Raw genomic sequence first — 72,089 nt, 5'->3', positions numbered from 1 at the left:
GTAGCTAAGACATGTCACCACACGGAATAATTAAGTATAAAAAATTGCTGTACTAACAAATAAGATTACTCATTTTAGAGAAATATTTCAAAACCTTTCGCAAAAGCGTGTTTCTGGCTGCTCTTATTTCAAGTCTTTTTCTTTCTCTTCAATCAATGAAAGTCCCCTGGGAAATCTGTTCTGCTCGTTTCGCAGACTATTCATTACGATCTGTCACCTGATTCACGAGATTTCTCGTTTCGCCTTCGCTAAGGTCGCACATTTATTTAACTTGTACTTAGACCGATGTATTACTAAATGTTTTTGTATCATAAAAAATTAGCATTTTCCTGGGATATATATCCTTCTTGACGCTCGGAAATTGTTAAGCTAAGGGTTTTTAAAATATTACGACAATATCCAATGTTATTTCTGACAGTGTAAAAGGAGGTTGTGTGTGTGTGTGTGTGTGTGTATGTGTGTGTGTGTGTGTGTGTGTGTGTGTGTGTGTGTGTGTGTGTGTGTGTGTGTGTGTGTGTGTGTGTGTGTGTGTGTGTGTGTAAAAGGAATTCTTCAAAAGGGTTTTTTTTTTTTTTTTTTTTACCTTCCCTCCTTAAGATTAAACCTACTCACTCACTGTATATGGAATGTTACAATAAGTTTTGTGAAAAAAATTATTTAAATATTCCTTAGAAAATATTAGTCCACAGACTAATTCCTTGAGAATAGGACCCTTTAACAGCTTTCCACTTCCATCTACCCGTCTTTAGAGTGGAAAACTCTATTAGTTTAACAATGGTACCATTGAAAGGAAAACCGTAAAGTAAAAGAAAAATTCATTGACACGTAATAAACAAAAATTTTGAATAAAGCAAAAATATTTTTTAAAAAAAACGTTTTATTAGGACTAAATCAGTAGCAGTGGTCGCCTCAAAACTTTTTTGCACACTTTCCAATAAAGGTGTTATCCTAGAGAACGCTTTGCAAGGTATTGGGGTACAAAAGTTACGAAATAGAATTTTTCGGCAGGAATTTAGCATTTATCCGAATCTATAATGAGATCTTTGACGATTTTTTAGTCGATTAATTCCTTGCATGCAGTTAATAATACCCGAAAATCGAATTTGTGTTTTCTCCACCAACTGAAACAAAAATTTTACATAGAGATACCCTTGTTGCCAGAAAACACATACCAAATTTGACATTTTTAAGTTTTACCAACTTTCACTGCGTTTTTGAGTTATCGCGTTTACATGTTTCTGAAAGTACAGACCGACAGACGGTCAACTTTTTGTTTGATTTAACTCAAAATTTGATAGATGTTTACATGTTAAGTCTATGGCCCAACTGTAATTATCATATTAATTTTTATTCGACAGAAGCTCAGACAGACTTCCTCTAAACGGATTTTGCTCAAAATTTGATAGAAATCTACCAATTTGATCTGAAGAATATATAGCAAATTTCATCTATCTAGCTTAAATCGTTTGTGAATTATTGTTGTTACAGACGAACAGATATAAGGAGATGGGTATATTTTAAAAATGTATTTTTCGAAGGTCTAAAACAGGGAGATTCATCATAATTTCGAGTTGGAATTTTTTGATGATTACTATATTTTCTATATATTTCGTATAAGAGAAAGTAAAAAAAAAAATAAGTAAATAAATAAAAAGAGGAAATAAACTTTTAACAAAGTCCTGAGATTGAAACAAAAACTGCGAAAGTGCAAAGAACTTATAAAAATACTCTATGCAAATAGCAGTTTTGATCAGATACAATTAGATCAGATTTTGATCAGATTTCATTAAATCAGATACAATAGCAGTTTTGATCAGCATAAAATACAATTAAATTTTAATTAATGATAGGAATTTTATTTCTTTACACACAAATTAAAACAATATACGAAATTGAAAAACTGCTACATGTGAGAAAGGATAAAAAAATTGATTACAAATTTTTTGGAAATTTGATATTAAATAGAAGATTGAATAAAGTCTGGAAATTGGCGACAGTGGTCCTGTTTGCTTCTTGATTAATTAGCTATTTAATTCAGTCATTCATATGACATTCTTTTTTTTTTAAAAAAAAGGCATTTATTAAATAATTAAACGTACTCATAATATAAAAGAACATATCATTAATATCATCCTATATTTTTATTCTTTTAATTCCAAAACATTTAGCTTTTGTCATTCCTATGCAGACATTCGCTCCAATAGCATTAAATGAACCACAATCATTCTTTTGACAATATAAATAAAGTATATTTATGGTCCCTTAATGTTAAAAATTAATTTCAAAAATAAACAGAAAATTGCAATGATTGCTTTTTATTAATCACATTTTTAACATGCTACTGGTGAAAATGGCTGTTAATGATGCTTCTCTATAAAAGGAAATTCTTGTAGAAGAATAAAATATTCTTTATACAAGAAATACTTCTCAAAATTAAACATTTAAATGACAGAAAATCCTTTACCTTTCCGAATGGATTAATGTCCTTCGGCCTGACTGTGAGTGATGAGTTTAAGTGTCATAGAAACACAGAACTCGCACAACCCAAATCAATCTTACGAATTCAGCGATCTATACTTAGAACAAAAGAAAAGTAGGTGAAGTTTTGTCTAGATGCGGCAAGACAAGGTCTTTAGCATGTATGGACTTGAGTCAATATGACTGCTTGAAATCGAAACCTTCCATCCATTAGTCGCAAGCCATTAGTTACGACGGCAAATGCATTTTCTATTTTTTTTTTTTTTTTGTTTGCCAGAATTTTTTGAGAAAAAATCCACTCTGAATCCACCCACTCTCCTTCTACGTGGCATTTATCTATAAAAAAATAAATATCTCAACTCTCGATTCTCAGTTTTCAATACCATTTTCCACTTATATTGAAAAATAAAAAATAAATCTGCTTTTAATGTTTGCATTACTATGAATAGCTTACTGATGCTCCAGATTTTTTTCCTCTTTCTCTCTATCCACTTATAATAATTTGATCTAATCTTTTAATAGACAAATACTTAGAATACTTATGATAAAATATAGGATACAGTTTGAAGGTTAATTATTTTTATCAACAGATAAAGCATTCCTTTTGAAAATCATTGTGATATTTTATTACAGGAAAAAATCGTTTTCGCAATTCTTTTTTAACCTTATGGCTGAATTTACTTTGAGATTTCTTATGGGAACTTTGAAATTATTTCTGGATTAAATTAATGATATTAGAACGGTAAAGGTAAAATTAATATTATGTATTCTACCAACAAAATATATCATTCTGATAGATGATAAAAGTATAATAAAGAAAATTAACAGAAAAATCTATAATTTTAAAGAATTTTTTATAATTTGTTGTGTATTTTTATTAACTGTCATTTAAAAAAGATTATAAAAGCACAAAAAATATCGTATATGTGATAGCATTTAATGTAAAATTTCCCCTTTATCTTACAACGAATATATATTTAAAAAACGGAAAATCAAATCTGGGCATTTTTTTTTTTTGAAAAACAAAAACCGTTATTATTTATTTGATAATTTGCAAAGAATTCAAATTAAATTATATATGCTGCTCTAGTACAGAATTCAGCAAAAGAATAAATGGTCACACATCCAATACAAAAACATTAAAATAAAATGAATTATTAATTTTCAGTTTTTACAGTTTTGAAAATATACGCATTTATATTTTAGAAGAAAAAATTGTAGATTTAAATAGAAGACTAAGAAAATATTTATACATATAATTTAAAAATTTTATTTCCATGTGGACTTAATAACAAATTAAATGATGAAATTGTCGAGGATTTAAAGATATGTGTAATTTTAAGAGACTTTTGGATAAAGAAAAATATATAGAATAAATTTAATAAAAATAAAAGCAGGGGTGATAATTATGAATTTCACTTTTAGGAGTTACAAATATATTCCAATCAGCAACATAATTGCGTCAACATTATTAAAAATAAAAAAAAATATCTATTTAGACCTAGAAAAAATGAAATTAAATGGCATATAAATAAAAAAATTTCAAGATTTAAAATTTAAAATCTCTTTCACTAAATTTACAATCCTAAATCTGATTAAATTTAAACTCAATGTAGTAAAAACTATTTATTAAAACTTATATTTTCAATACAGCATTTTGTGTTGTTAAATTTTAGGATATTATTTTCGAAAAGCTAGAGTTGCCAAGAATTAGCACGACAAAGAAGAAATTTTGCCTTTAAAGGAAATACAGATATTTCGATGGTCTTTAGTTACACTAAAACTTTAAGAAAACGAAATTGTAATCATAATTATTGCAACAAAAATTCAGTTAAATAATATACAGTGAACTCGTTACAATGAAAATTATACTGTAGAAAAGGGTCATATAATAAAAAGAAATTTAACGATTTTTCCATCGAGCATTTAGAGAGAACTAATGGAAAGGGGAACAAAATTTATCTTAATGTCTTAGGCAGGTTTCGAACATTTTTATTTCTAAAATGTCTAGGAAATACAATTGGCCATAGGAGAGATTCAAAGTGAGGAAAGGAGAATTATTTAAGAAATTAAGACTAGCGTTAATTCTAATAACAACAGATATATAGAAAGGCATTTTTATTATTAAAGAAAGAAAATCTTTAATATTACTGTTGTAAAAGAAGTAGAAAACAATTTCTGTTTAATTTGTAAATATTTCTATAAAGAATTGTTAAGTAACGAATATAATTCTAACACAACATACATTTTACATACAAATAGTGGTAAAAAAATTAGATAAAAAACATTTACTTTCGCTAAAAGGACTAAGTTAAATATTTGTTCATTAAATTCATTAGATGTTTGTATCATGATATATGAAGAATATTTAAACAGAGATACAATTAATTCACTTGATCTATATAAATTTGATATTTTTGGAAATATCTTTTTAATGCAATTAATCTTTATAAACAAATAAAAGAAATTCATAATTCATAAGAGAGCAGCATTTTGATGTTCATAGCTAATATTTTCCTGCTTTCCTGTAAGAGATTAAAATTAATAATTAATCCTGTTTATTAAAATTAATTTAATAAACTTTTTTAAATACATTGATGATTTGCCTTTGTTAAACATGGATGATTTTAATTTTATAATTCATTGTTATCCGTAAAAAATAAAATAAAATAAGACTAATGAAAGCCAGTGGAAGAGTACCTCTTGAATATTAAAATAAGAATTTCTAACGGGGTAACTTTGGTAAGTATTTATAATAAATGTGTAAAGCTTGTTTACAAAGTAATTAAACTAAATAATTCCCATTTTAAATTTAAAATTTTCAAAAGCTTAATTTTCTCTAATTTAACAGGATTTTAAAAAATTTGAAATAATAAAATTTCTTATACAGAGGCAATAATTAAGCGACTTAAAAATTTATATTTTACCGATTCTCATAAAAAGTATTATGATATATAAAGATTAATAAGAGAGGGTTTCTATACATTTTAATAGAATTTCGTAATTGAAAATATGTTTGTAGTTATTTTTCTTTTAATTTTATTTTAAATCAATAGATGGCACTGAGATCTTTCAGATTAAATAATGTGGATGAGTGATTCGTAGGCTTTGCAGCCTCAAATGCGGGATGTTTCAAATTGTTATTTTCATTTGTATTCCGTGGTAAGTTATTCCTTTTAAATTAATTTTACAAATATCTTTAAAAGATAATTAATTTCAACTTTTATGTTTAGTTTGTTACTAGTTTTTTTTATAAATTTCTAATGTTTGATGTTTTTACTAATTTTATAGTGTAGTGTTTACTTCTTGTTCATAAATGTTTTCATAAAAAATTTCATAAATATTAGTATTTTACGATTTCTATATTTACTATGTTTTTTCCAAATTTTTAATTTTTTTAATTTTGATGTTTTAATTCCTCTACTAAATTTGTAACTTTGTTTGTATGACTTTCTTAAGGTTAATTTTACTTGTTTTATATTGTTATACTGATTCTGGTCTTTCAAAATCTTGATTTCGTGGGATTTTCGCAGGGCTACGGGATTAATTTTTGGACAAATGCCAGACTTCCCCCCCCAAAAAAAGTTTAAACCCAGTTTGTTGCCAATATGGTAATCCAAAAACGTAAGCGGAATAATTTTTCTGGAAACCGTAATATTGATTTATTTGCAAATCGTTTGTTAAGTTGTACATTTTCTTCAGCAATTTTGTAAGAAATGAAAATTAAAAATAATCGACAAATAAACATCCATAAAGAATTTAATTAAATTACGTTTTATAATTAGAAGTATTCTTACTGCTAATAGAACATTCAGTATTATTTTTAAATTGGACTATGAACAAATATTTCTTCTTTTGCAATTCTTACCGAATTAATTTATTCTAATTAAAATCGTCTGTTTAGCAATTTTGTCAGAACTGAAAATAAAAAAAAAAATAAAAAAAAAATATCTGCTCGGGTTTTTTTTAATCGTTTGTCTTTATTTCATAGTTTTTCATTTTAATATTATCTTACCGATCTAACGGAATTCTTTGCAATTTGTTATTCCATTCGGGGATTTTCCATGATTACTCGTTAAGTCTGTGTTTGTTCAATAATGCGATGTCTCATGATTGGGGTAATCAGAAATATTATGATCACAAATATTGTGAGGGATATTGTATTTGTGAATTCAATGTCTACATTTCGAAGGAAATATATACGGCGCAGAAAGAACGTTGTTTGCAACACCGAAAAGTTCTGCTGTTTTTTTATGTAAATCGTTCCTTGCTCAAATGAATTGGTCGAACCGAGTAAGTGTATTTATTCTTTCAAATTTCTCTTTAAGAAAAGAAATCAATCTTTTGTGCTGTTGTTGTTATTCTCAGAATCTTTAAATTTAAATTTAATTAGAAATTTTAATATTCAACATTCATTTGATAATATAATTCAATTCTACGATACAATTTTTTAATTCAACAATTCCTTCCTAATGATCTTAAAAGGCTTTCAGCATTTTGAATGAATTTCCCAAAGGGAATTCGGATAATAGAACTCGTATAGATGCAAAATTACTTTTATACATTTTCTGATTGAACTCGAAGCACTTTTTCGCTATCTGTAAAGCAGTTTTTTTTTTTTTTTTTTTTTTTTTTTTTTTTTTTGAAATTTGTGAGCGTATCTTGTGTATAGTCTATATAGCAAATTCCGTAGCAATCCGTTCACCCATTTTCTTTGTAGGATGCTGTTCATAGGGGAAGTTTAATTATAACCACCATGTACTTAATGTTGCAATGAAAGTTGTAATAAATCTACAAACCAGGAACATCGGCTAGAAAGACTGGCTTTGTTTAAGGATCGGAATCTGTTCAGTAAATTCGATGCAGTTTGGGTAAACTTTTATTTCTCAACTTACAACCAAGTACAAGGCATATAAATGAAAAGTTCAATTTTATTATAGTTTAAGTTGCACTGCTTTAAGCGATTGAAAAATTCAAAATTCTTAAAATATTGCTGAAAGAAATATAAATGATGTTCATGCAAAAGCACAAAAAAGTTTTCTCAGTTACGGAAGACTCCTATGTGTCTGACAATTATTCATTTGTTACGGTAAATATGTATTTGGAATGAAATTTTTAATTTTTGATAAATTTCCTCAGCCAAACTCAGTAGGTCTTTATTTTTTTTATTTTTTTTGTCGTTCACCTAACGTAGCATAAGGAAACTTGAGCTCTTGAGTAAAACTATTTTTTATATTAATTTCATCTCGGTTGATAGTTTATAAAGATGCAAACATTGAATGATGATTTCTAGTATAATGGGACAACATACCTTTTTCAATCTATCGAACTAAGGTTTGTTGGGTTTGAATCATGTCTTATAAACCTCATAGAATATTTGCTTTAGAACATGTAAGTTTATTTGTTCAGGCCTAATATTACAGTTTTCACGAAACATAATAAATATTATTTAAATCCAAAGTACTATAATGATAAATCTAACTCACTATCTTTTGAGTAAGATGAGAGGGTGGGAAAAGAATCATTGAGCAACTTACAATCAGCATGAATCTGTCAAATACCGATTTCTGGCTTTCAAACTTTTGATCTTTTTCCAGGCTAGAGAGTTACTAGTTTTCAAAGGAAAGATACTAAAATAATGGGCTTAACGAAGTAATAAAATACAGAATTCTCTAACGAAGTAATAAAATACAGTATTCGATTTTTTTGAAATTTGAACAGCTTTTAATAAATAAGGTAATATTAATAAACATTACTATTTTTATAAGATTGTTCGTTGCAATTCCCCTCCCTCCAAGGATGTGATAGGACAGAGCAGGAAAGTTCAATTAGTAAACGCATAAAATTGCAATTACTTAAAACTGAGCATGATCCAGACAGACAATATGCATGTATACATTTAACGAATATTTACTGTTTTTTTTTAATCCTTAAATTTCAAAAGGATATAAAGATACTTCCGTTTGCGTTCACCAATACACTGCCCATCGTTCATTATCATACATTTTTCAATGACATTTCTCTGAAACGTGTCATAAATAAAAACAAAAGACTTGTCAAACCGTTGAGAATATGATTCCTTCCGTTTTGTGAAACGTATCATCACGCCGATGTTACAAGACCCGACCAGAAACACAAAAGAAGAAATAGGAAGAAGAAAAAAATGGAAACATTTTTCTAACGTGAATGAGTTTTGTATACCGGCAGAGTAACCAAGGCAACTCTCACTTACTGGAAACTCTTGGTCCGTGTAAGCTTTCACTCCGGCGCACGATTTGTAAGAAAGGAAATGGGGAGCTGCAACCACCTGAGAAGGACGGATCGTTAGGAATAACGTGTGAAAACGATACGGTCACAGTGCGGGGTTTGCAGGCAACTCAGTTACGGCGGCCTCGACGATTTTCGGTGGGGAGGCCAACAAAGCCTCCACCACGATTGTCATGGATGTGGTAAACAGAGATCCCAACAGCCTCAATGAGTACTTGCAGGTGGGTGTCTTCAAATTTGCTTTGGTATTGTACAGACATTGCGAAATTGATTTTTCTCATCTAAAAATGACAATTGATTTTTTGTATGGATTTTATGATCATTCAGGAAGCGAGTATTTCCATTTGTTGGCATTAAGAGAATGAATAATTCATGTAGATATCACGGTGGCTTCAAAAAAGTTTGGCTTTTCATGGATACATGGAAACTTCTTTTTGCTCTTTGAATAAAGCAAGCGTTTTTGAAGAAGAAAGTTTGCCTTAAATACCTTTTTTACTTTCCATCTTAACTTTTTAAAAGAAGTTTCTATGATAAGTAAGTGACAGATATTTTGAGCAAATGGAATCATTAAGTAAATAGGGGAATATTAATTTCAATATTTTATTGGCGTTAAAAAAATAATCTTTGATTAATGTTGTGCCAAAATTTAAATGAATTTAATATTATTTTTAATGACAAAATATTCAATTTTAAAAAAGAAAATATTTTTCTTATACATGTAGTTATTAAAAAATTCTTTAAATGTTGATGAAGCACCCAAAAACTCAATATCTAAAACAATTTATCTCATTTTTCATTTTTATTGATAATCATTATTTATTATTGATTATCAAATTTAATTTTCTAAATATTTACACGCGCAGATGAGACCACGAGTGAGCTGCAAAGACCCCTTTATTATCATGTTTACACCTTTACCCCTATTGATTACCATGTATTTTTCTTTCACGGCTATTCTTTGTAGATCATGTAGTCTTAGTATTTATTCTATTAATACATTGCAGATTCTTATTGCGATCTTATTATAGAGCCCAAGTTCAGTGTGGCATCCAGTTATATATATATATATATATATATATATATATATATATATATATATATGTGTGTGTGTGTGTGTGTGTGTGTGTGTGTGTGTGTGTGTGTGTGTGTGTGTGTGTGTGTGTGTGTGTGTGTGTGTGTGTGTGTGTGTGTGTGTGTGTGTGTGTTGAAAAGTCTTCTTCGATATTTTATTTGTTGTGAAATGCTAAGAATCTTTTCATATATTAGGAAGTAGAAAATGTTCCTTATATGAAAAAAATAAATTATGAAATTATCTTTACACTAAAGATTAGACTTACTCTTCTCAGAAAATATTATTCTTTCGAATGTCATGAAAGTCACCGCCATTTTAAAATAAAATAGATTTATTTAAAGTCTAATCAAAATCATGTAAAACAGCATTGTTAAAATAATAAAATATTTCTTATAAATTTCACCATTTAAAAATAGAAAAATATCTGTAATGATTAAAAGAACAAACAGAATATTTCATTTTCAAACTTTTAGTACTTGTGTATTTCCTCAAGAATTGGGTCTTATTGATTGGAAATGTATTTATTTTTTAAATACTATTCATCACTTATTTTAGAATTTTTTTTATGTAACATTTCCATTATTTAACACAATCACTGTCATATTTGTCAATCACTAACGTTGAGATTACTGAGATATTTTTTTTTTGCTTCAATTCACCTTGATATACAAATATTACCTAATGAAATGTTTTATATAATTTAATATTTTTAGTTTTGAAATGTTTAAATTCATAGTTTCAATAAAAGAAAGTCTGGAAGAATTTTCTATTTCGCACATAAATTTTTTTGGAATTCAATAATATTTGTAGTTACTTCTGGAAAATGGATTAAATGATACTATTTAAAGCTTCACTTTAAAATATAATGAGTTACCAAAAATTATTATTAGCAAAAATTAATCATTCAGCGTTATTCCTTTTGAAGAAATAAAACCAGATGAAAAACATTTGCAAGTCAATGTATTTTTAGAAATCTGCCACTAAACATATTTAAAGGTTAAAATAGTTTGATGATTTCATAAAGCAAATGATAATAAATTTTTAGAACAAAAAATTTTTAACATTCCAATAAATGAAACCCTTTACTATTAGTCACTATGAAGAGATTGGCATTCTAGAGGTATCAGTTTGTTTTTCTCTATGGGAAGAGTTTTGAAGCCTTTGAAGTGTGTGTTTATTATAAAACTTCTTTTTCTAGTTTAATAACATAGGTTTGCAAAGAATACATATCTTTGATTTTTTTTATTTTGATAACTTATACTTATGATTCTAGAGATGAAATTCAGCTTTTTCAGTCACGAGAGATTTACAATAAAACTATTTTAAATGTTTGAAGACTTGACCGAAATCAAAATATTTTTTCCATTGCATAGCACTACAAAGTGCGCATTCATATCCTGAGTCTGAATAATGAAATTATGAACATCTTTTTCATAATGAATTTATGAAAAGTCTATCTTCTTTTTATTATAGCATTTCCTCTTTTAGTTCGTCGTTTTTCTTTTACTGAACTTGTTGGGGATCATCTCTTTTCAATATTCAGCAGTCATCGAAAATGAAGTTTATATTTCATCTACCTTTATATCTATTTCCATTTCCTTCATGTCTTGGAGAAATCTTTCACTTTGTGCCTCGTTAATTACATCTGAACTTTCAAAATAATAATTCAGGTGCGAATGGGAAGAGAACGAATTTTGAAGGTCATAATATCCTAATACCTTCATCTTTCCAGTATGTTTTGAATTTTGGTCTCTCCGTGATATCTAAGAAAAATAGTTACAAGTTTGAAAGATTTTTAGACTTCCCATCTAAATGTTTCCATTTTAAGCTGAAAATGTTCATCCTCAGTTATTTTCATGATGCCAGGTGGCACGAATAGCATTTCCTTCAGCTTTTCTTTAGGTATTCACTAAAAATGTTTGGAACATTCGCGTTTTCATAGATCATAGTGCGGGACCAAAGTTTTGTCTTGACTCTTCGATTTGATTCCAAAACAAGTACACTTTCTCCACGAAATCTAAAAGATTTCTTCATTGCTTTTTTTACGTATAGTTACTACAAATATAGCAGAAAAATTCTATAGATTATTTCATCCTTTCATTTGAAAAGGAAAATATTTCACCTTTTCATCGTTTTTCTTAGTTGCAACACAAGCTCAAACGAATATCTTTTTAAGCTTACACCTCGTAACTACTATACCTACACAGCACTGAACCCTCTTCAATTATTGAGTCTTACACAATGAATTGAATAAGGAGTAGGACAAACGGAAAGAAATGGGAGGAAAATAATGAAGGGTAGGGGAAAGACAGACATGTAGCAACAGGTGAATGGTCTAGGTTTGTTCTATCCTGTTATTCTATTGAGTTTAACAGACTGTGTGACAGTTATGAGAAATTCCTTAATAAACATACAGAATAAAAAACAGACTTAATAAACAAAACAAATATGACTAATGTCTGTTTTTTCTCAGATATAAATTTAAAGTACATTATTAAGATTACACCAGCCTGCAAAAAAACAAAAAAAAAATTTTGTTTGTAAAATTTTAATTGATTTATATCAGCAATGATGATGTCATTCCAAAATGCAAACTAAATTTTATGTAACACGTAAGGATTTTTTACAAATGACGATGAAAAAAATAACAAAATGCAGTATAATGCATATAGTTGCAACTGTAGTTACTATTAACTAAGCACAATAATACTGTTCATTTACAATATTATGATAACTTTTGTGTTTTTCTTCAAGTCAAGAAGCTTCTTTTTCGGGTTTTTCATTTATGGTCCACATCACTGTCTCTTTTTAAAGACCAACAGTAATCAGCCATCATGTTAACATCCCACCGTCCTTGATATCTGCGTTCCATCTCCTTTATATCCTGGTGGAATCTTTCACCTTGCTCGTCACTCATTTTTCCTAAATTGTCTGGGAAGTATTCCAAATGTGAGTGAAGGAAGTGAATTTTAATGCTCATATTGCACTCCAAAAGATGATAAGTACGTAATAACTCAGTTATAAGTTCTTTGTAATTTTCTTTTCTCTCATTTCCCAAAAAAACCTTCTACGACATCTTTAAATGCAACCCAAGCCTGCTTCTCTCTATTTGTCATACATTGTTCAAAATTGGAATCTTTAACTAATTTCTTTATTTGTGTTCCATCAAATACACCTTCTTTAATTTTAGCGCTAGACAATTTTGGGAACTTCAATATAAGATACTCAAAACATTTTCCACCTTTATCCAAAGCTTTCACAAACTGCTTTATATGTCCCAATTTTATATGAAGTGGGGGCAATAAAATATTTTGTGGATCTATTAAATATTCATTTAAAATATTCTTCTTACCAGGAATCCATTCTTGTCTCTTCGGCCATATCTTTTTTTATCCAATGACTTTCTCTGTCCCATTCACAAATAAAGCACGGAAATTTAGTAAATCCACTTTGTTGCCCGAGAAGCAGACCTATAGCCTTTAAGTCACCACATAATGCCCACTTGTGTTCAGTGTATTTTATTTTAGTGAGAAGCATCTCCATACTTTCATGAAAACGGAATGTGCAACTGGAACTGATGCAAGTTTAGATTCGTTATGCAATAAAACTGCTTTTAGACTCCTCTTTGAGGAATCTATAAATAATCGCCAATCATTCGGATTATAAGGAATATTATCTTCTAATTCATGTAACAAACCAGGTATGTCAGCACAGTAAACTAAGAAGTTATCAGATTTGAAAAATGATAAAAATTGCTTTTCTCGATTCCTGTGCCAACTAAACGACGTATGTGTCGTTAGTAAATTTTTCTCTTTTAACCGAGAGCCTAATAATTCTGCATTTTCTTTAGTTAAACCTAAATCACAAATTAAGTTATTTAATTCGGCCTTATTAAATTTTTAGGTACTTCATTTTTCACGGTGAAATCCAACTGCCATCTATGTTTTGAATTTTAAAATAAAAGGTTTTTTTTAATACAATTATAAGTATTTATTCAATATAAATGTATTATTTAATTTCAATGAAGTAAGAGGTTTTCAGAATTTATTTAAACAAATAAACATACATACTTTATTAATTTATTCTATCCAAATCGCAAAAAATCTGTGTATTTTTACTTATTTAAAAATTTTACTTTTCAAAAAAACTGTACGTGATACGTAAAAACTGATATTATTTTTGAAATAAGCATGCGAAAATACATTAAAAGCAACTATTACTTTTAAAACAAGAAATTGTTGCAAGCTGGTGTTATTCATGATGGATTTTTTTTTTTTTTTTTTTTTAGCAAGGGCGTCCGAAAAACAATATAAACACCAATTCTATTTAAGATTATCTCTTCAGCACTGATTTTTGTTATATATTATTCTGTAAAGTGTTTCCGTCACTTTCTCGTGCTTCCTTCTTGTTCCTTCAGGTGTAATCGAAAATAACATATCTAAATGACGTTACAAAAAACACATCTGTTCTGTGACGGTAATGCGACAGTGCTTTAATCAATAATTCTGTAAACCTGTATGCATAAAATTTAATGTATGTTTGTTTGTTATAGTTAGTTTGATCCTTATACTATTCTATACTTCGCGACAGAATAGCACGAAATTGGACTCGCATCTTCTGAGCACTTAGAAGAATAAACAACCTTATTAGAAAATTGTGACGTGCTCCTAAAGAAGGTCAAATGATGTTTATCCGCCTCAAATTCGAAATATATTATACAAATTCTTTTTATACCAGCTTAAAAATTTAAAAAATTAGCGTTGTAGTGATATATTATTTCTGGACTGTTATTTCTTTAATTTTAATCAATTTTTCAGAATTAATTGAAGCACAAGTTATGACAACCCTTTTTTTTCTATTTAGATATATGTGCCAAAAGGGGAGATCAGAGTGCTGTTTATCCGAAATTAATATTATTATAATTAGGGTTGTACCTCTAAAAAAATGTTAAGATGTTGAATGTAAGTATTCAAAAACTGCGCAATATAAAATTTCATTTTTTTAATTCATATATACGAAAAACAAATGCCGGCAGAGTCATGGGTAAGGAGTATATTTCTAATGATTCATTTTCCTTTCTGTCATAAACAAAGTTTCAAAGTATGAAAGTCGCAAGTCATCAACAAAAATTGAAAGAAAATTGTTCTCCATTAATATTCTACAGAAACTTTTTAAAAAATGAAATCTATAATTAACTTATTCTTGATAATAAAATGTGATGGAATAGTTTACTAGACAAAAGTTTTAAAAACAAGCAATCAATAAAACAACTAATCAGTAAAATGTTGGTAAATTAAATATTAACATAAGACAATGCTTGTCAGTTGTTGCCAATACGATATTAGCATTAATATCAATAGAAATTGATGCTGAAATTCTCTATTTTGAAAATGTTAATTTATATATAACCGATGTTACCTTACAATTCCTACTGGATGAACTAATTGATCACAATATGATGGTAATTTAAAGAGGCTTTGATATATCGGGTAAAAACATAACAAACTATATATTCAAATATTTTTCACATCTTTCAATACTAATGCATAAACTGCATAAATGAAGAATACAACATTAATAATAATTTTAAAAAATTTGGTTCGAACCTATTCTGAAACTTTTTAGTTTATCCGAATTAAGCCATATATATTATTAATTTTATTTTAGTCTTTTAAATTTATTTTTAGTTACATAGTAGAGATAACATGAAAAAAAAACTGCATTTAAAATTCTCGTAATGCTCGTGTTTATAAATGCAGTTACTAAAAAATAATAAATATATTGTTGCGATGTATAATTCTAAATTTTTATAAAAATAATAAAACCAGAGAAGATATAAAATTGGTATTATTTCAAGTCCAAAATATATATATTTTAAATTTTAAATATAAGTCATTTTTATGGTGTAATATGCTTTGAATTTATTGATGAAGTATATAAAAATTTCCTGATTGATTTTAATTAGAATTTGATCAAAATTTTGAAAATTTTTTTCTTAATGAATACCTGTTATTTTAGGTTCAACAAAGGTGCCCTTAGATGCATTTTACATAATTTTTAATCATGCATGTGATATTTACAGATAAATAGACATCCTATAAAATCCGTGTTAATAAAATCATGAATTGAACATATATATCCATACAATAAAAACAAATGTATTAAAGTTCAGCCACAGTAAAACAAAAATTATAAATGCTACTAATTCCGAAAAATTTGTTTGCAAAATTCCTTTATTTGTAATTACAATAAGAAGAAAGAGAAACAATATGTTGATCAAAATAAATACATATATTTGTAAACACATAGGTACTAAACAGAATATTTTTCCTTATCACTCAAAAATAGAAGCAAACCAAGCGATTAAATATTTGACAAAACCGTTAGAATTTCAAGGCGACAATGTAATCTATTAGAAATAAAGAAGGAAAAGAAATGAAAAGAAGAAAATTAAAGATAAAATATTTTTTTAAAAAATGTCAAAATGCAGAAAAATTTTGCATTTTTAAATTGACACCAACAAATAGAATCTTTTTAAATTTGAAACTGTGTAAAAAAATCATTTTTGTGCAATTATATCTTTGGAAGTTATATCAAAAACTCTCCATAATTCGGCTTATTTTTAATTAATATTCTTATTAAAATATGAAAAAAATTGCCTTGTGCATATCCCCACAAGCAATGGTATATATTGCCAAATTTGGTCACTGTCGGTCAGTTTGACTTGTAGAGAGCCAACTCGTACTCCACATCTTTATAATTAGTAGAGATAACAGGATTCTACACAATTAAAATAAATTCCCGATTGTCTATTTCGAGATTAATTGGCTTCCGTATTGCTATGTCTATTTCAGAAATAATTTTTTCTCACAAAGTTAGAAATTATTATTTTCTCAAGGTGTATTGTAAACGGGAATTCAGGACGAAGACAAAGCAGAGGCTTCTTTTATATCCTTTAGAATATAAAGAATATAATTCTTCCATATTCTTTATAGTTCAATTTTTAGTTATTGTCAAGACTTTTTTGTTCACGCCATGACGAAAGCAAAACAGCGAACCATGTAAATAAGCAGAAAGGATTTTTAAAAAATATGAGAAAAAACTTTGGTCTTATGTATTTAGATTAAAGAAATTTGCAAACCTTTACTTTTTGATTCCAAGGGAATATTAAAAACTGTGCAATTCGGAAGTTAAAGTTACAGTGACTATAAAGAGATTACGAAACTATTTTAAAAGGGTGGCTAATTTGAAATTATATTTACCTATAGTAATATGGAAATAATTTTGTTACCTGATGAAAGTTAGACATTTCCAAAATTTCTATTCAAATGTTTACAGTATTTTTATACTTGCAGTTTTCCTACAAAATATGTTAAAAGTTTTCAGTGCATAACAAACATTTGTATTGTTAGTAATAAGTCCAAATATGCGAATCAGATCGATATTTCTTATAAAAAAGTTGTTTTAAATTGTATTTGCGGGGTAGATTGTCAGTATCTGCAGAACACAAATGTTTTTGTTTTCGGTCTGTCTTCCTGTACATGGGATCGTATAATTTTGAAGGAATAATGGTAATTATGCTATAGAATTGAAATTATTCACTGAAAGGTTTATAAGCGTATTCTACATAAAGTAAAAAGCTTGACAAACTGCTACAGAAGTCAACTTTTAAAAAATAAATAAATCTCTTTTAAGGCTCTTTTTTGTATGAATTATTTACTTAAAAGTGAAAAACGAGACATTTTGAAACTTCTTAGTCAAGATAATTAAGGGATTTTTTTTTTTCAATGCAAATGACTAGAATTCGACCTCCTCCGTTAATACGTGATTACGTAATTGCTCAGCTGCTAAGTACTGAACTGCTACATATTCAACATGATGCTAACTGAAAAATATTTAACATAATGCTAATTACAGAAATTAAAGTTAAGCAATTACCTTGATTAATTATTAAATTTCAGTTTCTGCAGCATTTACTTTTTTAGTCACATAAAACGTTAATCACATTACACAACATGCAATCAATATATATGTAAACAACCCGTTACTGCCATCGTCCTATGGCACGCAAATGTCACTTCAGAACATAAACCTTTCCGCTTTAGCTTGGAATTAAATTATTACACAAAGGTCACATTTACAAACTGAGTGCTGTTAATGATTTTCGTGTAAAATTGCAGTCGCTTCATTATTTTTATGAAGAATTCTCGGCTGACATTATGTACCAAACCCCGAATGCGAATCGGGGTGTTTTAATTACTATAAAAGCTTTGGACTCTAGATCAAGGTTATTGGCCACGCATCAAAGGTCTAGGACCTTGGAATAACAATCAGCCTGAAAGCGAATAATTTACTCCTGGGACTTAGCTGCGTCGACAAGTTAATTAGTTTGGTGTTATTCGTCTGTCTTCATTACTCAGGCTGTTCTCCGTTTGCATTCGTAGAAAATCATTGAGATTCTAAGCACTTTGTTATGGTCACTTGTTATGAAAGATAACAAGAAGGAGATGAACATGAGGCAATTTTCACATGTAAATTATACTATAAATTGCATCCCATTTTTGACAGATTACTTTCTATTTTACAGTGAATTTATTCATTCTTATTTCAGTCAGCGAGGCATTTTTTTACACAGGTGTAATGGAATAACGGAGAATGCGTGCCATTTAAGGATAATTTTTATAGTATTTGTTGGAATTAATATAACCGATCAAAAATACTTAGCTCTTTTGAAAAAAAAATCTTGATAGATCATATTAAATCATTTATACTTAAATTTTACAAATGACTGGCAATTTTTATGTTTATAATTATATCTCTCTGTTTATATCTTTAAAAAATTTAATTATACCGTGTAATATGGGATACAATAAAATATATTCAAGATTGTAAATAAAATAAAATCAGTTTTAAATAAGCATATATGAAAGTATTTAAATTCTGTAACCAAAATTACAATATTTGAAATATATTTTCGTACATTACAAAATTACATCTTGTTAATTACATAATTTATATTAATTGAAATAATAAAGTATTAAAACATTGGTTAAAAAATGAAACCCGCATATCGAATCAAATTTATTGTTTGAAATCTCCTATACCAATTCTGAATGCGTTTTTATAAACCTTCATAAGAATCTCTACCAGCCATTCGTATTTGTTTATTCAATTTTTGTAACAAATTTAAAACTTTTGTAAAGTGATGCACAGAAATTCTATTTTAGCTAGAAATATTAATTTGAGTCCAAATGTTCTTCAACCTTTGTTTTATATCTATCTTCAAAAGTTGTCTCTAAATGTCCCCTTTGAATTCTATTGATTATCCGTCTAACAATAATTAAAAATCACATTTTTATTTCCAGAGTGCTTTTAGAGACTCAATGATCATTGGAAGCAACTCTTTCAGGCATTTTGGTTTTTTAAAACATTTGCAACTAGCTTCATTTCTTATTCAGATAACTCACCTTGATCTTCGCATTTAAGATTCTTTTTTAATTTCAGCATTATTTATAAACTGAATTTAGATTTTCATCATGCAATCCATATTGCCTTATTTTAATATGGTCCATTTTACGCGACGAACAATAAAAATGAGAGCATAATAACGGTTAAAGAAAGTGAGAGAGGATTTTCATGACTCGTGTCATAAAATTAATATTGATTAGTTTAGTTTATTTAATCTCATTCTTACCTATAGGAAACCGGGTATCGTTAAAAATGAAACTAAACAGTCATTTGTAAGTTCACGAACTAAGAAAATTAACAGAAAACGATACAAAGCAATTACATCAGCTAACAATCTGCATTATGTGGACTGATATCAGGATTCTACTTCGGGCATTTTAATTTAATACAGCATATCAGCAAATGCAAGAAACATAAGATTCTCATATTACTCATGTTTTTCCGGATTCTAAGATTGATGAATGCATAGATTTGGAAAAAATTCTAAGACTCATGACACAAAAAATTGCAATGCAAAAAATGCAAAACATTTCATTTAAATAAGTCATCAGTTCTCTGAATTTCAGATGTTGATTTAGATATTCTAAAAGTTTTTAAAAGGAAGGGAAGGGAAGGAAAACAAAAAGTTAAAAACTGGACAGCTCTAGTCAATATATTTGGTCATTTTATGATAACATTAATTATAAGTCTGAGCATTTTTGAAACTATTACTATCCAAAAGAAATACGATACTTTACTTTCATATGCATCAAATAAGATTAACCCCATTTCTCTTTTAGAAAGAAATTTTTTCTGGAATTAGTTGTTTTAATATTAAATCTAGAGAATCTCTTTGTTAGTTTTTCTAAAAAACTATTCACTTAAATGTAAAAAAAAAAAAAAAAAAATGGTTATTTCGTCCAAAAACACAGAAAATATTGGAAATTGTTGTCTTTGCTAATCCGAAACATTCGATCAATTGATATATGATTAATATTTTAAAAAATAAACATTTATGAAAGTAAGTAATACTTCCAAGCAAACATATGAATATATATTTTTTTGTTTTAAAAAGAATATTAAACTTAAATAATTACGTTAGATCATTTTAATTATGTTGCCACTCTTGGCACTAACATTATTTCTCATGGAAGAAATTTTTCATTTTTAAATATTTGGATATAGTTTATATTTCGTATTTTATTTACAATAATTTACGTTATAAATAGTTGCTGAGAATATTGGCTACATTTAATTTCAGATAAATCGGTTCAATACAGCTTCATGTCCATAAGTCCTCCAAAATGCCTGGCCTTGTTTTAATTGTCTTATTTAAGTTCTGCTGAACAAAGGCTAAAGGGAACAATGAAAACAATGTCATAATATCATAATGCTATTACAAACGTAAATCTCCAGTTCATCTATCTTCTAAATTTCGCGATATTGTAACTTCACTTTTTTGTTTCTCTCGGAAACTACATAAATATTAAAGAGAAACCTTAATTTTTAACTTTCAACGGGGGAAGAAAATCACGTGATTAACTATGAAAAAACAAGAAATTGCATTTCAGGGAACAATCGATTTTTGAAAATTGAGTAAAGAATACATTTAAAAAAATTGCTAAAATTCAGTAAAAATCAACACGATTATTAAATTGGTACAGTTAAAAAAATGTTTTAAATTTTAAAACAGTGTAAAAAATTTTTGTAAGAAAATATTTTTGAAAATTTTAGCAGAAAAATGCCAATATTCAGTTTAATTTATTTTAATTACGATTCTAAGGTTTCATAAATCCACTCTGAGGTGCTCATTTCCATCCCCCAATTTATACAATCGGTACTACGAATTGGTAGTTATTGGTCAAGCCTGTAGAGCACCGACATACACACACGCGCACGCTTTCATCTTTATTATAGAGTTTGATATAAATATTTTAATGTCATGAGTGCAATATAGAACAGTAAAAGGTGGATTTTCTGCTGAAAAACACACTACTCAACAAAATTAAACACCAACCGAAAGGCTAATTAAATTTATTATTTTTCTTTCGTTTTCCATTTTTTAATTTTGCTGAGAGTATAGCAAAATATTTTTATACAATTTTATTTAACTTGATTTGTTTCTTTTTCCCCCTTTTCTATCTTTCTTTCTTTTCTTTTCTTTTTCTTTTTTTATTTTTTTTTTATTTTTTGAAAGGATGAAATTTTGTGATTGATTTTTCAGTCGCTTCATAAAGTGCTATAATTTGATGGAAGTTTTTAACAGAAAGGGTTTCTTATAATAGTATGATATTTTATTGTTTTCAGTGCATAATTATCAATTAATTGATTAATTTAGTTAAAATATGCCATATAAGTGATGCCACCTGTCTTGAATTTGAAAAATTATTGATTTTTTTAAGATTATATAAAATTTATATTCTAAAATTCATTATCAAAATGTCAAAAATATATTTTTTTAAAGAAAATTAATTATTAAAAAAATAGTTTTTAAAATTCATTCTGTTTTGCCAACTCACGGAAAATATTTAATAAATATGTGCAGAAAATTAAAGAATTTCATTTTTTTCTACTGCTAAGTAAGAATGGGCCATATTTCTTTGGTAATATTAAATCTGGGAAAGAAAATTCTTAAAAGTGTAAATTTCTTCTACAAAACATCCAGAATTTTCGAGAGAAAGGAAATTGGACAGCACGACTGAACTGTGTCAGAAATAAACACACTACCTTCAAGTAGCAGTTATTACTTTTATCGCCTTACTTTCTTCAGTTGACTTCAAACCTCTAGAATTTACCATACATTCATCAATGAAAAACTAAGTAGAAAGCAGGAAAATTACGAAACGTCTTCATAAATTTGATTACATAAGTTTGATTTAATCATCTTCATAAAATCAAAATGATTGAACTTATTATGGTTAATACGTTAATGAATTGTATTCAAAAGCTAAAAAAAATGAGAAGCACATAAGCAAATATATTCGTTCTTTGTTGCTCTAAAATTTTCAACTTGTTTCTTTTATTAATTAAAAACATTTCTTTAGATTACTAAGACTATTTCTGAAAATGTATTTCCTCGGTTAACAAGTTTTAGAATGCTTAAATGGATATACTTCATTAATTATCGATTTGATTATTCGTGACGTTAAATTATTTGTTTTCTCTTTTGCGTTTTCTTGTATTGATTTCAAATAATAGCCATTCTCTCTTTGTTTACATGAAGGGCGAAATGATGTTCCATGTAAGCAAATTTTGATTTCTCAAATAAATTGTTATGGTTCAATGTACTATTAAAAAATCAATCAAATTATAGACTCAAAAAGCCATAAAAATGAACTGACGCTTTTTTTTTAAGTTGAAATAATTTGTAAATAAAGAAGTATAAAAATAACAGGAAATCGAAGCTTTGATCTTTAAACAAATGATGGCACGAAGCCAAAAATGAAGTACTGTAAGTTATTTTGTTTTGAAAGAAAACGTACCATTGTTTATAACTAAAATACTAAAACGTGCATTAGCCATTAGTCTGAAACATAAAATTGTGATTACAATACATTCATTTATTTTAGGTATGATAGTTTGAATGAAATAAACTTCAGTTATATTTCAACACCATTATTTCAGAAGGTTTGCGTAAACAACAGCTCTTATGCTTTGGCACTCCCTTTGTTTAAGCAAATAAGCAAAAGTTCTGGTTAAAATTATTTTTATTTCGCTACTTTTAGGAAAATAATCCTTTATAATCAAGGAGATTGTAAATAAATGACTTGCATAAAATTTTACATAATAAAAATGAAAGAAACAAGGAAAAAAGGAAATGTGAACAAGCCATGTTATGTATTAATTGTTTATATTATATATGTACTATTATATATTATTATCATATATTGTTAATATTATATATATGCCGGCATCCTATCAGGGGTAGCGCGCCTTCCCCGTAGTCTGGGCGTCCCGGTTCGGGCATGGTTGTTCTTCTGTGTTCTATCTGTGAGGTGTGTGAAGGTGCCCTTGTGTAAAAAGGGCCTGTGCAAGTGAATGTGACGCATAAAGTAGCTAAATCGTACTTTTGACCCTAGTTGGCGCTACTGCAAAAACAAGAGACGCTCACTCGGCTTAAATAGGTGACAGATAACCATCAGTGCGCTTGAAAAGTGCCACAACAACAACATTACATATATATGTGTGTATGTTATATGTTAGTATTAAATTATGTTATATATTAATGATATAAGCAAATATAGTTCATGGCATTAATTTTATACAATGAAAAAACAAAAATAGCGTCTATATAATGATTTATTATTTTAATGAATTTATTTATTAGTGGTATATTTAGCTTAAAAATATTTCCCAATATTTTTCATACATCCATGTAATTCAGTGACAATTGAAATCTCTTGTGGCCCTGTGCAGGGTATATGATGAGGTCCCTCTTTTAATAATTGATCAATTCACTTTTACATTTCGTCAATTTTTTTTAAAAATAAGGCAAACTACTTATTTTTTATTTTAGCAACTTTATGGCAAGATATGTTTTTATTTATTTTTAATATGACAGGAATGGTAATTTAATTAACAATACTTTTAATTGACCTAACTTGCGACCCTAACAGCCCCTTAATGCAGAATCCTAGACTGCCTAATCGGTAATCCACCACTGTTGTCATTTTCTTCTTCATTATTCATAAATGTTCTACTAACATTTAGAAAATGTTAGAAAAATACTATTGTGGTCAAATTCATGGTTCTATGGACTAATTTATCACTTCTGAAAGTATAATGTATCAACATATATTGATATAGAAAGTGTGTATACATATTTTCGTGATGCCATAGAAAATAACATAATGTACATTATAGTTCGAATTGTTCTACAGTTTTATAATACAAATTTAGTCATTGATGGATTAATATATTTGTTTATTTTTATATTGTCTTCCATTACTTCACATCAGAATTCTGCTGAAGATGGTGCTAACTATATTTGATGATGTATTTTGCAGCAATTGCGGGACGACTTGCGGATGGTGGATGTCCCCCTAAAGCAGCAGAAAAGGAAGGAAACGCCGCCGTCTCCCGCCCCCGGGCCCTACCTCACCACTGTTAGTTTCCGTCGCCCTCCTCTTTGCATGCCGCTCCTTCCCCCTCGGTGTTGCATCCATCCTCTCGCTTATGCACTTCATATAATATTTCAGTGCTTTTTTAAATTTATATAAGACAGACTACTACACTGTTTGAAATCAATGTAAAGAAATTGGAGGGCATATTTATTTGGCCAAAAAGTCAATACCTGCATCTGTATACATATAAAGTCCTGTTCCAACGACCTGTAGCCTTTACCTTTACAGATATGGTCGTAAATATGTCAGCCGACCCATTGTTGGACCACTCTCGCTTGTGGACGTCAGTTCGGAGCTTCCCTCAAATTGTTGGTAAATTGAACAAACATCAAAAAACCCGGGAAAACCACGCGAGAGGGGAAAGTGTACCTATCTACAGACGCGCATAGGTCACTGGAACGGGGCTTAAAAAATATATGTAAAGCAACGAACCGACGGCCTGTGCACATCTGGAGATAAGCACACTTCCCCTTTCGTGTGATTTTCAGGAGTTTTTTTTTATGTCTGTTCAATTTACCAACAATTTGAGGGAAGCTCCGAACTGACGTCCACAAGCGAGAGTGGTCCAACAATGGATCAGTTGGCATTTTTACGACCATATCCGTAAAGGCCACAGGCTGAGGCAATGCGACTTAAGCAGTATACATGTGCATGCACATTTGGACATATTTTCAATTTCGCACATCACTGAAACAATTACCTTAATTTTATTTCATTTTCATTAGAAAATATTTAATTTTTCATTATTAAATGAAGTAAAATCATATTTCTTGGAATTATTAAAACACAGAAATAACAATATAAATCTCTGTTAATATAATATGCTTTTTAATATTTACCATTCATATTTACGATCCGATTTAACAAGTTTCCGTTCTTTGTGATTTAGCTAATGCTGCATTTTTAAAATCTAGATTATCTTTAAACATTTTAACTACTTGAAAAACACTACATCTAAAAAGTAAAATAAGATTTTAAATAATACTAAAAGAATAACTCTCTTTTAGTTGAGTAATATATTCGGTTTTCGAATATGCCATGATACAAAATATTTAATACAAAAAAGGCATGCATTTTTAAATTTGACGGCTGTTTGCAATGCCTTTGCTTAATTGCTCGTTTATGAATGGATCGCTGAGATTTTTCAATTTTTTTCTGCTTTTGCTATTTGTGTGTTGTCTTTGCAAGGGGAAAAAGCATTAATGTGTTTACTGTAGTTTAAATGCCTGTTGTGATCACTTCATGAAGTTTAAATTTAAAAATTTTATATAAAAAATAGCTTTTTTTTATATTTATAAAAAAAGTATTCATAGTAAAATACATGATATAATTTTTAATTTTAGAATAAATATTGGCATATTTTAGATAATTAAGATGCAAGATATTTTACCTACACATCCATGAAATTAAATTATTCAGTTTTGTAGTCTGTTTCGTATGTGAATTGATAATCTTACTTTTGAATTTTTAATTGACATTACGAATTTTTTTATTATAAGTACTATAAAATATTTTCAGAATGTATATTTCTGAAAAAATATAGGATTTAAGATGTTCATTACAAAGAAAAAGTTTTAAAAATTACGCATTCATAAAGACAGTTTTTTTAAAAATTAATTTAAGTAAAAATAATTTTTCAAAACTTACTATTAGTGCTAAATATAAGAATTAAAATTATTTTTCCTTTTTGATCTGATTTATTAATTCTCAACTTCACTACCAAGTGGGATCATGGGTACAAAATTAAAATTAAATTAGTTGGTTTAAATGCTAATCAAATTCTGATAATTTAAAAATGTTTACAAAATTTTAAAGTTACAGTAAATGAGAAAATGAAAAAAAAATCGATTGAAAAATTCCATTTTCACAAACATGAAATAAATCGAGATAAATAAAAGTATTTAAAAACAATAAATTATTCAAAGACAAACTTTATTGGATTAAAAAAAAACTGAGAATACTGTATTTTCAGCAATTCAAAATTAATTCGATTAAAATATGAGAATATATCGCATTTTCAGCAAAATCATGATTTTACTTTCAATGCCAATATTCTGTTAATTGTTTATGAAATAAAACTGGTCTCGAATATGGGAAAAAAATTCTAAAGAATTAGTATTAGGGGAAATAAAATACTTTTAATTCACTTGCTTTTAATACAGTTACTTTTGGCGCATTTCTTCCGAATTAGAATTTTGTCCTGCACTGCATATTCAAGACACGCACATTGGAAATATAATAAATCTATAATATCTTTTTAACTGAACGCATAATTTTAATTTTCAAAGTAACAGTTGCCACATCTTGTCCATTTAAAATCCTGTCGATAGTTAGAGAAAACAAGTATAATTGCTGTTCAAAATTTCTTTTTTTATATATGCATGCGTAACTTATCCCGCTTTTGATGTATTTTGGCTGTTTTTCTACCTGGCTTTTAGATCACATCTTGACTATTTAATCAAGAGACGATGAAATTGGTTGTTCTTGGAATGTTGCTGGACGTCCACCATCTTTGTTGTTGCAAGCTTTTGCTCGGCTTCTTGTTGTTGTAACTGTTACTTTGAAATGTAATGATAAAAATAGTTAATCTGCTGTTTTTGCATCCAAATTCATAAATTTTAATTATTTATACCAAAAATACATAACAGCAATGAATGACTTTTTTGTATTTAGTTTCAAAAATTGCACAGGATAAAATATGTATATTTTTGTTTAGATAAAAAAAATACCAATTTTAATTTTATTGATTAATTTTCTTTAAACTGTCATAAGTAAAATCTCGCTCTTTTTTAAACTATCAAGTTATGATAAGATAATCAAGAATATAAAGCAGATTAGCTATTTTTTTATGCATGTAAAAATATTTTTATTTTAAATTCTAATGTGTTGGATGAAATTTCCACTTTTTGGAATGTCTCAATTACTATAAAATTTAATAATTCAAATTGGATTTATAAAACAAAGCATTTCATATTTTGTTTCTGCATGTTTGATGTTTTGATGTTTTTAAAATTAAATAATAATAAGGCATATTCTACTATTTTTATAATCTGTTCTAATTAAAGTCAAAAAGAGTAATTGGAAACTAAGATTAACTGAGAACGGTGACTATAGAAATGCGCCGCTGAAATCTTAGCCTGCCCAGAAGAATATGCCTTTGTTAAGACACTTTAGAGGAAGAAGATAACACGTTTCCGTTTTATTTTCAGTAACATTTTCTAATGTTTATTTAGTTGTAACCTGCATTTAAAAAAGGGGAAACTGAAACTTTTCTTAGTATCGTTATTCAGTCCTTGCGTTGATTATTTGTAAGTTGTAAAGGTATTTATTTTTTGGATCTGTAAAATATAATGGAAAGATACAATTTTAATTTCTGATCTACTTTTAGGAATAGGATAATGTTCTCTATTAGCACAAACGATTTCTAGTGTAGGATAATTAAAAACAGGCTTTTCTAGTAATAAAAAGCTATATTTTTCATGCATTTGGAACAATTTATTATATGATAAGAAATTATATTAAATCTAGGAACCCAGTAATTCTCCGCTACACCTATAATGAAATCTACTTGTATATTACTTTTCACGAGTGAAAATATATTAACAACGATTTGATATTGATTGACGTCAAGTATGGAAAAAAATACCCAAGAGAACTGACTTCGAGAAAGAAAAAAAATGATACTATAAAAGGAATCTGAGGATGTGGAGATAGAGGAATTCATTTATTTCAAATCATCCATGACTGATTTTTCAATAAATTTACATATTTTGTTACATACATATAATATTACATATTAAATTACATATTAATACAGATAATATTCTTACATTTCATATAATATTACATATTAAATATATATATTATGCTGAAAGCACCAGAATGAAGATCCTTTATTCAGAAATCTAAAGGACAGATGGATTTGACAGTGCGCAACTAGATGAGACACGTTTGGAAAGCATTTCGATTAATTCAAAATTTGTTTTTGTAGTTAATAATAGTTGATGATTTTCGAGAGTTATATAAATTATTCTACCAGTTCCTATCATTCAAGTAGACTCTTAAGTAGATAAAATGAGTTGAACAAGAGATTGAACATTCTGCTTGAAGTGAGAGCTGCTTTTACTATCAGTAAACTATTATTCTTTGTTCGTTTGAAAGTGAGTTTCTGACTTTTAAACTTTTCTTTCTTGCGTCTCCAAAGATTCATTCAATTCTCTTTTCGTGAAAGTTAGTGTTAAGAATTTTACCAACAAAATTCGAAATGTAATAAATATAATTTATTACAAATTAGAGATATTAAATAGTTGTGATAGTTTATTCAGAATATATTTTTATTGAAAAATAGTAAATAAACAGCACATGGAGGCAATTGGGAACGAAATTTAAAATAAAGTCTGAGGCAATAAGCAGTAGTTTCTAACCTTTGAAATATATTCTCTTTATTTCAATACGTTATTCTGATAAGAAACACAAGTAGGCTTTCACAATTACCCCATAATATCTGGAGTCATTGGGAACATACCGGAGTAATTGCAAACATCGATGTAATTGAGATTGGATAATTAATAAAATTTGAAAAAAAAACGCATTATGTAATGAGTCCTCCAGAAAATAATTATGCACTCATATAAGTTAAGAACTATTTTTTCATATCATACATTACTCATTTCAAACCGATGATAATGGCAAAGTAGACGAAATTCGTTTCCAGTTACTCTAACTGACAGATATTTAATTGCGTACGGTAAAGAAATTTTTGGAAAACATAACTGGTCTTGAAGCCTTGAAATTGCTTGATAAAAATTCTTTGGAAGAAACAAAGGTTTTTTTTTTTTTTTTTTTTTTTTTTTTTTACTAAAGTGGAAGACTTTCCCAAGGCTTCAACAAATTTCTTAAGGAATGATCATTCAATAAAATTTTCATCATTTCTGAAACATTTAGTCCTTTTTTATCATTTTGCGCTTTTATATGATCAAAAACAGTTGATTTATATAATTAAGTTCTTTTGGCTATCGGAACAGTTTATCTGTTTTGAAAATAGTCATTGCACTGTTTGGTACAGTAAATTTAAGAATTCCTGACCAGGTAAGTACAACTTATTATTTTTAAACAGAGTAACCAGGATAGACAGATGTTTCAGAAACAAGACAATGTAGTGATAATGGGTGAATGAAATTTTACAAAACTCATATCAAAAGAGGCATTTGTCATATAATTTGAAATGAAATGCAAGTTCTAAATCTTTTGGCTGAAGTTTCTAATTCAAATGACAAGCATATAAAAAGCATTAATTTCATTTAATATTATCATGCATTGCCTTCTCGAAAATGAATAGAATTTTGATTGCCTACAACGATTGAAACCTATTTTCAAACAGAATAATGAAGAATTGCATACATTTGTTTTATTGGAGCGCCAATTTCTATACAGATCTAGTAAATCTTTCACTCTTTTTTTGAATATGAAAATAAAGTATATTCTATATATAACTAATATTTTTTTCTTCTTAAAGGTGGAATTCGATGATGTTATTGCCGAACCGGAAGGTACCTACTCTCCAACATGTGTATGGAGAAATTCTAAAACCATTTTCACCGGCTCCAGAAACTGTTGTTACCGCTGCCTTTCGCTCATTTGTGGTATTCCCATCGCATTAATAGTAGGCTGTAGTTTCGCTTGCATAACCTTCCAGCATGTCTGGTGCATAGCACCGGCACTGAGACAATTCAACATCAACTGCCACGCAGTTCGTCTCTTTCTGAAGACAGCGCTGGACGCTTGCATCGGACCTTGCTGCTCAGCTATTGGACTCGTCTTGAGCAGAATAAAAATAACCCATCAGTCGGATTCAGGAAGAACTCATGTATGACACATGGTGGTGTTTTTAGAACGATTTCGTATTGTCAAACTGCCTGGAATTGCGCCGTCAAAAGATGAGCCATTTCTTCTGAGAGAAAGGCCATATGCCACAACTTAAAAAGAACCAAAAGAGAGGCACAATCATGTTGGTTCTGTTTCTCATACCTGACTTATATTATGTGCCTCTAAAGCATTGGCACGGTTAGAAAATTTTTTATAAGAATCACGCGAAAGTTAGTGAGATAATATATGGGAATCCTGCGAAACATCTTTAGTTTTTCTGGAACACATCAAGTTCACTTAATTGAATCTGTATACTTTTACTGCTTTTTAAAGGCCATTTCGTAACTAGATGTGTGTGGAAATTGTGAACCTTTAATCAAAATGACCATCAAGTGACCCTCCAATGGAGATTTCACCTTTTATTTAAATGGGCATTTTACTATCGGAAATGTTTATGCTGCCATTATATTTTTCTTACCTTTTCCAATAACTTTTGTTTTTTTGTTTTTTATGTTAAAATTTAACATGCGATGATATTTTCCAAGAAAATATCTTAAACCTTTGTATACTATTAATATGGATTTTTGAAAAAAAAAAGATTTTATTTTTAAAAAGTTGGTTTCAGTAATACAATTGGGAAACAAATATTTTATGTATTAAGAGTTCATATACCTAATATGTTCTGTTTAGTTCGCAAGACTGAGCCATTTCCATATGTTGTATTCTAGATTTTTTTAGAAAAATTATGACAATTATGTACTCTAATATGACTACATATTACAGTTTGAACAGTATTTAAATTATTTTGTTCATATTAAATTTTTCCAGATTTTTAATAGTTTTCGTAATCATTTTTGGTATCTTTAAAATGCTAAATTCCTTATATTCTTTGACTGTATTTTCTCATCCGCTGTTAGGCAATAAATGAATTTCTAAAAAAATCCGATTACTATTCTTTTCAGAAAAATTTCATTTAATGTATACTTTATATAAAATTAATTAAAATGTCATCGTCAAAGATTATATGTTTTAATTAATTCTTTTGTGCGTTTTCAGATTCATAAATCATTCTGTGCTATTATTTTATTCCAATGTAAATATAAAATATTGTTAAAAAACATAATTGTGGGATGCATTCTTCAAAACCTATTTATTCTATACATGTTGACTTTTTCCAGCATACATGTGATTTCATTGTACAGTAAAATTTGAACTTTATTGTCAGATGCAAATTTTAAATAAAATTTTACACATATTTTTAAAACTGTTGTGTTCTGTAAAATTTCTTTTAGATTTTTATTGCAAATATAATTTAGTAATATTTTAAAATTTTATTATGCATTTTAATAAAAATTAGTTCCCAAAGTGATTTTTTTACTATAATTTCATGTTTACTTATAGAAATTGAAGCAAGATATGAATTCGAAGAAATTCTGAGCGATATTAGTTATTATTGTATATTGTTCCTGATTTATATGCTTGGTACTTTAAAGCATCAAAATTATCATTTTTTAAAATATTTTATAGGCATGATTTTACGAACTATAAGAGAAAGTTACAGATGTAAGCTCTTTTTCTGGTTGGCAAGCGAATACCTCCTTCCACATATCTGTCCCCATCGGGAGCATCAAAACTTATTGCTTAGCAATTATCACGTAAAGCCCACGAATTTTGAAAATTTTATAGAGAAGAAACAGTAAAATTTTCAACTGCGCAGCAGCGTTTCGATGATTTATTATTAATCGATTTCAATTTTGCCTTTAACATTCAAATCATCTTTTTTCCCATCCATTTTGCTTTCATAATTCAATCATCCAAATCTGATTTATAGCTATTCAACATATTCAAATCAAACCTGGCATCGCAACTGTCCATTTAAACCGATCTAGATTACTCTAATCTGGTCAAAAGAATTAGAAGTCTATTCTTCCATGGGAGAAAAGTTAAGACGTTTCCTTATAGATGGGGAGAGAAATTCTGTGAATTTCGGTCACTAACGCTGGTTGAATAGGAAAAAACGATACAAATGCTACAAATATGATCGCATTAAACGATGCAGCAGTAGTATTTCGGTTCGGGCTCCTAAGAATTGATATTATAAAGCAAATAGCATTATTAACCGATATTACATTTAACGACATCCATTATAATAAAGAGGCTTCAGGACTGCTTTGATAAGCCGGGATAGTCTGGTTGGTAGAGCATTGGATTCGTGTCCTGTTGGTTGTGAGTTCTAACCCTGCCGGTTGAAGATTCCACGCTTGCTTGGTGGCTGACGCGCGTGTAAATCTGTCGTGGTCACAAAGTCTTCCATGTCGAGAGTAATACCACTGGGGGTACTGGATCAGAGGTGATGGTTTTCTGATTCAGGTATAAATTACGATCTGTGGATGAATGAATGAAATGCGGGAAGGAAGTCCGCCCAGTAAAAAGGGTTGCGACGTGTGTGTAGTTAAGTCGTTCTCTTGGCCCTTGATAGCGCTACTGTAAAAACAAGAGACGCTCCTCCACCGGTTTAAAATCACTGTCTTCGTAACAGCGGGCTTGTCCATGGCAAGTGCCATAAGCAACAACAACATAGAAGCTCATACCTCAGATCCAACAGAGAAACGAATGTTCTAAGACTCGCAGGAAGTCCTGGCTCTGTTAAGAACGAGCTATAAGTTTAAAAACTAAGCAAGACTAGCAGCAAACCAGAATTTAAGAATATATATATAGACTACAGATAAATATTATATAACCTATATTATATTTTATAATATATAACCTTTTATATAATATAGGCACCTATTATTTTACTAATTAAAATTCTTTTGTTATGCTTTTTCATTGATTCCAACTTTCGGGTAATTTCCGCATCGTAATAATATGCAATTAAAATGGCGACCTTTTAAAATGACGTCATCTGTACATTTGTTTACAATTTCTTCTTCGAATAGAACCTGGTGGACATTGATTTCAAAGTGTGGAAAGCCAAATTCGATGACACACTTTTTGTTAAGGCTCCACCCAAAGAAGTCTGTTGAGGGCTCCTGAACACGAAAGTCACGGGGACATGATTTAAGCAATCCAGGTGAAGAATCGCGTGATTTCGTTTTCTGTTCGATGTAAGGAAACTGTTCCACTGGCGGGAAATTAGGAACGGGCAGGACTGCGGGTTGAGTTCGGGGAGAGAGCCTTCATGGCGAAGTGGAGCAAAAGGAAATAAAATATCCGGTCCCTGATTGCAAACAAAATTCTCCGTGAAATGACACGCAAAAATGGAAAATACTTAATCGATTAAAAAAGTGTTCTAATAAATAGCTAAAAGTTGAAATAACAAGCATGGCATTAGCACGCATTTAAGTAGGTTAGAAAATGTAGACTTGAATTTCTAAGTAGTTCTACTTCCGGGGTTTGCAAATGGTTATTGCTTAGACACATTATATTTGTAACCTGGATATTTTTTAAGTGAATTTGTTATATACTATTTCTAAGTTTAGCATCTCTCTTATTTAGTTTTAATTGCATAAATTAATCTTTTATTCTTTATGTATCAATTTTTTTCTAAAAAGAAACATTTTCTTTCTTCGAATACAATGACTCCCAAAAAATGTTCGTGTACTTAGGAATTTTTATGAAATGCTGTTCTATCATTTACCTAAAAATTAGTATTTCAGAATTAAAATTGTATTATTATATTTGTTACTTTTAGTAAATATAATAATAAAATTTTATATTTATTTTCAAAAATATAAAATATTTATATTTCAATTTTTTAAAAATAATTGTTTAACAAAATAACATGGAGTATTTTAAGAATAAACTAAATCTTTTTCGGAGAAATCAATTATTATAAAAAGTTATCTCACAAAACTTTTCATATACTTTAAAGAAATTTATACATATAATGGTATTTTGATTAACTAGTAAAGTATTTTGTAACATTAACAACAGTTTCAAATGTTTGAGCATAGAGGGCACTAAGTTCTTTTTGTTGTTTTGTTATTTCTGCATTAGTGTTCCTATATTCTTCCATCATTACTGTTTCTAGTTCGATTCTTGATTTAATATTGTGTCTATGAAGTCTAATTTCTACATATTGTGGACAACTATAGAGACATCAGAGAGAAGATTGAGAACAATATGTTTAGGGCTATGATCCTGATTTTTAAAAAAAGGGTACTTCCAGTACTCAAATGTTGAGCAGATAATTTTAAACTGTTTTTTAAATATTTAAATAAAAGGTAATATTTATAATTCCATCAATAAATAACAAACTATCTAGTCCTAATATTAACATGTCCCCCCTCACACAAGAATAATAACATCTGTATGATGTACTGTGTCAACTAAATTCTTAGTATAAAATTCATCGTTTTTCTTCTTAAATAGTAGGATAAACTAAAACATTTACAACAGTTTTTAAATATTTGGGCATAGAGTGCTCTAAGTTATCTTTTTGTTGTTGTTGTTATTTTCCAGTTTGATTTTTGATTTAATATTGTGCCTTCGTAGTCTAACCTTTAGATTTTGTGGCCAATTATAGAGACAACAGAGAGAACACTGACAGCAACATGCTTAGGGCCTTGATCCTGATATAAAAAAGAGACTTCTAATGCTCAAATGATAGGTAAATTAATCTGATAATTTTAAACTGTCTTTTAATGATATACAGATGGAATAAAAATACGACTTATTATTCTGTCACTAAATAATAAACTAACTAGTCCTAATGCTGAAAAGTATCCTTGCACAAAAACACCACCATAGCCAATCTTTACTGTCCAACCGAATTCTTCTTATTAAGTTCATCGTTTGTTCTTTTTTTCTCTCTTTCATATAATTAATTATACAGTAATCAAAAGCAGAAATACTAAATTTTTTTAAATAATTTGAATTATCTAAGGCATGATTCTTATACGTTTCGGACTTATTATCATGTGAGAGCATGACGTTGTTTCGGTTACGGGGTTTTGAAGCTCGAAATCACGTAGGCAATGAATATTGAAGCTCGAAATCGTGTAGGCAATGAACAAAGCATGAATTTCAAACTGGTTTAAACTGGTTAATAACTTAAAATAATTAAGACAAATAATGGCTTAAAAATAATAATGTTCTCACATGATAACTTGAAATTTACGATCGTAGAATTCATTTTAATTTATTTATCGTTGATTTAGCAAAGAAAAAGCTAAACTTTCTATTTTTTACTCTAACAAAATTTTTCTCATCTGAATGGCCATGTAATTCTGCAGATCTTAATATTTATTGTACAATTTAAAGTGAATTGAAAAAGAAAGCATTTTAGTTAACTCTGTAAAATCTTTACATCTCTCAAACTTTGCACTAAATTTCATATTCCATGGATTTAACCTTTCTGGGCCGCCTTTTCTTATCTTATTTTCTGTTCAAATTTTCTCTTGTAAAGCGTTTTATTACCTATTGCATTGTAGAAAGAAAGAAATTAAACAATTTAGCAATATGCTAAATTGATCTATCATGAACATAATATAAAATAATAACTTTTCGAATGCTGTTTGTTGTTTATTTGCGATTACGAGCCATTTCAAGATAATAAATAGAAAACAGAGAAATAAGCAGATAAAAAGAATACCAAACAATTTTTAAAATGTCACCAAAATGAGAAAAAAATTAATGGCAGACGACAATTTTAATTATTAATTTATTCAAAAAAATTTGTTGTACGAACATTTTTGTGAAGCATTTCGTCTCTGCCTTCGTGCATTTCCATTTTTATTAAAAAAAAAATCTTTTTATTCTGAATCATAGGAAGATGATTCGCATAAAAAAAAAAAAAAAAATCTGAATTTCATATTGAAATTCAATGCCAGGTTACTTTACTTTTTTTTTTCTTTTTTTGCATTTTAAAAGTGTAAGGACAGTTTTGGAAATAACAGCAGATGCTTTTAAATGCCAACACTTATTAAAATTTGACTGCAAGAGGCAAGATGTAAAAACATGACATAAGAGAAAGAATGAAATAGGAAAATAATTGCACTTTATAAGCTCAAATGTTGAATCTTATTTCTCATTTTGTTATTTTCATAACAGAAATAAGTAAAAATTGAATTTTGTGTTTACAGAACATTTTAATAATTCTTATAAATAACTGAATTTATATTGTTGGTAAGATCACTATAACCAATAATTACATAAATTGACAGTAAAAAGAAGAAACTAAGAGGTGCAAAGTTGCACCAAAATAAACAATTTTTAATATTATCATATTTTATTTGAAACTAGCCGCCTTTGGCGACCAGCCGGCTCGCCAATCTTAATGTTCGTTAAAATTTTAATAATTAAATATTTTATGCAATAAATGCATCAAACACTAAGAAAATAAAACGAATCGTTTAAAATAAACGGTTGAAAACAGGTTTTAAAAAAACTACTTAAAAAACAATGTACTTAAAACTATAAGCATATACAAAAAATATATAACTAACATAAATACAATTTACTTACAAAAGCATGCAACTAACCCAAAAATAATTTAAATCATCCATTGATAACGTTGTCATGGCAACAATCAGAACAGAATGCGCATGCGTGAATTTTCTTCGCCGGTTACGTAACGCAAATACGTGATTTTTTCTACGCCAGTTGGGGTAACGCTATGCGGATTAGACATTTTTAATTTCCTTTATTCTGTTTTATTTTAATTCAAAAGTACTTCAGAATGAATCTGAAAGATTGATTCATTAACAATGTTTAATTTTAAATGCATCAAACATTAAGAAAATAAACAGAACCGATTGAAATAATCCGCCGAAAAATTTTAACCCTAGCCTCATTACTGTTGGGAGAAAAAAAAACTGAAGCCTTTCTCGTTTGGCGCTGGGGATAATGGAAGATTTTTTTGGCGGAAAAGTTGGCGGTGGGGAAAATGGAAGATTTTTTTGGCGGGAAAGTTAGTTTTTAATTAATAATTAAAATTCTAATTAAAAATTCGAAAAAAGAAACCCCAAGTGCACATTCCCAACCTGTAAGGTATACATGTACCAAATTTGGTAGCTGTATGTCAAACGGTCTGGCCTGTAGAGCGCCAACAAACACTCACACACACACACACATTGAGCTTTATTATAAGTATAGATTAAAGCATTACTTCGCTTTTTTTATACTTTCATCTTTAACCACTTGTCGTTTATACCATTTTTGATTGATTTCTTGGTATAAAGTTTAAACAGAAAATATTGTGAACTTTTCTCCACCTTTTACGCTATTATTTTTCTAGTTCCTTGACAAATTTAAAACCCACGTAATAATATATTTGATGAATATAAAATTTAATTTTAAATCCAATAGTTTATTTCCTATGGTATGAAATTCATATAAAAATAAGAATATTTTTTAATTAATAAGAGCACTCTCTGTAACCCTAAAGCACATCGGATCACATATTGTGTCATTAAATAATGACGGGTTCATTCATTACTTTCTGCACATTATCAATTTATTATTATTACTGAATATAGTCTTGCTTTGATGCTATTTTCTTTAGATTTGAGGGTCGATTTTTAAGTTGAAAGTCACTTTAATTCCATTGCAATAATTTTTTTTTATAAAAATTTTTGGAACATTACATTTAGGGGCAGATTTCCAACGAGCAAAATTAAGATACCTAGGAAGTTATCTAGAGCCACTAGGCTGAGAAAAAGCCACCTGCTTCAAAACTTTATTTCTATTCAAAACTGTAACTATTCAATTTCTACCTATTCAAAACTTTATTTTCACAATTACCACTAAATAAGTTTGTAAACAAACAACTTCTATGAATTATTAGATATTAGAATAATATTAACATCTTAACAAATACACTTGGGGTCAGATTTCTATTCACTTAGTGATTACTGTATTTATAAACACCAGACGTTGCTTAAACAATCGAGTGCAAATGTGGATGCCGAAGGTTCTGGAATCATAATAGATAAACAAAAAAAAAATATTTTCTCACAAACTTAATAATATAAAAAGATAACCTAAGAGAAATCATTCACATATTAAAACAGTTTTGAATTGTGAAACTAAATTGATCTATTTATTTAAAAAAAGGCATCATAATATGCATTGCTAATATTAATGAAATATAAGTTTGAAGTACATCTTTATCCTGCTGGAAATTGATAAATATGAGTGCTACAATTTTCATAATATTTCCTTGAAGCCAAAAAGAGAGACCTATAAAATTAAAAAGTTTTTTGTATTAATACGACAAACTTATTTATTGGTATTTTTGCCATAATTTTCAAAAGTTTATTTATTGTAAAATATAATTAAAAACTTAAAAAAGAACGGGAACGGTATTTACAAAAATTTCTTAGAAAAAAATGTGTATTAAATTTAAATTACAAGTATATAATACTATTTTAACTTTCTATGAGCCATAAAAATATACGTATCTGATTTCTCTTCTCATCCATAAATAATTTCGAACACTTCCAACAGGTGGGTAACTACCATTCGAGCTTCAGTGCTCTCGTTTTCATCGAAGCATGAAAGTGTAACGGATTTATGAGAAAAGATAGCATAATAATATAGCAGTTTTCGATTAATAATGATATCAGCTGCTGCTTGTTGAAACACCAAACGATTTTTTGACGACATTTGAGGTTATAAAATATTTGTGTTTATATAAATGGCGACAGTAGAACAACGTTAACTTCTGGCAGAAGATTTAAAGAATACTTTTTTATTTATTTATTTCTGTTTTTTTATTGTTTTTATATATATTTTCTTTAATTTATGTTTTAAGCCATTTTATTTTACTTTTTTAAAATTATCTCTAATTTTTATTTTCATTCGTTTATCTTTTATTTATTTATTTGTTAATTATATGTATAACGAAATTATATTATTGCACCGGGAATATTTTTCATTCATGTTTTTAAAAACCTTTTCTATTCATTAACACATAAAAGTGCTACTTAGTGTTATTTCACCAAATTGTAGTATACTAAAACAACATTCATTTTTTATTATTATTAAAGGAGTTCTATGAAGCATACGCTTCTTTCTTCAAAGTACTTTGAAATTTCTTTTAAAATGTCGCCAAGCATACTACGGGCATCAAATTAATTTATAATGCCATTTAAAAGTTTTTAGATTTTTTTTAAATATAAAACATGAAACAGAAGAATTTTGCTCTAGACTGATTTCGAATTAGTCTGCATTCAGATTTGCATCAAATGCATATAAATAATTACTAACTACAAAATATGTCTTAAATTGTCCGAATAGTTGATGTTTTGAATTGTTTCCTTTATTTTGGCGAATTATGTTTTTGTGGCTTAGTTTTATGCTGTGTGTTTCCGTTATTTAGTGTTATTTCCGTTTAGAGCTATTTTATTTTTTGTTATTATAATTATTATTTGTATCATGTGCTCTATTTTGTTTTGAAACCATGTTTGGGAGTTATTCTTTCTTACTACAAGAGATGGATACAATAGTCAATATCAAAATTTAGTTTAGTTTAGTTATATTAAAGTAGCCTTATTGTTGCTTTAAAACGGGACGTTAATATAAATAAACTAAACTAAACTAAATGAATGTCCCTTAATTTACAAATCGTGTTAATTCCATTTGTTGTTGGCGGTACCTGAAAAGTAACCTTTATAGCGCAAGTGAGCCTTCTAACACTTAAACAGAAAAGAAGCATCTGCCATAGAGGAATTTGCGCTATTTGGTTACTTTGCAAAAAGTTCACTCCAGATATTAAGCCAAGATTAGAACACCAGGATTGTATGAGTCATTTAAAAGTTCCAAAAAGATGCAAAGATAAAAATTTTATAGCATATTCGAAATTTTTTTAGCACACAGTTGGATAAAAATGCTTTTAAAATAGTATTCACAATAGATTTAAATCGTTTTGTCAAACTGTTACAAAAAAAATTAAAAAAAAAAAAACTCTCGCTCGCATGAAATGAACTTTCTAAAATCTGGCATTCATTCTGAAACTATCTCTTTCTATTTATTTTTGAACCTGGATAGAATGAACCTTTTTTGTTTGGGTCCGATAGTTTAAAAGCATCTGGATTTTCATTATAAAGTGAGTAAAATAGCTTTTGGTACATAAAATTAGCTTTAAGCATTTTCAGTTCGCCATAATTTTTATTCCTTGCATTTGCTTATATCAAAGTTCACGATGTTGCAAACCTACCGGGTTTTTTCAGGGATATTTTTTAGCTCTCATTCTATTGCTACAGCTAAACAAACAACAAGAGTGATCATTTCGGAACTTTCTCCATTTCTCAAATAAAAGTATAATCCCCATCTTCGCATAAAATTGGCCATGAACCTCACGAGTGCTCATATTTATATTTTTTTATGTCCCTCTCATGAAAGTTATGAGCTTCATGTGTAGTAAAAAAAAACAGGAATAAACATTTTGGAAGCCTCTCTTTTAACCAATTGAAATTAATTTAATATAAAATTACAATTTAAGTAGCATAAAATTCTATATGCTATTTATTTCATTTTTAAATCGTTCATCTTTGAATTTTCTTGTTCATATCCATGCGAAAATACAAATCTAATACAAAATCGAAAATACAAAGATAATGAGCTGTTTGACTCATTTAGTTCAAAATTTGTAAATAATTTATACTTCAGATACTGAAATTGTGAATGAAACTTGCTTTGCGGTTTTCAATTATCGAGTTTACAGGCCTGCAGGATAACAGAAATTGCAGTGGACTTTGACACAAATCTACAATTTAGATGATAAATTTGTTCACTGAATTTGATCTAATTAGCTCTTTATGCTTTATAGATATCGTTGTCATTTACCCACAATAATAATAAATAATTCGATAGAAATATACCATTTTGTGTAAAGATCGCATACCAAAATTCATCCCACCACTCCAAATTGTTTTCGAATTATTCTGTTCACAGGCAGACATAAATCCAAAAATACGTTTTCTCGACCTCAAAATGGGCTGAAAAGTGGCGACCATCAAAATCTCGAGTTCTAATAACTTAAAACATTTTGTGAAGTGCCTTTTATTTTCTAGTTTATTTCTTGGCATTTTATAGCAATTAATGCTTTTGGGCTCTCAAAAACTAAATAAAGTGAATAACTGAATTAAAGCTGGTTGCTATTGTTAAACCAATTTTATTATTATTATGGACAACCCAAAGATTGGTTAAGAGGGCTATCTTGTAATCTATGAACTATTATTATTGAGGTTTAATTGCAGTTTACATCATCCCACTATGACATAATTTTACAGGAAGGGCGGGAGGGGGGGAGTTTTTGATTATTACCTAATAAAAGCTATCTGCCTCCCCATTCCCGAAAAATAATGGATTTTAAACCAGGCCTAGAAGACCACGAATAGTCAGATTTTTATTTTCAGAGTTCCAAATATGAGCATTTTATAAACCTTTTGGTTTGAAATTGGCGTCATCATTGGCGTCATCGTTGGCGAGTATTTCGGCAATTAATCCCCCCTGGCATGCATTAATGTTATCCAAAAATCCAATTAGTGTTTTAGACACCTTTTTCTGATCCGATTGAAACAAAAATTTGACACAAGACTGCACTTGTAATCACAAAATCCCATACCTTCTATAATATAATTAATTCATTACTTTTTTTAGTTATTGCGTTTACATGTTTCTGAAAGTATAGACCGACCAACAGACAGTCAACTAGCTATTAATTTTAGCTCAAAATTCGACAGGTGTCTAGAGTATAGATGTTAAATCTGTTTACCGAATCACATAACAGAGTTTACTCAAAATTTGATAGAAATTTGTAAATGTGGTATAAAGACAGTATACGAAATTTCAATCGTGTAGCTCAAAGTTTTTTTGAGTTATCTTTGTCACAGACAGACAGACAGACGCTTGTTTTTTTCTGAACTCGGAGAGGTCTAAAACGTGGTGATTCGTCAAAATCTCGAGTTCAAATTTTTTGACGATTACCATACTTTATTTATTCTACATATACAAGAAAATAAAAAAAAAGTAGTTTCTAATTTTTTTTTTTTTTGAAATTTCAGTCTATCTTTGAATGCATATGAATTATAAGTAATTTAAATAACATATTCTTTTAAAGCAATCATTATTATGTCTAAATTATCTTTCAACTATAATCAGTAACTAAATCCATTTGAAAATCATTTATCAACTACCCCCCTCCAAAAAAAAAAAGACCCCGCAGCCTCTGCATCCATTAATAAATTAATTCCATTTGCTGTCCATAAAAATACTTAACCAAATGACCGATCCCATCAGAGGGAAATTAATGAAAAAAACCTGCGACCACGTTGACAATTGGTCTGCCCAGTCTAAGTTTATTCACCCTCCTATTCATTCTAGAATGCACCCTCCATATATTCATCGTTAACTTTCTTCAGAGAAGTGAATAGTCGCGTGCGCGAGATGGCCACAAGTAGAAGCTCATTACTGGCCAGTGGTCACGCGAGTCTTAATCGCTTCCGAAGCCCCATTGATTAGACCAATCGCGGCTGAATGTTGCGCACCGGAAAGTGTAACAACCTATCACGCCAGGGTAATACCTAGAAATGTTGCAATGCATGGAAGTTTATGAAAGCTGATGGCTATTTTTGTTAAGTTGCCATTCGGATGAATAAAATGTCTGGGAAAGGGTGAAATTCTTGGTGGGAGGAATTTTTATCGGCTCTGGTTGTGGGAATTTAAATGAATAAAATTCCAGGAAAGGCTAAAGTTCTCAGCCTGTGAACTCACCAAACGAAAGAAACGAAATGCGAATTAAAAATCTTTGGCAGATCATAATTTAAATTTGTTTCTATACCTTTGTCTTCAGACAATACTTAAATAAATCAATGTGCTAATAAATCAAATGGGATTTATTAAAATAATACAATATCAATAAGAAATACATTTAGAGTACAGATCGGTGATGAAATAAGAAATATTTGTAGAGATCTAAACCATATTTAATATACGAATAATAAATTCTAAACAATGGGAGTGATCTGTCCAAAAATTTCTAGCATACTCTGTGTAGAAAGCTTATAAGCCAGTTAACAGCTGCGCTACCCGAGCAATTGCTTTCGTATAGTGGTCATGTTACTGGACTGTGAACCACAAGGTCCCAGGTTCTATCCTCGCTCATAACATCCGTCACATTGGTGACCTCGGACGATGATCCTTCAACCTTCGTACAGCTGTTGTGGCTCCATCTACCCACAGCAAAACCAAAAGTCGCCAGATTCACTTGACGCAGCAACAGCATCAGCAACGACTCACCCACACACGCTCGCCATAACGCTTGACGCTACTCAAATGGGTATAAGCGCATAAGAATCAACAGTTAATATATCACCACTCAACAGCCGTATCGTTCGTCTCGCCTTTGACTCACTGGAGGGAGAGTCTGTAGAGAAAGCTTATAAGCTAGTTAACAGCTGCGCTACCCGAGCAATTGCTTTTGTATCGTGGTCATGTTACTGGACTGTGAACCACAAGGTCCCAGGTTCTATCCTCGCTCAATCCAATTCGCCACATCTGTATTAAAGGTGCTATTCCAGAGAACGCCTTGCATCCATGCAATAACTACAATTGCATTCACAAATTCCCATACCAAATTTGATATATTTAAGTCATTGCATCTTTGAGTTACCACTTTTACATGAAGAACATTTTTGAGTTCACACTTGTTTCTAAAAGTACAGACAGACAGACGATCAATCCATTGTTGAATTTGTTTCAAAATTTGAAAGGCATCTAGACCGTAGATACTAATTCTTTCCATCGAGTTTTATCTATCTAGCTCTCTTCTTTTATAGTTATTGTGTTGAATTATATTCAAAAAGCAGAACAGACAGACTTCCTCTGTGCAGATTTTGCTCAAAATTTGATAGAAATCTTCAAATATTGTATAAAGACTGAATATAAAATTTCATCCGTCAAGCTCAAAGCGTTTTTGAATTATCTTTGTCAGAGACAGACAGACAGACGGACATGTTCCGAAAATGAATTTTTCGAGCTCAGGAAGGTCTAAAACGTGGAGATTCGTCAAAATATCGAGTTTGACTCTTTTGACGATTACAATACTTTCTCTGTACTATTTATACGAGAAAGAAACAATACTGAGAATTGCTCAATAATAACTAACTGATTTTTATTTATTTAAAATTGTTATGCTTTAAAATTACTTTTCGGCGCTTTATTTCTTACAGTGTAATTCCCTTTAAATGAGATACGGCATTTTCAATGTTTCTACCAAGTTTGGGAAATGAGGAAGAATTCATTTTCTAAATCGCTGATGAAGCTTTACGTAAATCATCTCCAATATGAAATTAATCGGCACTTTTTTTATTTTCTCGTAATGGATTATTAATCGTCAAATAAATTCGAACTCGAGATGTTGACAAATCTCCGCGTTTCAGATCTCTCAGAATCATAAAAAAAAAAAAAAAACATACACATTTTTGGACTTATATTTATCTTTCAGTCAGTAAATCAGTTTGAGAGCATTATAAATCAAAAACACTTTGAGTTAGACGGATGGAACTTGATACGTGGAATATTGACCAAATTTCTCTTACATTTTGTATCTTTCTTGTTTTCGATTACAAATATACTCACTAACTGAAAAAAGCGAATTGTTTGTCCCAAAGCAATTTGTTTGTTGTTATATGCAACCGGATATTGGAAGGGAGGGATTTCAAAGAAATTCCAACATATGCTACCAAACGCTGGCATTAAAAGAGTTTTTAATCCCGCTTCTTTAAAGTAGTAATCAATTAGGTTAAGACCTTTTCTGGATTGATAATAAAAATTCTTCAGCTTAGAAATATATATGCTTCGCTTTTTCTTACATATGGAAAAATTATATGCAGATTAGTGTGGGGCTGGTAGTTAATAAGTACACTACATGTTTAATGCTGTTTTGAAAGAAAGTGAATAGAAAAATAATAGAAATAGAACAGAGAAAACGTTAATAGAAAAAGAGGCATTGCCTATATAATGACAAGACTAGAGAAAGTATTGCAGAAATATTATATAATAGTATGAACCTTGGAAGAAAATAAGTTTTTTGGGATTTGATGGATGGGAACAGTATTTTAATTTATCCATGTATTTGACCTTTATTATAAGAATTTTGATGTTTAGTTTTGTAGCTCATGATAAATGTGTTTCAATATAATATCTTTGATCTCTGGTAGCTAAGCTATGAATTTCTGACTGTAAAGTAACAAAAAAAGTTGAACTTCAAAGGGATATTTAAAATAAATAAGCGAAATGATTTGATTACCAATTTTAAACTATAAAGTAGGTGAACAACAAAAGATAACGTAACTGGTAAAAATTGGAAAGATCTGGAATCCTTTTTATTGTTTTCGTCTAAGGTTTTTTACTATTATAATTATTGCAAAAATCTCTTCCAATTAAGTTTCAAAAATTTCAGAACACGACAAGTCTAATGTAAACAATATACCATGTCAAGAATTCGATATTTTTAACAAAGAATACATACAATAGTTTGCTGATGCCGATCTTTATTAATACAAAACAAATGTGCGTAAAAATATAAAAAAAGAGTTCCGATATGTTCTTGAAATGGTGCAGATATATTTATCATTAAATCATTCATCAAGTCCAATAATCTTTCCAAGGTTATAATCTGAAAAATAAATATATATATATATATATATATAGTTTGACACATGGTAACAAAAATGGTCTTAAGCTTTCTTATTAATAAGAATTTCTACATATTATTTCATTCAAAAATTTTCTAAAAGAATTTGCAGCTAGGCCGAAATCTGTTCCTTCTTTGTTTTAATATTTTTATGGATCTCCAACCGTTTTATGGGACTACCTGATTCTTGTGGAATATTAGTTTCATTACATTGCAATTTAAACTGTTATGTATAATCTCATATACATGGTTAATGAATTATTTTTCAGCAGCAAATTGACCTATTTGTGCTTGTTCATTTTGATATGAATTTTTTTCGAAGGAAACCATTATTATGACATCATAATGCTATTAATAGAGAAATAGTCTGGTTCATGTATCTTCTAACATTCGCAATACTACTGTTACTTAGCTTTTTTTTTATTCCTTCATGTAAACTGTGCAAATAAAACAGAATACTTCTTTCGCTTTCATCAGAGAAGAAAAACACGCAATTAAATATTTGATGAAATAATAAAAGCGCCGTGAAACCCGGGAGAACAACACAATCTGCAATAATAAAGAAATATAAAAAAAATTGCCGACATTAAATTGATATCATTGAAAGGATAAGTTCTGAATTTTAAGAAGACGTTAAAATTATTTTTATTTCGTAATATAATACTTTTGGAATTTATGGTGGTAAAACGTCAAAAATTCAGTTAATTTTTTAATATATTAAGGTTTTAATTAGAGTTTTAAAAAATTGCTCCGAGATGCACATTTCTACATTCTAAAATGCATATCTGCCAAATTGGATAGCTCCATATCTAACAGTCTACATAGAGCCAACACACACCCGCATATATATATATATATATAGAGAGAGAGAGAGAGAGAGAGAGATTCTCAGTTTTAAGCCTTTTAAGCCAAAGAATATATATTAGTTGAGTTATATTTTCTCTATTCTATCAAAAATACACCATTTGAATACAAAAGAAAATTTTTAATTTTCATTTAAGGTCATGTAATAAAAGAAAAAGTCGCTGAATCTATTGAATTTTGAATTTCTAACTCTTTGAAATATAAGTAAAATAATGGGGAATTTACAAGGTAATATAGAATGTAAGGTAATGTAGGGGCAACTAGCTATTTGAACTTTGGTCTATCTGTTCAAAAGGTAACCATAAATGAGTTTCGCCTTCCTTTAATATCCGCGATAGAAGAAATTTTTGACTGCTTTTCCGCATTTAAATATTAAATGTAATTATCACATTATGGAATTCGTTCGTGAAATTTCCGTTATCATCGTCACTATAGTATTTAAAACTGATGATTGAGTCCTAATAACCAATACTGGCCATAGTCCAACTCCCATCTTCACACACACACTGAAGGCACGTTCCATTATTGAAATAGAAGTACCTCAAACCGACACCATAAACATATTCCCTACTAAAGTGGTAACTTGTTTTCTTATCTGAAAACTTCTGATACCCATATCTGAAGTTCCCGCACTGATAAAATGTGCTCAAAAGGTAAAGAGATCAAAGATTTTTCCTTTTTCCCAAATTGAAGCAAGCAAGAAAGTCTGAAGAATATGTGTACTTTATATTCGCTGTAGGTAGACAATTAATGTTTGAGCAAAATGATTTTATGCCAATGCTTTGTCGATTGTAATCATATAACTGCTACTAGTAAATTGCCAACTCTTTTAAACTGTACATTATCCTTTTCATTAAAATTATTTCATTATCACAGGCCAAATTATTTTCTCTTCGGACGAAAAGTTAGTCTTAGATTTTTTCAAATTTTATACAAAATTTTATATGCATAACAAAATTGTCCTTTTCATGATAAATTTTTTTTAATAAATAGGATTGTTGTCACTTCATTATAATAAAAGCAATTCAAAACTATTCAGATTCCTTCAATATCTGCAAAACTTTTGCCACATGGAAAATTCTATATTTATAAATAATGTACTTTAGAGAAATAAAAAAACTAGATCAATATCCTTGACTGTCCTATATAATCAAAAGATCATAAACTTTTGGATGCAGTTTGTAACATAAATAAAATTCAAATTCAAATGAAATAAAAAAAAATTCCACAAAAGTTAATGCGAAATGTTGAAAAGTTTTAAAAAATGAAGCTTGAATGTTATTATAATAGTTTATTAGTAGAAATGCATAAGCTTATTTTTATTCGTTTATTTTTCACGATATGCAGAAATGCAGCTTTTTTTTTATTATTGCATACATACACTAGAAAGTCAATATGCAAATCTTTTAAGAGAGAATGCTTCATTATTGTTCCACAAAAATGCATCTCCCTAGACCAGTTAATCAATACATAATTATCAGTTTCACCTTGAAATGTTTCCAAGTTATAATTCAGCACTTAAGACAGTAAAAGCTCATGAATGTTGAGGCATTGTTTATAATCCTTTAGTTACCGATTTTTTGTGTAAGTGTTTAAACGCTGCTACCCTTAGAAACCAATTCAGCTGCTACATTTGGCGCTATTTGGGAAAAAACTCAATTTCTTTCACTTTGTGGCTTGTTCATTATCAAGTAGTATTACTATTGTCTTTACCAAAGGTTAAAGCAAACAAAACGAAACCGCTAAAATTTAAAGAAAATTTCAAACTGATATTTCTGAAACTTCTCAATTCGCTGCTATTGGTTGACATATTCAACATTTTTAAGGGATGAAATTTGAATTATCTCTCTTAGAAACTAGCACATTTGTGATTTGTAGTGTCTCTATGTCTTGCCCATCAATGATTCGAGTAGCCACTGTCCTTACAAACCAGCTAAAAGTGAACATAAGCAAGGCAGGAGACATACGTCTATCAGGAATTCAAGGAATTTTTCTGGACATCATTCTCCAAGCCCTGAATTTGCAATTCGAACTCGTCATGGTCGAGGACCAAGAATGGGGTCGCCTGTTGCCCAGTGGCCAATGGACAGGTATGATAGGAATGCTCCAGCGAGGCGAAGCTGACATTTCTATCAATTTGATCAGCATGACGGAACAAAGAACTAAAGTAGTAGAGTTCAGCACAGTTTATGCAACTGATGATTTAACGTTCGCTCTTAAGAAACCTGGCATGGCACCTGCATCAACAGCCCTTGTTCATCCATTTGACACAGCTGTCTGGATTTTTACACTCGCCATTCTTCTGCTGATGCCGCTAGTATTCCAAAGTTTATCTGGCACTAAATGTACATACTCTGAAACTTTTCTCGTACTTCTGGGAGCAATGCTAAAACAACCTCTCTTCTCCACCAATAATGTTTTAAGATATAGAATACTGGTTTGTTCCTGGTTAATATTTGCTCTTATTCTCTCTTCCAGTTATTCTGCGGTCCTTTTATCCCTGTTAAGCGTCCCTAAAGAAATGCCTGCCGTTCAGGATTTTGAAGAACTTTCAAAAGCGGTGGCTGAAAGTGGTTATAAATGTTTCGTTTCTAAAGGTTCTTCTACTTTGGATTTTCTTGTCAATAATGAAAAAGAACATTTGAGATTTATTGGTGAAACTGTTCTTCGTAATGCTTGGTATAGGAAAGATCATCCATTAATGCAAAGTCCACAGATTGACTTAAGATCAGCAACTGTTCACTTTAGAATGCTTCTACAAATGGTGGCAGGTAAAGAAGTGTGGAAAAAAGATTTCTTGTCTCTTGATTCCCTTAAGATGGATAATGTTGCCATACCGATGAAAAAACATTTTTGCCATAAAAAGAAGCTAAATGAATTAATAACGCGTATTAATCAGGCGGGACTTTACATGAAAATTATCACTGATGAAACTTTCAGATTATGGCTGAATTCCCCTGAAAAGACGATAGTGGATAATTCAGAATGGAAGCCTTTACGCTATTGTGATCTTACAGGTGCTTTTGTTTCACTTTTTATAGGATTAAAGTTAGCTTTTGTGTCCTTGATCTGTGAGATTGGGCATTCAAAAATTCGAAAACACCAACGAGATTAAAAATTAAAAGTAATTCTCTCTCATTCTTATATCTGCTTTCTAATAAAAATTTGATTCTATATGATGTTTTTTATATAAATGATATGCATATCAAACTTAGCTATCATGTTTTTTATGAATTCTAATTTAATTATTATCAATATTTTCAATATAAAATGTATGGTTTCTGCCAAACCAGATTTTAACATATTTTAATAAATGAGGAGCAGTCTGTTTACCGGCATGAAAGATAAAATAATAATTTGAAGACTACGTATATTTGATTTATATCTTGTGTCCAGCTGACCATCTCGCCACCATTGAGCAAAGCAGTATCGGCATATATGATTTATATCTATTGGGATTTCTAGTGGTTAATTTTATTTGATTTCTGTGCTTGTAAAGTCATAATTATGTAATTGATTTTTCGCTAACTTTCCAATACACTATTATAAAAAAAAATATTTTAATATTATCAAAGCATAGTTATCAGCTAATCAATTAATTTTAATTACATTTCAATCCTGTCTGACAATTGTTGTATATGATAATAAATTGGGTATAAAACTGATTATAAAGTTAGAGTAGAATGAATTAAGAGTAGAATAAAGAGTAGAATGAATTAAAACCATTGAATCAGCATTTTGGAGAAAAGAACGAATCCTAAAGTGTGCGTGTGTTTGTGTGCGTGTGTGTGTGTGTGTGTGTGTGTGTGTGTGTGTGTGTGTGTGTGTGTGTGTGTGTGTGTGTGTGTGTGTGTGTGTGTGTGTGTGTGTGTGTGTGTGTGTGTGTGTTCATTTGAGTGCGCGCGCGAGCTTGTGCGTGTATGTGTGTGTTTTCAAACGGGGTTCTTCATATCAGTATTTCATTTAATATTTCTCGTTTTGCTTTTTTTTTTGTTATATCTAACAATGGCTATACATACAAGCTTTGTGCATGTTGTGATAATAGATTTTGTGAATGATTTTTGGTATTTGCTCTCTTTTTCAAACTGCTGATTCAAATCCAAAAAACAGATTCGCTAAGCATCAAGTTAGAGATAATAAAGAATTGTCATTGAGGTTTCTTTTTTTAATAAACTGCTTTTTCGGCTTTAAGGCATCAATAGAAAAAAAAAACATTTACTTCATTTGAAACGCATAGAATCACTATCAGAATAACCAAACTCTTCATCGTCCATGTCATCACCGTAACTTCCTCGTGAAGTGAAATATCGGGAATCGGAGGTATAATCCGTTGGTCTGCCCATTATCACGAATCCATCAGAGTGCCGCCTTCCTCCCCCATTGAAGAACTGACCTCTCCGGCGGGGCTCCATTCGACCATAGTTGTCGTTAAATCCCATGTCCATGTCCGTTCGTCTCTGACTAAATCTTCCAGGAGAACTTGTGAAACGATCTTGCAGCATGCTGTAGCGGCATCGCTGGAACACATTTAAACAATACTACGGCTATTAAAATAAATTAACCAATCTGGTAAAGATTATAAACAGCAATTGAAAAACACATAACACCATTCTGTGTCCCCAGGTACTATTGCATTGTGTTATCTAATCAATTGAATGACCACAAGGTAGAAAGAAAAGAAGGAGAAAAAAAAATCTGACAACCATCCAAGGGATCTCCACAGGGAAACACATGGGTATCGCATTCTGCACACCTATATTTAATGTTTTAGCAACGTCATAATTAAACGAAGGGAACAAAAATACCTAAAAACAAACGGAGGCAATGAGTTGAAATTACAGAGAAAGGTTGATATTTACAGACGCAACTTTGTATTTTTGAGGTTGTTAGTTGCGAGTAAACTATATAGAGATTGAAGAAAAAAAGAAGGAAAATTGTGACACGATAAAAATAGATAAATAACATTGTAAACATTTATATGACATATGTAAACATATTAGCAAACATTGTAGAATCAGAGATCTGTAGCTAATGTCTGGGTAGTGTGTTTTTGATAATAGCTGTTAAATGTGACATTTGCATTGTTTGTATAAAAAAGTGGTCATTTTTGTGAAAACAAAACCTTAAAATTATGTCTAGTGGTTTTGCTGAAATGACGAAACAAAGTTATTGATTGAAAACATACAAAATGTGATAAAGAGTTTACAGAGAGATATATCACTTAGTTCATCTCTTTGGAAAAGAAAATGTTTGTAATTGATTAATTTATTTTGGAAATGTACAGGTTTTCTTGTTTCAAGAAAATTAATAATCCTAATAGTCAATTCAAAAATATAAATTGATTATACCAAGTCAAGCAATGCTTCCTTTTGTTTATCAGTATGTAACTTAATTATATAAAATTTATAGGCGAAATATGACTAAAATGGTATATATTTATGGTCAGTAAATCAGATTATTACAACTTCATAATTAGTCTTCATTATTAGGTTTTCTTGTTTCAAGAAAATTAATAATCCTAATAGTCAATTCAAAAATATAAATTGATTATACCAAGTCAAGCAATGCTTCCTTTTGTTTATCAGTATGTAACTTAATTATATAAAATTTATAGGCGAAATATGACTAAAATGGTATATATTTATGGTCAGTAAATCAGATTATTACAACTTCATAATTAGTCTTCATTATTAGTCAATTGTAAAAATTATTTAATTTCAATTAAGGAAAAATAAATATTACTTAAAGTATATCTTGTATTAATCCAACTTTGAATATAAATAATAACAAAAATTAAAATACAAGTTATTTTATTTATTTATTTTGCATATTAATATAACTTTGAAAATAAATAATAACAAAAAATAAAATAAGAGTTTTTTTATTTTGCATATTAATTATACTTATATATAGTTAAACTTAACGTAAGATACTGCTTTTATTTTGTGTTTCAGTTATTATAAAATAATATAGACTTATTGTTTATTTTTACTTAACGCATTTCTTCTACTTCTTACTTATTATTTCTTCTGTATCATTATTTGATGTTAATATATTATCCATTATTGGAAGAAAATAAAATAAATAAAGTTATCTTCGACGTAGGAAATAAAACAAATGCAACCTAAGCCCTACTGCCTATTGTTTATTCTCGGATTCGGAAACTCTCAGCGCTTTTGCGCATGCGTCAGGAAGCGTTTATTTCATCAAAAAAGAGGTGAGAGGAAAACCGAAAGGAGAAGATGTTTACATTAAACTATACGGTTAATTCAGATTATTCGTTGAATCAAGCTTAATAATTGCTCATCTTTCCATTAACGAAGAACAATCGTTGAAAAGTGCTAGTCTGGGATCTTGAGACGAATGTATATGGTAATTGGATTTACATTTCTTTTTGTAAATAATCCCTCTGATATTTCTTTTATGGCCAATTTTAAATTGAGGAAAGCATTGCCATTTTTCAGATATTAAATATTAGATTGCTGTGAATAAAAAGTGTTCATTAAACTAATCGCAAATTATGTGATATCTCATTTTCTTTTTAAATTGATTTGTACTTCTTTCAAAATAAACGGTCCAATTATTGTTCATTTAAATCACTATTTAATATATGCTAGATTATTCTCTTAAAAAAATATGTGTTTAAAAATTCGTCGGCAAACTTTTAACTCGGCAAATGATAGATTCTCTGTAAGTGAAAGAAAAATATGAAAAAGAATGGACGATTAACCCTAAAAATTCCTTTCAAATGTAAATCCAAAGCAGTAAAAAATAACTGGAAACTGAATGAAAGTCACAGGCAGCATCTCCAAAAGACAAAATATAGAACTAAGCAAAAGTTAGAATTGCACACTTTAGTTTGAAAATGTTCACTATGATAGGAGAATGACAGAAATTTAATTCGATGCTCGAAATTGTTATCCAATATATTTCAAACGATATCATTTGAAAAAAAAAGGTAATATTTGTGGTAACTCAATTGAAACTGACCTGCATCGAGTTAAATTTCAGAATTTTCTGTCATATCCGTGTTTGTTAAATCGGTGTTATTGCAATGGTTATTAAATTCATGAAAATATGAATCATATTCATTATTTTCGACTGTCTTTGATATAAATGTTCTCAACAAAAGATCCCCAAACGAATAGAGCAACAAAAAAACATAAATTTTAAAGATGTTGATAGCATTATATTAGGAAAGTATAATAAAATATATGAAAATTCAGAAAAGAAATCAAAATGAAAGATTACAAAGCATGTGATAAAAATGAACTTTAACATAGTAATTCAAATAGTTAAAGATTCTGTCGGAGATAATCCCAGCATCTTTTACAAAAAATATAAAAAGGTTAAAATTAGGTCTTTAATTGCTGTATAAACAGAAAGTTAAACGCACTTGAATGAAAATATTTAAAAAGTAGGCTATTATGAACTCTTCGAATATCTAAATCATGTTGCACCTTCCAGAAATCTCAACATAAAAAAATTATTAAGATAAAATTGATTGTTCAATACGCAGGCAAATAGCCAATTCATAATTTGGATAAATAAATATCACAATATTTTTTAAATGAAAGCTGGAGTAAATTTAGAAGTGTGAAGTTTATTTTTTATCTCTGGGGATGATCTTTTCAGATTGTTCTCTGGCATTCATTTTTAACTGTAAAACATATATGAAGAGAAAAAATAATAATCTGATGTTAACATAAAATCATCAATAATAAAAATTGCCTAATTTATTTCCTTAATGTTAGTAACAATTTAGTAAGATACTTTCTATTCAGAAATTTAAAAATAATCATGATTTAATTTGAAATCGAAAAGCAAATGAGTTTATAAGTTTAAAATATTCTATATATTTTTGATAATAATTGAATTCAGATAGAAATTTTATGTGATTGGAATTTCAACTTACTTTGATCAATTCATTTCTGATACAATTCTGGAGTCTCTATAAATAAAAAGAATGTTTATTTTTCAAAAAATATGGTTCAAAAAGAATAATGATTACAATTTTATGTTACTGATTGCAGTTATATCTGTAATAAATTATCTCTATGTATAAGTATTGTTTAATTTTTATGTTTATGATCAAGTATTTCATATTAGTTTATTGAAAAATAATTTTTCGAAATCCTGCTGAAATATTTCATACTCAGCTGCAGTGATGTGATATTTTAAAGCCTAAATTTTCCAAAAATTAAAAAAAAACGATAGCATTTTTTTATGGATTTCAGAAATTATAATTTTAATTTCAATCTATTGTTTTTACCACGCAATGCTTCGACCTCCATTTTATTATCGTAGTAGGAAAAATTGTAGCTAATTTCATTTTAGGATAAAATTTTAAATTATCGGTACTTATCGACTTGAAGAAGAGGAAATTCAATAAACAACATCGTTCATAAAATAGGAGAAAAAACATTTCAAATGGGTTTTTTACTGCCAGTTATGCAGTAAAAATTTTTGCAGTTTTTCAGTTTGCAGTTTGCTGCAAGTATGCAGTTTTTCAGAAGATTCGTGCATTAGTTTATGAAACTTTAAATAGAAAAAATCTGGACATGCACGCTTCATGTATTTGCTGCGATGAATGTCTATTTTTTTTAATGCATTATAAAACTATTGATGAAATAAATATATTTTCTAAATTTCTTTTCTTTTATAATATAAAATTTTTATCAAAAAATATTTTGCCTCCAAGAATTCTTGAAGCTTTATTTATCAGAAATTTTCTTTACAATGCTTAACTAATCCATATTTCTAGGAATCACAGTGAATATTCTGGTAAAATGGTGATTTTCTGTTGCGTGATTTCTCTTTTTTATTTTAAGTTTTTTTTTTTACTTATTAACAAAGGAAAATCGCTGCATTTTCATTTTTATAAAAATTAAAAGCATAACTAAACTAATAAAGTATTTCTAGAAATTGTCAACCATTTTCTCCGATATCATTATTTTAACTACATTCTAAATGCATTACATTTAATGGCACTTATTTTTCTTCGTTTTATCCGATTTTTAGATTAGAAACCTTCATACGAATAAAAGAAATATATATTTAGAGCCGTCATCGCTCGTAAATGTTTCTATTTCTAGAAATCCATTTGGCCATCCTATTACAAATCTTGGCAAGAAAATTTACTAATGGTCTTTTAAAATAAGTGAAAAGAAATGACCATTTTAAGAAAACTAAATATTAATGCTTCTTACAAATTTATGGATTATAAGTTACAAGATTTTGCTCTTTAGATTTTTTTTTTTTTCTTTCTACGGGTAATTTTTAAATTTAATTCGGAAAAGTTATCGTAAATCAAGACTAAAAACATAAGACAATGATGACTGAATTTAAAACTTATAGTACAACGGGACTTTTAACAAAAATTTTATATCTATATAAATGAATGCGAGGACAAAAGTTTATAAAATAATTTCAAGCTTACTTTCAGCTAAAATCAATACAACGCGGAAGAAACGAATCCTATTACAGAGGAGAATATGTCGTACCAAAAGCAAAAGTAATAATGGGAATGATTTCCCCAATACTCCTTCGCATAATCTCTAATAAATTTGTTGCCCCATACATGACATTGGCGCATAATGCTTACAAAATATTAACTTTTGGCGTTAACTTTGACTATTTACTGAATTTATCGTGTCATCCTTGGCGAGTTATTTGGCGATTCATTCCTAGCGTGCGTTAATAGTATCACAAAATCGAATTTATGTTTTAGACAGATTTTCCCCAACCTATTGCAACAAAAATTTGATACAAAATTGAACTTGTGATCACAAAACTCCAAACTGAATTTAATATATTTAAGTTATTGAGTTTTTGAATTATCACGTTTATATGTTTCTGAAAGTACAGACCGACAGACCGATAACCCCTTGTTGGATTTGGCTCAAAACTTGACAGATGTCGACACTATATATGTTAAATATGCGCTCTGAATCTTATCTATCTAGCTCTCTTCGTTTTGTAATCATGTTAACCTATATTCAAACAGCTGGACCAACGGACTTCTTCAGAACAGATTTTACTCAAAATTTGATAGAAATCTGCAAATTTGATAAAACGATCTTAACTCAAATTTTTATCATCAAGCTTATAGGTTTTTTGAAATAACTTTGTTACAAACAGACAGGCGAACATTTTCCAAAAATGTACTTTTCGAATTCAGAAAGGTCTAAAATTTGGAGATTTGTGAAAATTTCGAGTACGAATTTTTTTGACGATTACTATACTTTCTCTATACTAAGTCTACGAGAAAGTAAATATAGCATTTTCAAATTAGCAAAATTTGAATGCCACAATCCGTTAGATAACATTTTAGAATTTAAATCATTACTATAACGTGTGTCTAAATCAGAAAAGAATAACAGGAAAAAAAATTATCGTCTAGGTTAATTAAAATTTCTCAATGAATACTTGATATACTTGATGGTTTAAATTATAAAGAAGAATAAACGCTGATTGTTGACATAATTTTTTATTATAAATTTGTTGCACTTATTGGCTCAATAAGATAAACTTGGATACAAAATTAAGAGGTCTTATTTTATTTACAGTTAACCAGGAAATAACAGAAAAATTCGATAAGCATTATGGTTTATTGATTATCAAAAACTGTACTATTCGTTAACAAAGAATGAACGGTGAAGTTTATGTATTTCTTCATTTCCTGCTTTTTATTTCTTGAAAATGTAGTTGTAGTGAATGAAGTTAAAATAATGATATCGGAGAAAATAGTTGAAAATTTCAAGAAATACTTTATTAGATTTAGTTATATTATTAATTTTAAGTATAAAAATGAAAATGCAGCGATTTACCTTTTTAATAATAAGAAGAATGAAACATAAAATAAAAGAGAGAAATCACGCAACAGAAAATCATCATTTTACCAGAATATTCGCTATGATTTCTAGTAATATGGATTAGTTAATCATTGTAAAGAAAATTTCTGATAAATAAAGCTTTAAGAGGCAAAAGGTTTTTCGATAAAAATTTTATATTATAAAAGAATAGAAATTTGGAAAATATGTTTATTCGATCAATATTTTATCTTTTGAAATAAATTATTAAAGATATCGTAATAAAGATAAAATATGAAATACGAATCACGCTTAGATCACATTCAATTCTTCCTTAACACTTTCATTCGTTCTATATTCTTTCGAAACTTTATTTTAGGAATTCAAAATGAAATTTTTACTGTAACATTTCGCAATGTTTGCATTTTGTTACATGAAAATTCTTATTCTTGATAATGCACTTAATGCAGATAATTCACTTAATGCAATAGTTTTAAGTGCATTGCATATGCATAAACGTGCTCTATTATATAGGAATCACTGTTTTTGTACAGTATTATTTATATATCACTTACATAGAATGCTATTATTGGAGGGTTGTCGCCATTTTTTACACTGCATTATATGGAAATTTATCATCATAATTTAACTCAAGCTTGCTTAACGAATAGTATTATCTCTTCCATTCTATAAAACATAAAATAACAATTTTTAATAAAATGCTAATTTTTTCATTTGACTGTTATATGAGATTCCAACTGCACACAGTAATTATAAATTAATACTTTTATTCCATCAATGTACATATTTGGGAAATAAGTTCGCCATTTTCTTATAATGAATAATAGCTTTTCCGTGGTGTTAATTACAAATTATTTATTATTTCATTTAAAAAAAGCAAAAGATTCGCTTACTGCTCTTGGCTGTCTTCTACACATTTCTCCTAAAGCTTCGAAGATGTCGCTGTAGAACTCTCTGTTTCTGTTATGTGAGAAGCTCATGTCAGTTGTCCCAGGGCCATTTTCCCGTGAATCCGAGAAAAATGACGAATAATTTGACTAAAAAAATTATACTTTTAAGATTTTTTATAAGAAAAATGGAATCATCTTGATTTCCGCGGCGGCCGCTTATTGAAACGACACCAAGAATAACGCCAAACTAGAATTACTTGCAAAGCCAAAGCGAAAGCGTATCTTTTTGCTCTTGGTTTGGCTACTTTTGGCTGTTTTTTAAAAGGTTTTGGCAATTTATCGCGGACGCCGTGGAAATCAAGTTGTACCGAAAAATAAAACAGAATTAATAGCATAATGAAATATTGATGCCCACATTAACAAACTAAAAATGGATCGAAGCAGAATCGAACGTTCTTTGATTTATTAATCATTTAGATTTATTTCATTTGATTTATTTACCATTATTTAAGAATTTATTTTACCAATCACTGAAAATTGCACCTCGTTTCCATATTTGTTTCAAGCATTACTTTTAAACCTTTTAAAATTAAACAGTTTCGAAAATCGCAGAAAATTGCTTTTAAAATAAAAATTCCAAAAATTCTCTTATTCCACTAATATAAAGCATATTAACATCCACTAATATAAAACATTATAAAAACTCCAATGCAATTCTCAGTTTTCCCTTAATTAAAATTTGGTTCCATTAAAAAAATGTATTTATAATTTCAGAAATAATAAACGAAATAAAATGAAAAAAATACTTCAATATATTTTTTAAATTAAGATAACTTTTTTAGAGTATATTTATATGCATAATTCGGGTTATGGACTTTTATATCGCTTAGTTATACATATTTATGTTTCTGCTTAGTTTAATTATACAGATATCCAGTTTTAAAGTAATACATGAGTGATTTTGGGGTATATTTAGCAATTCTGAACCGTGGCCAGATGACGAAAATGGCACCAGAACCACCATCCCCTTTTTAAATTATGCTCCATACCAGAGGTAGACTTTTGGTTCTCAATAAATTGTATCTTCTTTTACACGATGGCTCTATTATGAATGAATGGTTTGCGAATTCGGGACTTTCAACTTGCACTGTGGTATCTGTATTATCCAATTGCATTTCATTTATGCTTGTAAAACATTCAAACATTATAAAAAATATACATTCATGTAAGATGAAAAAAATGCAGTTTTATGCAAATGTTTTCCAATCAGCGTAGATTAAATGTTTAATTAATTAACTATTCTGCTAGAAAAGTCGCGGATGGATATCTGTCAGACGGGTGCACACATAGATGAAAGCGATCCTAGTAAAGAACAGCTGTTTAAAGCTTCTTTGCTTATTGTTTGCATAAATGGAAAATTCATTTCTTTGCGATACGAGCAGGTGGGCAGTGACGAAAATTACACTCTGTTCAGGAATCTGTAGTACAAATTATTTGGTTAGCCATTAAAGCATTTAAAAATTTAAAATATTGTTTGATATGCAATTATGTCGTATATATACTCTCATCCGTGCTTAGTCGGATCGGGTTTACTACTGACATACTCCTATCCATAACTTTCTTCCACATTATATATATAAAAAAAACCAGGAATGTTGAATTTTGTATGATATTTTGTAGAATAGTTCGTGTTATTTGTCGGTAAATCATGAAAAAATTATTTTACAAAATCATTTAAGGTCATATATGAGAAAAAATGCACTCACATTTCTTCTGCTTCTTCTTCTTCTTTTTTTTTTTTCTTTTTTTACGTAATAGACTATAATTTTTTAAAAAATATTAAGGATCGAAATGCCACGTTTTGCACATAAAAAAATGGAATAAGTAATGGACATCCCACTTTCATCCTGATTAACTCTTTAAAGGGCCATTTTTTTTAGTCATATTATGCTAAAATATTTTTAGGCTTGAAAATAAGAAATAAGAAAAAGGATTCATTTAAATTATTAGATAAATTTAATTTGATTCATTAATTAATTTGGTTAATTAATAATTAAGTAAAAAATCAAGACACTTCATTTTGTTTGAGATAAAGAACTGAAGCATCTAAGTTTCTGACTTACTAAAAAAATGTGTCAGAACTGATGCCAACCTACATAATTTCAAAGATTGATAAATTTGGTGGGAAGCATACTTCCCACGGCCCTAGAAAGGGTTAAGAAATTGTAATATATAATTAACGGTTTTTCTAAACGTTTTCAATCGAAGCTTGAAAATAAAGAAATAGTGAGCAATATCAGTTTTGACAAAAATCATAATTATTTAGTAGTGGATTTTGACAAAGATGCATAATTATTTGCGAATAATCAGTACACTTAAATTTAGAAAGGAAGCACTTACATGGACTTAGCTCAAATTAATTATTATTTGATGAATTGTACAGCAATGAATGAATATTAAAAAAGGATGTATAAAAGACATAAACCGTTCTTTTAAATCTCATTTTCGCATGGATATAGACAAACTAGAGAAGAAATGTAAGGTTTGCTTAAATTTTGCAGTTTAAAAACTTAAATACATGAAAAATTTAAATGCTTTTCATTATACGAAACTTTGTCACATTAAATATGACGGTGATTGATTTAATACTTAATATTCATACTGCATGCATCTAAATTAAACCATTCTCATATTAACCATTAACTTGTATACCAGATGTTCTAATTAATATTAATAAAATTCTTCAAAATAAGGAAAAATAGATTCAAGAAAGGAAGTGAGTAAAGATGATTTGTTGAGTGAATTTGTTCAAGGGTAAATATAGGAACATTTATGTCAGAGAGCAGAGATAATACATGGGGGAAAGGACAAGTCTAGCCCAAATGATGCATTTTTTTGTTTTCTCTCTTTCCACTGCTATTGTGCCTTATATGCGCTTCTCAAAAATTCATGGAATAAAAAGGAATGAAATTTCACTACTATTGTCAGTCATGCATTGTATCTTTTAAAAACGCCATCCAATCTTTTCCAATCATAAAATCAAAAACATGAATAAAATCAAATAAATTGTGAATGAAATTTTACTGTAGAAAGAAAATAAGCAATTTAGTTTCCTAAACATTGTTATCGTAACTTAATATAATTTTTGTGAAGATTTTTGCTTAAAAATGTCTCGATCAAACATTAACAGTGTTTTATTGTTCGTTTTTTTTTTAAATATATATAGAATGGGAAATAAGATAAGTAATATCACTGACTCTCCGACCCCGCACAAAGGAACACGGATAAATAAAACTGAATGACGGGACTGGCGGGAATTGTGGTTGAATCCTAAGGGCCATCACCAGATACGCAACAACCCTTTCCCTAAGGAAGTACGTCCCGTCATCAATAGGAGGGGCCAGACCCCCACCTTTTCGTGTATCCTCCAGGGTGGCGAGAATTAACCACCCTACCGGAAGCTTCTCATCCCTATTTTTGAGGTGCCCTCTGGTGGCAACTACTCATTTTATAAACGGATGAAAGGGTGGGTTGTTCATGTACACAATAAACAGAATAGGTGCAACATGATTAGAAAGCCCTCTATTGCTTGCAATTTTGATAAATATTTTTTGTTGAAGTAAACATGAACGTCAAATTATATATTATAAGAAATTTAATTGAAATCAAACTGAAACAAAATTCATTACAAACCAGCTGGTCACCAAATGGGCGACTAGTAGTGAGTAATTCGTGAGGTGGAAGTCTAACTAATAATACTTCATAAGACAGATCTGTTCTGTGCCTAATATTCCATGTTTCTTCCAACATACACGTAACTAATAATATAAGCTCCTTCGCAATAGCTTAATCACATTTCGAAACTGAAAATAATTACACGATAAAAATCTCTTTGTATGCCCTTTTTAAGACCCTCGAGATTTTATTCCGAAGTTATCGCTTGACGTTGACCTAGATAGTATTTCGGAAACTGGCCTTTAAGTGAAACGAAACGGTAGTTATCGCTCCCCAAGCAAATGAAGCACTTAGAATAATTTCCACGATGGGCGCATTCGAGATATTAGTAAAAGTAATCACATCACTCAAATAAGAGCACACGCAGGCAAAATTCTTTACAAAAAGAGCACTTTGCTCGGATACTCACCATTATTATTCTGCTCATGCAGTCTATGGCCTGGAAAAAGGAGAATGATGTTAGTAGGAGTCTACGTGAATTTTAAATAGACACTCACTTTGTTATGTGTACAGTTTGTATGAATATCAATTGTTGTTTAATCATGAGTAGATCTAAATCTCGACGGGAAGGCTTTGTTTATGCTATAATTTTTACCATTTCTCACTTATTAAGGAAACTTAATATAGATAATTTAATCATCAAAATCAGCATATAAATAAAGAGTATTTATATGTTCCATATTTGACTTTCACATACAAATGCCTTATTGCATCATACATTTTTAAATCTCTAATTATATAGACTATTCAAAGCAAGTTAACATCACTATTCATCATATATGAAAAATGTCAGACCATGCCACTAAGCAATTATGCGTGTCTCCTTTTATTTTAGTTTGGTATTTATTTTAACCCTTTAAAGGGCCATTTTTTTCTAGTCATATTATGTTAAAATATTTTTAGGTTTGAAATTAGAGTAAAAAAGGGATTCATTTAGCTTATTAGATAAATTTAATTTGATTAATTAATTAATTTGGTTAATTAATAATTAAGTCACAAATCAAGACACATCATTTTGTCTGAGATAAAGAACTAAAGCATCTAAGTTTCTGACTTACTAAAAAAATGTGTCAAAACTTATGCCAACCTACTTAATTTCATACAAAGATTGATAAATTTGGTGGGAAGCATACTTCCCACGGCCCTAGAAAGGGTTAAGATTATTCTTTGAGAAACCTCGTTCAAAGATCATGCAGTCATAAAACAGCAGAGTGATGAAAGAATATATCTGGCAATAAGTGCTTTAATTCTTTACTGAAAGGATCTCTAAGAAAGTGTGTCTTTAGAATGTAAAAATCCCTTATTGTCTAATTAAAAAGGTATAAAATAATTAACTGTAACAAATTTGTTTACTGAACTTGTACTCACAAATGTTTGAATTATGATTTTTAATTTCCTATAAGTCTTTTAAATAAATTTTTCTTATAGTTTTCAACTTGATATGCGATCTACAAAAAGACTCTGGAATGAACTGAAATGACTTAAATTGAATAAAGGTACTCAAAAAGGTTTGTAGGTTGTATCTACAAATTGCATAATACGAAATATATGATGTAAAAATAGTTCCATTCTCTATACAGATCACACCAGCTTTTTAACTTAAAACCACGAAATTTGGTATGTAATTTCTTCTTGGATAGCGATGGTTGCTATAAAAGTTTCCATATTTTTAAATGGGGTTTTAACTAAACATTAATTGGAATGCCAACTTTTCCCTCAATAAGTTAAAAGCGTATATTTATGACATTTTATAATGCAAAAAGTTAGGTTTCTAGTGATATTAATTTTATACAACCTTTCTCTAATTTTAGTAATTCTTAAAAATATTTTTAAGTCTAATTTGCAATATTTTTTTCCTCTTTAGCTACAGCACACGCATTGGTTGAAATTAAATATATCTTTTGTTCACATTTTCATTGCCATAGTTAAGAATAACTTTTAAAAATAATACTAACGAATCATGCCATAATTCGATTACTAATTATCTTGCTACAATGTTTCGACTTAGAGAAGTTCGAATTTCTTTCATTTTTTTTTCCACGCAAGTATAGATTGAAGTATCTATGTGACATTTATGGATGTAAGCGTGAAAATTGCTTGAATTAAACACATACTTCCTTTCATAAATGTTTTCTCCTGTATATTCAAAATATTTGTGTTCTCCGATGAGTCTACAAAAACAAATATTCAAAATAAAAAACAGTTGTTAGTAAACCCAATTCAACCCACATCGTTTGATCATTAGCAAACTATGGTTTCCTCATTAAGTGATATGTGAACAACTCGATAATATTATTTCCAATCTCTTCAGAATTCCTAGCATATTTTAATTCTGAATCTCGTTATTGACTGTACTTTCAGGGTTTTCAGTGTACTTTCTCATTTCTTCATCAGAATGAATACCCAGATGCTACTTCCAAGACAAGATGAACAAGTTAATATGCAATTACGAACTAGTAATATTCTCAACTTCGATTTTTTTTTCTTTCAGAAGTATCTGAAAATGTTTGCAAACAAAAACTAGAAGTCAATTAAGGACTTAATGGCAAGAACTTCCATAGGAATTTCAACCATTCGGAGATATTTTATCTTCGAAAATGTACTGTTTCGTAAAGGCAGATTTACTATGTCATTACTTGAAGACTATTTTAAGATTAATCTCATAAGTTTTGAATATGCCTACATGACAAGGATGACATCTCAGGTTGTATTTTTCTCTAAATTTTCACAGTATGTCAACAGGAGGTTTTTAGAATACGTTTAGTTTTATATGTACCGTGAAAACAGTAGATCTTCACAAGAATCAGGTCTTTAGCTCGAGACTAGTATGGGTCGTCGAGACTTGCAGAAATCCTTGTATTGATGTTTATTGATATATATCACAGTCAGAAATCAAAATTTTAAAAAAAAATTAAGGAAGAAGTCTATATTTTTTAATTGCAGCCAGTTATCTTGTTACCACAAAACTAAGCCATATAAATAGTGAAGAAATCAATATTAACGGGCATCTGCAAAATTAAAATTGCATGCACCTAGAGCCATTACTATTTCTTAAAAAAAGTTCTGTATATTTTTATCTCTTAGAATGTTTTATCTCAGGTCTGACTTATTCTGTGAAACCCCTCTTCCCAGCATTCATTCAGATTTTTTTTAAAGTGTAAAATCATTTTATTAAAAAATAAAAAATAAGGAACAAAAAGCACAATTTAGTCACGTTTTGTAGTCCTATAAAAATTTCTTTATCTAAGATATAATATTTCTCGCATAAAATATTAATGGCATTACATATTATATTCAAGAAGCCAGACGAGTATGCCAGGTGCTTTTTAAAATATTTAGTTTCGTATTTTAATCTTTGGAGAGGGTCTTTGTTTCAATAACGTTATTTCTTAATATGCATAGCTGACTGTAAATACTTTTGCCTGTTATTGGTACATAAGATTGGACAAGAGGCATAATGTCTTACACTATATTTAAACCTGATATTTTACAAAAAAAAATTGAAAATATTGCCAATGCTATATTCCAACAAATTTGTACATCAATTCTATCACCAAATTCTTTCATAAATTATTTTTTGTGAGTAGAATTTACTCATTCCATTTTAATTTCAATAGGAAAACTTTCCTAAAAGCGTTGTTCGAATATCTTCAGATTCAATAATATACAACCTAAATGCTTTTTAAACAATGAAAATGGGAAATTAACGCTTCTGCTGCTCAAATATTTGACAAACTTATTAGTCAAATTTTTATTATTGACGCAATTATGATGCAAAAATAATGGCTGCTTTTCATGACTTCTCAATTCTTAATCAAAACACAGTGTTTTTTAAAACTGAGAAAGAATTTTAAAAGTTAAAAAAAATATATTTAATTTAAATTAACATTCACTTAGGCTTTCTTAAATTGTTTGTAATAATGAGATAACAAATCAAGAATAAACACATCGATATGTATTTAAAAAAACAGTCTTTCATGTTTTTAGTTTCTAAAAGAGATTTCGGTCGATTTTCAAAATGGAACATTTTGAATGTATGAATACTAAAGATCAATTGGACTTTTTACTGCTTTCAATTTATGAAGAAAACTTAGTAAAATTGTTTTGGTAATGGTTAAAAATCGCCTTTCTATTCGAGAAATTTTGTAAGCTATATATTTCTTTTAAATAACTTTTCTAAATTTGGTATTTCAATGTGCAAAAAAATGGAATGATTCATAATCTACATTTATATACGTATTCAAAATTTTGAAATTATAATTTTAATCAGATAATACTTACCCTGTTCTGCTGTCTAGATATCGTGCAGTTGTTCTCTCGAATGCAGCAGTCATTGTAAATCTGAAACATTAGAAGAATTTTGTACATTCGTGTAAACAATAGAACTTTTATCATAACCCAGCTCAATTCATTTCATTTCAGGTGTAAATTGTGAAGTTACAATGTTAGGCACTTAATGTTTATAGCAATGGCGTGCATGCGTGCGCGCGCATCTCTTTCTCTCTGTGTTACGAGTATATTATAATACATATTTTAGAATATATTTTAGAATTATAACTAGATGATTATATTTGGCAAACGATTAATTTCGTTAATAGAGCAAAATATATTCAAATTTTCATTTAATAAAATTATAATTTTTGTTTAATTTTAGGATAAAAACATCTGTAACATATTCTTCTTCTCTGTGTTACAATTTAACTAAGAATGAATTTTATAATTAGCTAAATGATATGTAATCATAATATTTTAAATTAGAATTTTGCTAACTTTTACTTAGAAAAAAATCTAATTTAACTGCAAACTAAATTGCTTCGACTTTCATTGTAAAATAATACTCCAATTCCTTAAATGAAGAAACGCCATTTTATTTAAAAATGGAGTGTTGATTTTCCTAATTAATCATTAAGAGTCTTCCGAGAAATTTAAATGATGTCACTATTTTCTATTGGCTGCGCATGCAGTCGAACTTTTTGTTGTTGTTGTTACATTAATATTTTTGCTATTCTGATAACAATGTAAGTAAGTATAGAACTTTGCTAGCTTTTATTTGTTTCAAATACTTAAGAAATCTCTTGAGAGAAACACCTACGGTCCACTTCATAATAAATGAAATATGATAATTTTTGTATATTAAAATCAAAACTGACACTTACAAATATTAAATTATCTTTACCTGTTTAAAATTACAAGAAATAATACTTCTGGTTAGATAACGATCTGAAGATTTAGATGATGGCGCCATAAAAAATTTCTTATATCTGTTCATTAACCATATGATTATTATAGAAGATAATAAAAAGTATATTTAATCTTACTCACCTGGGGAGGTATTATGTCACGGATACATTCGATAACATAGGAAGATTCCTGACTCACACCTTTAAAGACAGTAAAGAATTAAGAACTCACGATCTTTATCAAAAAAAAAACTAGAAGATTTATTTTTACAGGACATGTAGAATAATATGCATTTAAAATTTGATACTTGGATGAATAATATGCATTTAAAATTTGATACTTGGATGAATAATATGCATTTAAAATTTGATACTTGGATGAATAATATGCATTTAAAATTTGATACTTGGATGAATAATATGCATTTAAAATTTGATACTTGGATGAATAATATGCATTTAAAATTTGATAATCGTAATACAAAATCACGAGATACAAAACGAACGTGATAAAAATTTTCTCATTCTTTAAATTAACTGTATATTCCTTTTTCACATCGTTTGCAAAATTTAATGATGTATTAACCTAATGAAGCCAGTTTTGAATAACATGCGGTTAAGATTTGATACAAAATTTTGAGATATAAAAAGACTTGATAATATTTTTCTCATTCTTTAAAGCAAACGCATATTCTTTCTTTCATGTATTTTGCAAAATTCAATACTTATGTAAATCTTATGAAACCGAACTCAATTTATTTTTTAATTTACTTGATCTTATACATTTCTTAACGTTTTCATCTATCCCAAGCAAAACGTTTCAAAACATATTTTAAATTCATTGAAATATTCGAGTGCATTAAATGTTACAAAATAGTAAATACATACAAAAATATTTAAATATTTTAATTCAAATCATGTTCGTTGCTGCACTATCTGTATATTTCTATTATAAAACGCTTATTTTACTTTGCACAGACTAATAATGCACTTTCGCAAGCATCACTTTTATAATGGAAATAGCAGATAAATTCTATGAAACAGTTTTGAGAATTTTAAGAAACAGTTTTAAGAATCTTAAGAATTATTTCTAAAATGCCCAACCATCACATCACGTCTTTGACATCAGTTTAAGAAGAGATATTCTAAAGATTTTGCTTTCTGAAATAAACTAAGATTTTATTAGATGATTTTCTTTTCAAATCAGAAATTACTTTAATTAAATAGGTACAGTAAAGTAGCGTTATTCATTACTGAACGAATTCATTTATTTATTTTCTTTCATTTTCAGGTTTGGAAATTTTTTCTCCTCTCTAATGAATATTTATTAATAATATTTGATCTGCTATACAACTAGTAATGGTAGATTTCGATATTTCTTCAGTTTTCTTTAACTTGGAAAACGTATATTAATTAACCTGGAGATATTGTTATTAATTGACATATTCCATAAGTAAGATTTAAATGCTTTTTATCCGTTTATTGTCAGAAATTGCAGCACCAGTGGTCAATCAGTATACTTTAGTGATTTAGAATTATCGAAAATATGTAACAATCCCATCAAAGACACTGAAATTCACTCCAAAAATATACAAAATAATATCTAGTTTATGGAAAAAATGGAATAAGAAAGGGAAATACTTTTTAAATAATCTAATTAAAAATAATGAAAAAATATTTACTTAGAGTGTTTTACAGTTTCATTTTCAGCGGTTAAGTTCAATCAAAATGCTTTTAATCTCATTTTTAATTATTGTAAAAATAAAATAAACCCGGTTTTGAAAATATCGAATAGAATTTTATTTGAAACATTAAAAAAAAATGGGATTTGTTGTTAATCTTCATACCTTAAGATCAGCAACAAAAATACTTATGCTTGTATTTAGTCCAATATCTTTCAAATAACTTTATCTAGTATATCAGATTCCAGATTACTCTATTACTAGTGATTCAACCGAATTGTATGTCCATACTAGTTAGCACGATTAAGAACAGCAACGAAAATTACTGAAACATTCATACCAACCTTTAACTCCATTCCCTTGTAGGAAAGCCAGCAATGTAACAGATGTCACAACATTAATTTCCCAATGCATCTTGATCTCAATCTGATAATCTCATTTGAACTTTGATTTCTGGAAAGTAATGGTTAACTCGAAGTTCCATAAGCCCTGTTTAGTACGGAACGTTGACGATCCAATCAAAACTAGATTAGTATTTGGCTCATTTTATAGAAATTGTATAATAACGGAAGGGAAAGCAGTTAATTACACTTGACCGTGAGTTCCACAAAACAAGCCATTCAAAAGTAGAAACATAACGCGTTGTTCATTGTATTTTCAAATGCAAACTGCTTTTGTGATATTTTGTTCTAGAAACAAAAATAAAAGCATCTATGAGAAGAATGTTTCGCTTTGTTTCATTAACTGGAAAAAGACACAAGCTGGTATAGGGCTGTTCGGTCAAGTGGTAATTTAGTGGTCCTCTTTTGTAAGTATATTTTCGAAAAATACGGGAAATTTCCATCGTATTGCATGAATTTCCTGTTTATCATTTTGGTGTTTTAAACTAGAAAAAAAAAACAAATTTAGAATCACCATACTTTGATTTAGTAATTTAGAGTAATCATCTAATGAATAGGTATCAAGCGATCTTGTCATCATTATTTTTCCATTTGGAATAACAACCTCTCAATATAAGGTTCATTAAGCATAATTATTTCCATCTAGATCAGATCAGCGAAATTATTCGTTTTACCTTGAAAATTCAATTGGAAAAATTAGAGATAATTGGTAATTAATAAAATATCGTCAAATTTTTTTGCAAAAAAACATCATCAATATCGAATCTGTGAACCAGTATGCCAGAGTTGTTGATTTTTTGCATTTAAGAGAAATGCAAATTCATTCATTCTTTAGACTTATAAAAATCAATTTACAAGTTAAATACTTTTTAACTCTATATATATATTACATGCTGACAGTGATAATGAAACATTCCCTATTTTTTTAGGCTAAAATTGAAAAAAAATCTATATTTTGACATTATTTAAAAATCGATTAGTAAATAATTAGTAATTACTAAAATAGAAAATCCTTGTTAAATTAAGATTAATAATTGGTTTAAGATATTAATTTTAACAATATTCAATTATATTCATTTGAATACAAATAACATTTAATGCATTAAAACTGTACTCAAATATAATTTATGATTTTAAATCTAAGCAAGTGTAATAAAGTTGAAATAATAATAAAAAATATATCTTTAGATTTAATAATTTTAATGTATTTATAAAATTGTTCTTGATAATTTATGCAAACGAAATATTCTTGACAGATTTATCTTGAAATAAAAAACATAAATGTTGGTTGATTACAGTATTAATTGTATACAGCTGACTTATTAATTGTATATAAATTAACTGTATACTGCTGAATAAAGATGCGATTCATCCTCACGTATATGCTATGAATCGGTTGACAAATGCTATTGTTTAAATTGTATAATTAAGTTATTTCATGGAATTCCTAATTATTTCATAGAATATCCAATTATTTTCATAAAATAACATATCATATTCTATGAAATATAGATTTCATACTTTGTTTATATAAATTATCAAATACATGTTATCTTTTTCGTTCCTATTGCTTGAATAAAGATAGTTATATATTAATACTTACCATTTTTAAATCGAATTTGTAAATACGGAGAGAGATTTTAGTGTTAAGTGCAATAACAGATTATTAAATAAAATTAATTAAAAAGTTCATTGGGTTCATTTTTTTTTCGCTGGGATATTTTTGTGTTTTTAAGCAATCCAAGAAACTTTTTAATAATACTTTAATTATACTTGAGACAGAAAATGTTCTGTATGTATTTTATTGAAATTGATGTCGTGATTTAAATCATCCTATTATATATATTTATATCGTTAACAGAGATTTCATTTAAATATATATATTTATTAGAATAATTTATAATTTTATAACTATATATGGATTCATAATAATAACTGTATAATAGTACTGTAGATAATAATAATTATTATTATCTACAATTATTATAGATAGATTCATGCAAAATACTGAGATTTGTAAGCAATTGCTTCTATAGTTTAAAAGGAATTAGATAACGTCATATTATATTCATAAATTTCTACAAAACATATTAAAAGTGAACTAACCAATTTAATATTTCTTTTTAATTTAAAAGTTATTTACTTGTTCAACTACATTGTCAATTAACTTTGATCATTTTCTTTGATTTATAGGCATTACATCTTATTTGTATTTGAAATTTCCAGATGTATAACCTAAAGTCAAAATTGCCCTTTACCTTTCTTTATATAGTTCTAAAAAAAGATTTTTTAAAAATTAAACAACCACAAACTGCACTTGTCTTCTCGTCGTATATAAGATTTCATTCCTTAATTTTCTTAGTTTGTTTTTTAAAAAGCCAGACACATTTTTTTTAAATTACATGATTTTTGACAAACAGCTTGTTTAACATTTCAGATATATTTTTATAAATTTTTAAAATATTATTCAAATACAAATTCTAAATATACAAATTTTGTGCATGTAAGAATTTAAAATATGCAAAAATATAAAATTTGCAAATATACAAATTTAAAAATCCCTTCTTCGCGGGATTTTTGGCTTAATTATCTTTTTTCCCAAGTCATTTT

The 72,089-nt window shown here is 28.7% G+C and overlaps 3 protein-coding genes across 6 annotated transcripts; 2 read left to right on the top strand and 1 right to left on the bottom strand.

Annotated features, from left to right (window-relative positions):
• The first annotated feature begins 8,812 nt into the window (after positions 1 to 8,812).
• On the top strand, positions 8,813 to 30,824 carry LOC129966715 (caveolin-3-like). 2 transcript variants are annotated; one of them, XM_056081240.1, is made up of 3 exons: positions 8,813 to 8,966; positions 24,271 to 24,369; positions 29,903 to 30,824. In XM_056081240.1, exons 1-3 carry the CDS (start codon positions 8,919 to 8,921, stop codon positions 30,257 to 30,259), a joined length of 504 nt encoding a protein of 167 aa, XP_055937215.1. In that variant the 5' UTR covers positions 8,813 to 8,918; the 3' UTR covers positions 30,260 to 30,824. The 2 variants fall into 2 exon arrangements, with proteins under 2 accessions (XP_055937215.1, XP_055937216.1); XM_056081241.1 differs by lacking the exon at positions 24,271 to 24,369.
• Positions 30,825 to 45,740: 14,916 nt separating this feature from the next.
• Positions 45,741 to 69,672, bottom strand: LOC129966152 (uncharacterized). Of its 3 annotated transcripts, none has more exons than XM_056080545.1 (8): positions 69,423 to 69,668; positions 67,539 to 67,597; positions 66,498 to 66,557; positions 62,626 to 62,655; positions 58,485 to 58,628; positions 54,675 to 54,710; positions 50,979 to 51,297; positions 45,741 to 45,877 (listed from the first exon to the last, which is right to left on the bottom strand). In XM_056080545.1, exons 1-7 carry the CDS (start codon positions 69,490 to 69,492, stop codon positions 50,980 to 50,982), a joined length of 717 nt encoding a protein of 238 aa, XP_055936520.1. In that variant the 5' UTR covers positions 69,493 to 69,668; the 3' UTR covers positions 45,741 to 45,877; position 50,979. The 3 variants fall into 3 exon arrangements, with proteins under 3 accessions (XP_055936520.1, XP_055936521.1, XP_055936522.1); XM_056080546.1 differs by having other exon boundaries at positions 50,979 to 51,276; positions 69,423 to 69,663; XM_056080547.1 differs by lacking the exon at positions 62,626 to 62,655 and having other exon boundaries at positions 69,423 to 69,672.
• Positions 48,645 to 50,241, top strand: LOC129966410 (glutamate receptor ionotropic, delta-1-like). The gene is made up of 2 exons (XM_056080832.1): positions 48,645 to 49,830; positions 50,156 to 50,241. The coding sequence occupies exons 1-2, from the start codon at positions 48,645 to 48,647 to the stop codon at positions 50,239 to 50,241; spliced, it is 1,272 nt and encodes a 423-aa protein (XP_055936807.1).
• Positions 69,673 to 72,089: the final 2,417 nt, after the last annotated feature.

Source organism: Argiope bruennichi, chromosome 4, assembly GCF_947563725.1.
Source record: "Argiope bruennichi chromosome 4, qqArgBrue1.1, whole genome shotgun sequence".
Lineage (NCBI taxonomy): Eukaryota > Metazoa > Arthropoda > Arachnida > Araneae > Araneidae > Argiope > Argiope bruennichi.
The sequence above is the reverse complement of the archived record's forward strand: the minus strand, read 5'-3'. Positions and strand labels throughout refer to the sequence as shown.

What these genes read in the sequence shown, in the direction of transcription:
- LOC129966715 (XM_056081240.1), top strand. Translation starts at nt 8,919, where the DNA reads ATGGATGTGGTAAACAGAGATCCCAACAGCCTCAATGAGTACTTGCAG. An exon ending in GCCTCAATGAGTACTTGCAG is followed by an intron (nt 8,967 to 24,270) that starts GTGGGTGTCTTC and finishes TGTATTTTGCAG; the next exon opens with CAATTGCGGGACGACTTGCG. An exon ending in CCGGGCCCTACCTCACCACT is followed by an intron (nt 24,370 to 29,902) that starts GTTAGTTTCCGT and finishes TTCTTCTTAAAG; the next exon opens with GTGGAATTCGATGATGTTAT.
- LOC129966410 (XM_056080832.1), top strand. Translation starts at nt 48,645, where the DNA reads ATGTCTTGCCCATCAATGATTCGAGTAGCCACTGTCCTTACAAACCAG. An exon ending in AGCTTTTGTGTCCTTGATCT is followed by an intron (nt 49,831 to 50,155) that starts GTGAGATTGGGC and finishes TCTTGTGTCCAG; the next exon opens with CTGACCATCTCGCCACCATT.
- LOC129966152 (XM_056080545.1), bottom strand. Translation starts at nt 69,492, where the DNA reads ATGCATTGGGAAATTAATGTTGTGACATCTGTTACATTGCTGGCTTTC. An exon ending in GCATGAGCAGAATAATAATG is followed by an intron (nt 58,629 to 62,625) that starts GTGAGTATCCGA and finishes TAATTTTTTTAG; the next exon opens with TCAAATTATTCGTCATTTTT. An exon ending in GTAGAAGACAGCCAAGAGCA is followed by an intron (nt 54,711 to 58,484) that starts GTAAGCGAATCT and finishes TTTTATTTATAG; the next exon opens with AGACTCCAGAATTGTATCAG.